The 62882-nt window shown below is 35.9% G+C and overlaps 1 protein-coding gene and 1 long non-coding RNA gene across 4 annotated transcripts; both read left to right on the top strand.

Annotated features, from left to right (window-relative positions):
* Nucleotides 1–10156: 10156 nt before the first annotated feature.
* On the top strand, nt 10157–54708 carry LOC138693122 (glucose dehydrogenase [FAD, quinone]-like). Of its 3 annotated transcripts, none has more exons than XM_069816763.1 (2): nt 10157–10262; nt 49763–54708. In XM_069816763.1, the coding sequence occupies exon 2, from the start codon at nt 49774–49776 to the stop codon at nt 51643–51645; it is 1872 nt and encodes a 623-aa protein (XP_069672864.1). In that variant the 5' UTR covers nt 10157–10262; nt 49763–49773; the 3' UTR covers nt 51646–54708. The 3 variants fall into 3 exon arrangements, with proteins under 3 accessions (XP_069672864.1, XP_069672863.1, XP_069672865.1); XM_069816762.1 differs by lacking the exon at nt 49763–54708 and adding an exon at nt 37512–39564 and having other exon boundaries at nt 10226–10262; XM_069816764.1 differs by lacking the exon at nt 10157–10262 and adding an exon at nt 44622–47448.
* Nucleotides 25618–54708, top strand: LOC138693123 (uncharacterized). The gene is made up of 2 exons (XR_011330229.1): nt 25618–25745; nt 52259–54708. It is a non-coding gene; the product is annotated as an uncharacterized lncRNA (long non-coding RNA).
* Nucleotides 54709–62882: the final 8174 nt, after the last annotated feature.

Below are 62882 nucleotides of genomic sequence, written 5' to 3'. Positions count from 1 at the left end.
GGAGGTATATCCTTCAGTAATTTCCTACGTTGTTGCGAAATATTCATGTCCGATTCTTGTTGGTGATTATTTTTTGTAGTTGCTTGATATATTGTTTTACTAAGCTAAATGACAAAGGTTTCCGTGGGTTTATTTTGAGATTGGCACCCTTCTTAGCTAATGTGTCAGCCTGTTCATTCCCATGTAGATTAAAATGTCCTGGGATCCATTGTAACACAACTGTTTTGCCATGTTCTTTTAAAGTTGCAATTATTTTTTGGCAGTTATTGATTTGTTCTGTGTAGGGGTGGTCAGTTTTATTTATGGACAAAATGGCTGCTTTTGAGTCCGAGAGGATTACGGCGTTTGTGAATTTATCCATATGGAATAAAAGTTGATTTAAGGCAACATGTATAGCTTCAAATTCTCCATCGTCTGTCTGTCTCAAAATAAAATGTACCATATCAAAGACTTCGTTGTAAATAAAAAAATGCGTTGTAAAGAGACTACCTGGATGGCATAAAATTTATTTTTCAATTCCAAAATTTCGCGACACACTCCATGGCACTGTACGACACACCGGTTGGGAACCACTGAGTTAAAGAGTAATTTTATTAGAATTCTTGCCAATATTTTCGTCGAGATCTAGCAGCATAGTTTCCGTATAATGTGTGGGATTAATGATCGGAAATATCGCTCACGGCGTGGTTTTTAATCTCACTCGAGTTCATTATCTAGTTGGGTTTATTTTCAAGGTTTAGCCTGACCCAAGTATATGTCAAATTTCAACTCATGTCACGGCTAATCCACGCTATCATTTTAACAAATTCTAGGCCCTATCTCGCTATTACCAAACATACCAAAGCTATTTAAAAGACATGTTGGTTCAGAAAAGTGTGAATACAATTAATAATTATATATAATAATAAATTTTCAGTCAAATACACTTTTCAATTTGTGAGGTCAGATAATCTGTTACATCACAATATTTAATACGAAGTCACTAATATTTTCGACTTTAAAAAGTCATCTTCAGGTGCATGAGATGCAAACAATATTTAAAAAATAGGTGGTAAGTTGATCTAGCAATTAATAACATAGTAGGTAATGCACGTACTGGCATTTACAATTATATAAATTTCGTGCCTCTTGAGGTGAACTGTACATGGTAAAGCTGAACACTGATGCTAGATTCTCGTATGTATATAAGACAAGGAGAAGGCACAGCATGATATTAACCTTATACAATTAAAGGCTAACCTTATACAATTAAAGGCTAAGTAATCTCATTAGATCGTATCATTAAAATTAAATTTGTACAGTTTGATATTAACTATGTTAAAATGTTAAATATAATGTATAAATTTAAAAGAGATAGAGAAGCTGTGATGCAAATGCTGTTGGTGGGAGATCACGCAGTCTAATTCGTCGTGGTGAATGCCATAGTTGTCTGAAAATATTTTAGTTAATAGGTTATTATTAATTTTGAAAAGGTTGTGAGAGCTGATATCAGCGTTTCGTAAAGGTTTATTATATTTGTACTTACATAGTTTTTCAGTTGTTTGCATCCAGACAAGGGGGCGTTTTTCACCCGACGTTACACGCCCCCTTGTCTGGATGAAAACAACTGAAAAACTATGTAAGTACAAATATAATAAACCTTTACGAAACGCTGATATCAGCTCTCACAACCTTTTCAAAATTAATAATAACCTATTAACTAAAATATTTTCAGACAACTATGGCATTCACCACGACGAATTAGACTGCGTGCTCTCCCACCAACAGCATTTGCATCACAGCTTCTCTATCTCTTTTAAATTTATACATTATATTTAACATTTTAATATAGTTAATATCAAACTGTACAAATTTAATTTTAATGATACGATCTAATGAGATTACTTAGCCTTTAATTGTATAAGGTTAGCCTTTAATTGTATAAGGTTAATATCATGCTGTGCCTTCTCCTTGTCTTATATACATACGAGAATCTAGCATCAGTGTTCAGCTTTACCATGTACAGTTTACCTCAAGAGGCACGAAATTTATATAATTGTAAATGCCAGTACGTGCATTACCTACTATGTTATTAATTGCTAGATCAACTTACCACCTATTTTTTAAATATTGTTTGCATCTCATGCACCTGAAGATGACTTTTTAAAGTCGAAAATATTAGTGACTTCGTATTAAATATTGTGATGTAACAGATTATCTGACCTCACAAATTGAAAAGTGTATTTGACTGAAAATGTATTATTATTATATATAATTATTAATACCAAAGCTAGATAAACTTGTAGTTCATACAAAGTAGTTATATGAGTATACATTTGATTAAAGAAGCCTTGTCATGGTGTAGTAATGACAGCAAAATTACTGTCTGGTTTTTTGGTACTTGTCCAAGGAACTGGTTTTCTGTACATTGCAATGAATTTCCAAAGCAAGGTCACTATTGCACCGTGTGAACTGCAGAGCAAGCTGCTATAGTGCAGCGGTTATGAGGAAAAAGCACACAAATGACTTCTGGCTTGCAATGCCATCCTTGCGCCGTGTATACAACGTTAAGAAAAGTCTAGCGCTACCTCCTCCAGGGGCCTGTTTCTCAAAAATACTAGTTTAGTAGTTCACCAGTTGCTAGTTACCAAAGTATATTTCACCAGCTCTAGTAGATTCTGTTTCTCAAACTATTTTATCAGTCTAGTAACTTGTGACAATTTTTCACTAGTCACGTGATCTCATTCACTAGTCAGCTAATTGAGTTCATTTATTTATAGTCATTGGTAGGTATTATTATTTGAGGTTAGAAGGCTAAGTTATTTGTGTTTTGGTTTTGATTTCTCTTTTCTGTTGAATTTCCATCAATTGAAAGCAAATTAACGATACTCAATATGATTAATGAATCAAAAGATATATTATATATATATATATATATATATATATATATATATATGTGTGTGTGTGTGTGTGTGTGTGTGTATGTGTGTCCGGCTTCACAGCGAGAAGGGTCGCCTTCCGGATCCTAGTTGCCATCTTCTTCTGTCCTCCCAATCACCGTCTTGTAACTCTCTCTTTGACATAGCATTATTAACTCCTTTAATCCATGTATCTCGCGGTCGCCCTCTTCTTCTTCTCCCATTTGGAACCCATTTCAAATTAGTTTTCGGCAGTCTTTCGTTTTCCATCCGCTGAACATATCCGTACCAAATTAACTCTCTTCTTTGTATTTCTTCGATGACTGTTTTAAAATATATATTATTCGGTGCTTTTTCAAGCATAGTAACAAAAAATGTTAAAGTAAACGAATGGATAAAAAAATTTGTAATGTGTGAGGCTATGGAACTGATACCTCAGAACAAAGATTATGCATACGTTAGGGACACTTACTGACCCAACATTAATAAAGCAGCTTTGGTAAGTACCAATTCAAGTTATGGACATAGTACGATGTAACTAGTGGGTCTACTGCCTAGTCACTCTCTAGTTATAATGTAGCATAATATACTCTCATAACAAGCATTGCCTACAAGCTCACAATATGTCGAAATATGACAATTAACAGTCTTCAAAGATAGTTTTTATCATAAGTCATACAACATTCGTTTTATCTATTTCGTAAAAGCATAAGGCTTTTGAACATAATTTTGCACAAGCACGTATTTTATTCACAAGTCATTTATATTTCCTTGCAATACGTACATAAGATGTATTTATATCTTTTTCAGGTAATTTATGATATTATGACTCATGTCACGCTGTATAATACCTATTGCTTTTAATATTCTTGTGTATAACCACAACATGACAGTCTCACGCACACAGATTATTCTCGTACTCACAAAATACGCATTTTTCTACATCTTTCTACACATTTGATTTTAGATATTTGTATATTATTTCATGCCTGATTATGCCCCTTTGGAGGGTGAAAACGTTTGCTAATGTAAATTAAAAAGCAAATATATAAAAAACAGTGATATGTAACTTGCTTTTTGTGCATTTTGTTAAGCCATAAGGATTGATTATTGGAAAATAAAGATATAAATAAGAGTATCTGGGAAAAGTTGTCACTTGTAACTGATAATGTAGAAATCACCAGTCTTTAGAGTCTTGTAGGAATATTCCTGTTGAATACTAGTATAATCAATTAGATTAGCATTTTGAGAAACATAATCACTTGCGAACTGGTGAAATCGACCAATATTACTAGTATGTGTACTGGTAACTACTACTTTAACCTTGTAGTTTCTAGAAACACAGACTTGTAAAATTAGCTAATATTACTATTGTACAGGGTAGTATTACTAGTTCATGAGTTTTGAGAAACAGGCAACTGCACAGTGTGTAATTTAGTGAGTGTAGCCGGCCAAAAATCATTTCTCGAAAACTAATCGCTCAATTTTCATAAAATTTAGTATGTACCTTCTATTATTGAAGTGGATAAGTTTTTAACAATGAAAATCAAGGTAACAATTATTTTTACTGAAAAAAATAGTAATATTGTAAAAAAATCGTTTTGAGTAAAAAAATAATGTTCATAATGTGGAATGCGCTTCAAATTGAAAGCGTAAGACGAAGGATTATTGCTACAGATCTTACTCGTTCAGACGTCAGATGCATCCCCATCAGAATCTGTATCCTCGCTGCTAGTCTCTCCTTTGGCAGCACCAAGTAATGGAGGCTCGGAGAGAACTGCAGCACTACTATTGAAATCGATCGCGATTTTCTCTTCTTAATTTCTTTAAGCTGGTGATGTAAGGGTCCAAAGAAATAAGTAGCCTGAGTAAAAGATCGGTATTTGTGTCTTTCTTGATGTTTTTCTTGCGAAGACTTCTCTGAAAAGTCTAATATAGTATTTGTTCCTCGTTTCCTTGGCTTCCTCAGATAGTTTGCCAGTAAGTATAATAGTGTCCTGTGAGCCAAGAGCCAAGAGTTTGCGAAGGGTTATAGGCATATAATACTATTTGTGCAAGCATAAATATAATTCTCGTTTCTCCCTTGCATACATGTCAAGTGCCCGTTCATCAGTATTGCTATACCGTAAGAAAAATGTGTGATATTTTGACGTGTGTAAACGACTTATTAGATTTCCATCTATTCCCGTAATATATGCGAAAGTGGAAACTTACCTAAACAATATTCTTGCGGTACTTGCATCGTTTTTATTGCGACTGCTTTGTTTTATCATGTTAACAAGTAGCCCCCTTTCCTGCCTGAACCTATCCTATCTTCAATGTTTCGCAATAAATAATACGGTGGATCTAAATTAACTGTTACAAGATCTTGCAGTTCCCTTAATTCTTTATATTGATTAGAGGTCAACTGTAAATCAGTAATCAAAGCAAGACCCTTATTAGGTGGCAATTGTTGGTCGTTCCTGCAAAATCAATTTTCACGTTTTTTTTTCCTCCATTTTGTCGCACATTGAAGTGATGCAAGTGAAAGCTCTCCTACAATATTGGCCGCATCTCTTTTCCTAGAAGTTCTGAAGCTCATTTGGGCAGCAGAAAGCTTTTCTTCTGGCGATCTTTCTTTAAAAAGTGGACTAGATTTTTTCCCTTTTTGATCTTTCGCTCAGTTCTCCGAAAAGTAAAAGGTGGACGTCCTCGAATGCTTGTACTGGCAGGCTCAAATTGAAATTGTTTTGTAGTAAATAGCAAAGTATTATATATTTTATTCTCAGACTTTGCATCTTGGTTCAAATATTGCGCATTATATTTTAAGAAATTTTTCCCATTTATGCTGTATTTTTCCCACCGTAATCGAATTTTCGAGCATTGAAATTTAATTCATTTTTTCATTGACAGTAAAATATCTTCAGAGTAATCTTTGATCCCGAAATGTTCAATTATATTTGAGAATTTCACTTTCCTCTCGCTCTTGTTCCACATCTGGAAAACAGCTCTCCGGATTACGGAGCGCATGGTGTCTGAAAATAATTAATAGCTACTCTGTCTGCACCTGTTTGCAGAAAAAAATCAAGACGTCGCATTCAGAAAAGTATAATGAATATCTCTACAAGATTTTATCGAGGTGATAAAAGTCAACTCGAAGTCATATAATAAGGTAAAACTCAAACTCTTTGCACATGTTTATCCAGACACTTATTCTAGACAATAAAATAATAATTTTTGTCACGAAAATCAGCTTATATGTAAGTACATACCTTCTTATAATGTATCCACACTCTGTATTAGAAAAAACACTGTACTAACTTCACCACTTTGCACCATCCTAATACAAACTGAGCGCCTGTCTCTACAGCGTAAATGATCTTATCGGAGACATGAAACTTTCGCTCTGTTGTGAGGGTCCCCTAACAGATGTAAGTATTTATCTACACTTGAATAGTATACTTTGGAGTGTTATAAATACTCCTCGATAAGAATTTAGCATTAAAGATAGGGTGTGAAAATTGATTTTTGGCCGGCTAGCTGCTTCAAATTACACACTGTGCCCTGGTATGATCAAGTTAGATAATATTACAGCTGGCGCAGCAATCTTCTGCACGGCGCTAGATATTCTGTTGTGTTTATTGAATAAAAACTGTAGAAGAAGTAGAAAATACTCTAAGTATTGAAAAAAATGATAATATATATTGTATTATTTATATAATGTATGACTTAAATCTTCATTATATATATATATATATATATATATATATATATATATATATATATATATATAATATAGGTATGTATACAGGGTGCTTAAGAAGTGTCACATATTTTTATAGGAGGTAGTATAAGTAGAAACTAGAAAAAAAGTTCCTATAAACATGTGTCCGGAAACAAATATCTGTTGAGACAAGGCCCAGGTTATATTTATGATTTACATCAACACACTCCCAGGTTCGGACGTTTAGCCTCTCTCTGAGCGCTATTGCGCGTTTAACCCTCAATGGGAGGGACAATATTTTTTATGATACGTGCAATTGCGGGAGTAGGATGAGACATGTTGTTCAAGCTAACACAAATCGTCCAGCCCTGCACTAACCTATTAATATTAAATATTATGAGGTTGATATATAATGTGTAGGAATGGTTCTGATATTGTGAATTGACATACAGTATAATCAAGAATATTTCTTATTTATTGAACATTTTGTCTTCCATTGTCCAACTGAGTGCCATGTTGCAAGAGGAATGGCGACGCATTCCAGTGGATATCCTACACAATCTAGTGGAGAGCATGCCTGACTGAGCGGTTGCTGTTATAGCAACAAGAGGTGGTACCACGAGGTTCTAAAGGGGCAAAAAACAGTGCCCAATTACTTTTTGGTAGATAGTGTACTTTCTTATATCATTGGAAGATATCTTGGTTACAGCGTCAAGAATACAACTCTTAGTGAAAAGTCCATCAGAGAAAGGATGACGCGTCTTTGCAGATTTGAAGGAGATATTATAGTTAACTGATAATGCCATACATTTTTCATCAGATATTGCAGTCTGCAAAATAAGGAAAGTGTATCATAAACTGTTAAGAAATGATAACTGATATTTAATAATTAGAAATGGAAACTATCACATTTCGTAATTAATGTCATATGCTCACATCTGAAGTCCATTCTTTGTTAAATTCCAGCAGTTTGTGGTCATTTACAATATTTGTTTACGTTTCTCCGTGGTTTTTGTTATTATTATTATTATTATTATTATTATTATTATTATTATTATTATTATTATTATTACTATTATTCACTGTGTGTCTTCGCCACTTTTTATACTCAAAAATAAGTCTTCATTCTGGGTTAAATATAGTATAATTATGTTCTCTTCCATGAAACCTACGTACGCGTTGCACACCCCTGGCCTATGGCTTCGAGTAACCCCGTTCGTTTAGTTTGGTTTTGTCTAATCTCTGGACGAGAGCTACTGACAGACTGGGCTTCAAAGCGCCGCTTGCGCCTATGAGCATCAATTGACATGACTGGGATAAGGTATCATCGGTCATTGCAAAAAGGTCATGAGTCAACTTTTTTACGAAAATGGTTATGGATTGAACATTGTGATATAGGGGTAGCCCGACCAGTCTGTGTAAGAATGTCATGAATACACTTTCAAACAGTGCTGTAATCGAAGCTTGAAATTTGCACTTCTAGGTCATGAGTCTTTGACTCGCGATCTTTTTGCAATGACTGACTTCAAATCTGCAATCTATATTCAAAATATTCATTGGGAGAAATTAATAGTGTTTCCTAGGAAAGACTGGCAAATGCTGGGTTTGCAGTGAAATGCCTGCCCTTGTGCAGAATACTGTGTATGAAAAATGAATAGTGTTTCCTTTCTATTTAAAAATTTAATACTCACTGTTGTCGCATTTGAAGGTAAGATTTTGTTTTGGAAAGAGATCAGAATCCGATTCTTCAAGTTTTATCAGCTAAAATACGCAGTCCCCATCTTACAGAGTCTGTCAAACGAGTTGCAGGAACATAATTTATAGTTCACTATGGAAGATTAAAAAAAATTATGTGCCAATGTTAATAAAATTTCTGAACATAGTCAAAAAGAGGATAACGTTTGTGGATTGACCTTTGATTTTAAGCAAAATTTTCCGCTGCCAAATATTCCTGTAGAGAACATTTTTTATTTGAGACAGTTATGTGTCAATGTGTTTGGCATACATAGTAAAAAGAAATTAATATCTCACATTTTCATGTAATCATGAAGGAGAAGCATACAACGCTGCAAATTACGTATACTCATTTCTATTTCATTACATCCAGAAGCATATTCCACAGAAAGTAACCGACCTGCATCTATTCCGTGACGGGTGCGTCGGTCAAAATAAAAACAACACAAAGATCCGCTTTTGTTTATCCTTGGTATCAACAAAGAGATTCCAAATTATAAAACATTACTTTCCAATAAAAGGTCTCAGCTTCCTGACAAACGACAGGAATTTTGGGATTGTAAAGAAACTGATAAAACGTTATGTTAGGGTCTACGTAACTGAGGAATATGTTGTTATAATTAAAAAGGCGTCAAGTTCTCAGCAGAAACCATTCATGCTGTGCCTGTACTGGACTTTAAGCGATGGTGACCTTTTCTCTCTGAGTCAAGTATGAGAAAAATTCCCAAGGAACATAAAATTTATTTTTGCCCTTCTAAGTGGATGGCGTTTGAATACAACTCAAGCTGCCCTAGTCAAGTGAAAACTGAGCACTTCATCGATAGTACCGGCACAGAGAAATTCAATCTCCTTCACAGTTACAACAAGAATCCTTCACCTCCTACAGAGTTGGTTTATCATTCAAAACATGTGCCTATTAATGAAAGAAAAAATATCGAAAACATCCTTAAGGTGAAGAAGTATATTCCAGATGAGTATACAGAGTTTTACGATCAACTACAGAAATGACAAACTGAAGAAGGAAAAAAAGTTGAAAATGATCAGAAGGACTAAAACAAACAAAAAGCTTTTCAATCTATCTTCTATACAAAGTATGAAGATTTTCATCAGAGTTCACTCTTGTTCTAAATAAAATACAGCTATATAATATGAAAATAGTACACGTATGTGTTCTCATTTTTTTTTTTTTTTTTTGTATATTGGTACATTAAACGATTTATGTAATTACAACATTATTTGCTAAAATATATATTTATTAATTGGTTAAATGTGAACGTTCATTGCAAGAAGGTCAGGAAGCATTTATTTTAAAAATGTATTTTATACCAAACACAAAGTTTTTAAATGAAAAATAGGCCTATATAATGCAATTTTTCCTTGCTAACACTTTAATCATTGACAGTCGTATGAAAATTAAAAATTAGACAGTTTATGTTGTAGGTAGGTTTTTCTTTCTCCTGTAAAATTTCAATTTTCTGACTCATGACCTTTTTGTAAAATGACCGATACAAATTGTTCCAGTCTTCTTTCCTTTCATGTCAAATGAACGGTAACTAAGTTTGATTATGTCCATAACGTGGCCGTGGATTTTTTCATTTATCCATTCAGATTGATTTATAAGATACATCATACATTTATATATTAAACATTGAACATTGCATAGTACAGATGTCTTATAGCCGGCGTTTCTTCCAAAACATGACGACGGACGCAAGCTGCAATTTGTCTCACGCTAAACTTCTGCGCAGCCTTGGCTGTAGGGATTGGTACTGAGAGGTATTCGACTTCAGGACAACAAGTGGAGTCTGACTGGAGAAACTGGCTTTTTTTCGTCCTTTTCTGCTAAGAGGCAAGTATAAAAATCGTTAGCACAATGCAATGCCATTATTTGGCCACGGGATTGCAACAGGATTAAAGTAAATGTACAGGTAAGATATGTGTAGATATATAAAGACTACAGGTCGGCCAGTTACTACAGTAAATTGCGACTGAGAAACTTTAAATCATGTGTCTTAATCAAGTCAATATTTCTGTGAAATGTGAAATGATTGTCTCATCAGTGTGCAAATACCGGTAGTCACAAATTTTTTCATAATTTTTACTATAGTCACCTTGAATTTGAGAGCTAATAGGAGTGTTGTGTATAAGGTTGCTATTAAAGTGATGTTATTAAAATGATAGGAGGGGCGGTAGTTGTGTGATTAATGGTTGTGGAAGAAGTACAGATCATGTTTTGAGTTGGTGGTAGTAATTACAATGTGTTTAGTGATTGCGTAACATTGGTACGTTCAGTTCATGAACGACACACGTGAATGACAGACTGGTTATAATTTCAAGGGGGTGAAATATTTACATCTCAAGTAGGACGCGAAATAAGGCTTTAGCAGAGGAATTCAGGCGTAAGCCGAGTCCAAAAGTACGGAATAAGTTCGCTAATGGTTTTGCGTACCTGGTGCATACAACAGCTTTTAGAAAAAGCTCTCTAAATTATATGAAATAAAATGAAGTAAAAGTAAATATGGCTAAATCTGAAAGAACAGATCGCCAGTAGGGGAAGTTGCCCCCACTCTCGCAGCACGCTCACCGCACGACAGCTGCAGTTTCTGTCTACTGTCTACCCGAGCCCAGTTCGCTCACTCCCAAGCCCACTATAATGAAAAGTGCATTCGACATTCACGTAGATATTTAGCGTAAATATAAATATAAGTATAAAAGCACAGTCAGTCAATTGTCATGTGCTCAACGCCCTTTGACAAAAATAATGAAACAATGTTGGCCTATTAAAACCCTGTTATAGTTGGTGTGCTGATTGTCACTTCTGTCTGAATCCGAATCTCGTATAGACTACGTATGAATACGGATATATACGACAGTACATGTTCTGAGCTCTCTTTTCTAACCAACAATACGTACCAACTAGTTTATTTGCGAAAGTCTTTGTCTAGTTTTGTGAAAATACTCGTATGAGTGATAATCCCTAGGCAAATTCAATCCGAGCCAGAAACAAGTTTACAACACAGGTAAAAGATAGGTTACTTGAAGGAAAAACTGAATGACGTAGAAACAAATAGTAAGAATAAAGACACTCGAGAGTTATATAAGGGTATAAAGCAGCGATGTCAAGGTCAAGAACACGTAGAAGGTTCTGCGTGCGATCAAGCGCTCACTAGTTGCCATGAATCTATTCTGTAGGCAGCAGCAGTGAATAAGAAGGGGTGAGCAAAGTGAACTCTATTGGCCTGTCACTGCAAAATGAATAATTAAACTTTTTTTAAATAATAGATAACGTGTTGCATTCATTCAGAACAAGTTTTGTAGAGTGTACCTCTCTAATAAATACAATGAATTATAAAAGAGTAGGCTACAATAAATAATAAACATAACTTCTCCTTAACTTATATAGTTTCAGATAATAGCTGAAATATAATTAATTTTTATATAATTATCTAATAATTAATCCAACTAGTATAAAACACTGTTTTACTGTTTTAAACTTACCAATACAGAAGTGAAAGAAATTACAGGACATTGTGCATACGGAAAAATGAAATAATAGGATTGCAACAAATAATAAACATAGTATATTTTTTATCTTAGAGGTTTTAGATAATGAGGCCTACCTAATTAATTGCTATGTAACTGTTACATACTTAATAATGTACTTACTTATTATATGAACATTGCATTTCTAGAAACAAATTTAAATTCTTGACTTCTCGTCTAATACAGGAGTGTTTTTTCTTGTTTTAGCCGACACCAACCTTCTTATGTCCGGCGAACCTATGTTTCCTGCACAATTACGTGGCATAGCAGCTTATTATCATCTGATAATCTTGATATTAGTCTTGGTTTTGTGAGGTTCATAAGTGAGGAAAATTTCTCACATAAGTGCTTATTGCAAAATATAGAAATAATTTGCGTCGCAAATATCCGTATCCTGTACATATTACCCGGCAAAGCGAACTTCCAATTTGACTCTGTTCACGCAATTCAGAAAATCTCGAGAGAACTTTTCCTCCGCTTAACCAAAGGACATGACAATGGTAAGGAACATTGTCAAACTGAAAACCTATGGACGACATATCTTCACAATTTTTTCAGACAGAATTCATAACGAGTCTACGCTATTAGCATCCATATTTTTGTACTTTATTCTGTAAACTTAAATGCAATGCAGTGAGGAAGAACCTCTACAGTGCATCTAAACATATATTTATTACTAGACATCGTTGAATTGCCACACGCAGCATGCAATCATATTTCTTTATTGGGTTATTTTACGACGCTGTGTCAACATCTAGGTTATTTAACGTCTGAATGAAATGAAGGTGATAATGCCGGTGAAATGATTCCGGGGTCCAGCACCGAAAGTTACCCAGCATTTGCTCGTATTGGGTTTAGGGAAAACCCTGGAAAAAACCTCAACCAGGTAACTTGCCCCGACCAGGATTCGAACCCGGGCCACCTGGTTTCGCGGCCAGACGCGCTGACCGTTACTCCACAGATGTGGACAGCACGCAATCAGGTTGCCGACGTACGATAGTATAGAAGAGGTGAGCGACCGCCCGGTCTCGTAGTATAAGCAGTTCATGTTAAGAGATGTGACCGGTCCAAATAGATAGAGCAGCTACAGCTAATTTATACCTATGTAAGCACTTGTTTTTGCATTACTGTGGTTGGGATAGTCAAAGCTTAACATTTGTTCAGTACAGACAAGAATTAAATCAAACATACTACAATGAGAGTTAAACTACAACTCTCATAAGCCCTTAATACCCTTAATATAGTGTATAAAGTATCACAAACCGTTATCCAAAATAACAATTCACTAATTTCAGAAAAAGTTAAATCTAAGTTGAGAAACATTATTGCTGAAAATTCTGCCTATTCACAACTTCGTATTATAAATGATGTACTATCATGTCACAACAAGATGTCTGAAGTTGGTGTACTAAAAAGTAGTGACTTTCCGTTCTTCAAATATGCACCTATTACATCGTGTGATGTTGAACGTACATTTTCCCAATATAAAAACTGTTTGAGTGACCATCGGAGGAGGTTTACTTTGCAGACGCTCAAAATGTACGTAACTCTTCATTGCAATGCACATATTCAAGGATGATGTGAGTAGGCCTATATTACAATAAATTTTAAAAGTTAATATATCTCACTACAAAATAATTGTGTATTTATATGTTTAGACATTTCCTACTTCAATGAACATTCATTATATTTCTTGACTGCAGGATACAGGTTTTATTGTAACCGCAGTATACTGCTCAGTGTTTACATGAGAGGCATACTCCATCCGTTGCACGTCCCTTTCTCATACAGTCTCTACCGCGTGCGTAGTAAACCTTACGATTCTCGTGGCAATTCCACGAAGTCTATTTATTACTATTTAATGTCAATAAAACAACAAAATTTCAATACATCATTATGTACATCAATTAATAATTTCAGGCGTTTCACATTGCTTCTCTTCGTAACTAAATGCTTTCCATATATCAGACAAAGAACATTTTCGCCTCTTTCACTCATAAGAAGTCAGGAATCCAGTCAGCCTAAAACTTACTGAAGACTTCTCCCTCAATGTGTAATGTACAGTTTCCTTGGAAAAGAATGAGACGATTGAATATTCCTAAGACTGAGATGTAAGACACTGCGCATGAGCGGAGACGAGAGCACTGATACACAAGATAACGAATATTGAGTTACTTAAATTGGAGCTATTTGGTTTCTTACGAACATCGTTCCGAAATTCACTTCAGAAACTGCAAAAAATATGGTAATATGACGTAAATAATAGATAAACATATACATAAATCGTGTAGTTAAATCGACATTGGACCTTCATGACTAGATCGACACTCCGCACAGAAACGAAAGCTTTCGTGTAGTTTCAATAGCTCAGACGGTAAGACTTCTGCGTGTTGTGTAGAAGAGTGCGAGTTCGATTCTTAGTCTACACAAAGATTTTTTTTGTCTAAATCACGTTGAAATAGCTAAATAACGTTAAAATAGAGTTTTACAAAGTCCTGAGATTGTGTCAATGATCGCAAATAATACAAAATTACAAATTATAATATTATAAACGTTAATCTAAGGAATGCATTTACACAATATATATATATATATATATATATATATATATATATATATATATATATAATTAACAATTAGAATGATATTAAAAATATTCCTAAGCCAAACAGACAAATTTTTCCAAGGGTTTAGAGTCCTTAGGCCTGTGTCATTTGTTGAGTAATTATTACAATATTTTATTAGTAGCTTCCCCATATGTGTAAGAAATGCACTAGCACAAAACAATTTTTGTTAAAAGTGTGACTTTGGACTATTTGATTCTCACCCCTTGAGTTGATTTTAACTATTTTATCTACGTGTTTGCAATAGTATTTAATTTAATGTGCATTCAATTTTATTCATGGTATGATTGAACGAAAAAGCACTGTTGCATTTATTGACTAATTAGATATATTAAGCCTAATACTAATTATTAAATGCGTCTGTTAAGTAACGAATTACAGTATCTTTTGCAAAATCTTGAATATTTAAGTAGTCAATAATATTTATGTATTATACACTATAAGGCGTTAAAATAACTGGAGACGTTTCTGTTATACAGTGGAACGACACGCTACTGTACTCGTATGAGCTACCGAGACAAGACAGTGATATTAGCAGCAGTCCAGAATTTAGATCCCACAGCAGGCATTTGCCATTCGGTACAGAGAAGCAATGATATTTTGTGACCCGAGCTATGTTGTGAAATCGTGGCTTTAAGTGGCTATCTTCTTCGTGATCCTTCTTCTGGTCCTTGTCCTTGTTGTGGTGCTTGTAACAATTCTTGTTGTATTTTTAGTAGGTTATTTTACGAAGCTTTATCAACAGCTTTGGTTATTTAGCGTCTGAATGAGATGAAGGTGATAATGCCGGTGAAATGAGTCCGGGGTCCAACACCGTAAGTTACCCAGCATTTGCTCATATTGGATTGAGGGAAAACCCCGGAAAAAACCTCAACCAGGTAACTTGTCCCAACCGGGAATCGAACCCGGGCCACCTGGTTTCGCGGCTAGACGTGCTAACCGTTACTCCACAGGCGTGGACTTCTTGTTGTATTTGTCATGGTACTTATCGTGGTTTTGGTCCTTATCGTGATTCTTTCGTATTCCTGGTCGTGAACCATATCGTAGTCGTTATTGCAATCCTTGTCATGGTGCTTTACATTGTCCATGTCGTCTTCATTATTGTAGTCCTTGTCGTTTTTCTCGTGATTCTTATCGTCATCTTGTTGCCTTTGTTGTATTCCTAATTAAGGTCTTTGTTGTCTTAGTCATGGTTCTAATCGTGGACTTGGTGCTTGTCGTAATGCTTGTCATGGTCCTTGTTGTGTCCATGTCGTAGTCCTGATTGTTATCCGTATCGCGAAGCATGTCCTAATACTTACTGCGGTTGTTGTTATTCTTTTCTTTGTGTTCGTCCGTTTCGTGGTCCTATAATGGTCGTTGTTTCTTTGTCGTAATACTTGTCGTGGTCATTATTATTGTCCAAGCCATGGTGTCTCATTGCGATCATTGTCGTGGTGCATATCATGATATTTATCGTGGACCTTGTCCTTATCGAGGTCCTTATAGTGGTCCTTGATGTCTTTGCCATGGTCATTGTTGTCTCTGTTATGGTTGTTCTCTGCTTTGTTGAGGTCTTTATCACAGTGCTTGTTTCCATTGTAACAGCCTTTTTCGATCTTGTCTTTGTCATGGTCCCTATCGTGGCCTTGGTCCTTATCGCGGTCCATGTCGTGATTCTTATAGCTATCTCTGTCTTTGTCCATTTCGCGTCCTTATATTGATCCTAGTTGTCTCTATCATGGTCCTTACCGTGAACATTATTGCCTTTGTCATATTTTTTAATCGTAAAAATTGTTGCCTTTGTCGTGGCCCTAATTGTGATTATAATGACCCTTATCGTTCTTTCTGTTATTGTCATGGTTCTTATCGTGGTCCATGTCGCGATTTATTATCGTGGTTGTCGTCTTCGTCCATGTGACGTTTCTTACATTGGTTCTTGTTGTTTCTGGCATAGTCCTTTTCGTGATCCTCATTCTTTTTGTAATGTTTTTTTATCGTGATCATTGTTGCCCTTGTCGTGATCTGTGTTGTTATTGTAATGGCCCTTATCTTACTCCTTGCCTTTTTCATGGTCTTGATCCTTATCGTATTCCTTGTCTTGATCCTTATCGTAGTCAGTGTCGCGGTCCTTAAAGTGGTTCATGTTATGGTTCTTATCATCGTGAATCTTGTGGTGCGTGTCGTGAACTATGTCGTGAGCCTTATCGTAGTCTTCGTCCTTATCCTTATCGTGATTCTTATAGTGGTCCGTATCCGCCTTCGCATAGTCCAAATCGCTATCTTGGTCTTTATGGACTTTATCGTAGTGTGTATCATGGTTTTTATTGCGATACTTATCATAGTGTTTGTCGTGATCCATGTCGTTATTCTTATCGTGGTCCTTGTCTTTGTTTTGTTGTTGTCATGGGTCTTAACATCGTCCTTGTCTTTGACGAAGTCCTTATGGTCATTATTCCGTGGTCCATGTCATGGTCCTTATCGTGATCGTTGCCGTAGATCTTGTAATGATCCTTGTTGTCTTCACCACGGTCCTTTCGTGGTCGCTGTTGTCTTTGTCATATTTCTTATCGTAATCCTCGTCTTTGTTGCGGTCCTTATAATTATCCTTATCGTGGTATTTGTTGTCTCTGTTACGATCCTTATCATAGTCTTGGTCCTTATCGTGGTTCATGTCGTGGCTCTTATCATGCACCTTGTCTTTATGATGGTCTAATTCGTAATTATTATCGTTGCCCTTGTCTTTATCCATATCCCGTTTCTTATATTGGTTCTTGTTTTCCTTGTCACGGTCCTTATCGTGATCCCTACTATTTTTGTCGTTTTCCTTGTTGTCTTTGACTTGTCCCTTATCGTGATCTATGTTGTCTTTATTGTGATCATTGTTGGCATTGTAATAGTTATTATCGTTCTCCTTGCTGCTTTTGTCATGGTCCTTAATAGGTACTTGTTATCTTTGTCATAGTTCTTATTTTGGTAAATTTCGAAGTCCTTATCGTAGTCCATGTCCTGGTATTTATCGTAATTCTTGTCTAGATGTTTGTCGTGTTTCTTGTTGTAGTATGTTATCATGGTCCTGACTTTGGTCCTTATCGCGGTCCTTGTTGTCTTTCTAATAGTCCTTCTCGTGGTTCTTTTAATCCTTATGGTAGTCTATGTCGTGGCATAATCCTTGTCGTGGTGTTTGTCGTGTTTCTTGTATGTAACCATGGTCCTGATGTTTGTCCTTGTCGTGGTCTTTGTTTTCTTTGTCGTGGTCCTTACTATGTTCCTTCCTGTCTGTGTCATATGTCTACATTTGTAATTTCAAAATTAATATTGTTTTTACACTTTGGCGTATGACTTTCGTGTTACACGGAATATTTCAATCTTTCATTAAAGGTAAATGATTAAGGAGTAAAACGAGACCTACACCAGAAATAGACAGACAATTGATAACATTTTGCACTTGTGTACACTTTGCAGTAGGATGAAAATAGGCCTACGCATGCACGAGCAGATGTCTTCCTGTCTACGTTGATATCGAGTGAACCGCGCTATAGAACTTTAACTTCCGACGACCAAGAGTCGTCTCATTCTTTTTAAGGGTAACTGTACAACCCTTGAGTCCATCAGAGACTTGTACCTGCGTACCGTACGTGCTCTGAATAGCGCATACGGGCGATGAGGCACGCTTGTGATCTCGTTGACATCACTGGTATAAAGGAACTTAAGAACGGATATCAGGCAAGGGTAAACGTGATCAGTGATGAGAATGGTGACTTGCTTGCAGACTCTCATTCAATCCTGAACAGATGGGAAAACTATTTTGGGAAACTACTAAATGTGCACAGGCCAAATACAAATAATCGGTAAGAAATTGAAATACAAACTGCTGAGCCATTTATACTAGAACTCACACTTTCAGAACTCGAAATTGCGATAGAAAATCTGAAAAAGTAAAAGTCTCCAGGTATCGATCAAATTCCAGCTGAATTAATACAAGAAGGTGGAAGCGCATTATCTAGCGAAATTAGAAACTTGTACTTGCTATTTTGGAAAAGGAAATTGTTCCAGAACAATGGAACTAGTCCATAATTGTACCTATTTTTAAGAAGCGGGACGAGACTAACTGTGGTAACTTTCGAGGAATATCACTTTTGCTGACGTCGTACAAAATGTTGTCCAATATTCTTTTGAGAAGATTAACTCCATACGTAGATGAAATTATTGGGGATCATCAGTGCGGTTTTAGGCGTAATAGATCGACTATTGATAAGATTTTTTGTATTCGACAGATATTGGAGAAAAAATGGGAGTATAAGGGTACAGTACATCAGTTATTCATAGACTTCAAAAAGGCATATGACTCTATTAAGAGAGATATTAATATATATATATATATATATATATATATATATATATATATATATATATAATTTCAAATTGCAATGGAAATTACGGGAAAACGGCTGAACGGATTTTAATAAATGACCCCTCATTTTGAAGCGTAGAACCAGACGATTTTCAGAAAAATAGTAACTTTCAGTGACGCGTTAGTTTTCCTACATAATTTTCATATTTTCCAAAATCCATCTTTCGTCAGTTTTGAGGACTAATTGAATCATTTCAGAATGAAACAAAACACACACTAGCCTACAATAAACAATACACTATTACACGAAGACCATGACCTGCAGGATTGCTGACATATTTAGTTATCAAATTCAGTTGTTTATTAAAAACTTCAAGGCTTACTAAAAATAATTTACAGGTCTCATTTTACAATGTGTAACTTTATGAATACAGCTATGTATTGAATATTAAAATCTACAAAATTTGAGATGGTTTGATGACATTACTACCATTAGAAATTAAATATTATTATAATTTTATTAACATATTAACATATTATTTTATGTAACATGATGCGACTATTTTTCATTAATTATACGTATTAATGCTATACTGATGATATGAAAGTGAAACTTTTGGGGTTATACAAGTAGATGTAGAGAAAATATGAAATTAGATCTTCATTTCTATAATTTACTGAATGGCGGCTATGTAGTATGTAACTACAAAACTTACATAAGATAATAATATTGTTATTAAAAATGAAATATTTTTATAGTTATTATAGTTATTAATCACGTGGGGTTGAGTTTTTTCATATACTTAATGGCGGTGTGGTGTAGATATTTATATGCGTCATTCTCTTCAGTACTGGCTCGAGAGAGCGCAAAAATTACAGTTGCTAACGAAAAACCAAAAGGTATTACTTAGTGATAAAATAAGAGACCTGGAAAATTTTGTAGTCTCCCGATCACTTCAGCAAGATCTCTTAACAGGATGAAATGATTTTACCCTATACATTTCAAGCTCTTCATGCAGCAGGTATACCAAGATGCTATGTTTATTATTCGAAAGCATAGCAAACCTGACACTTATTTAACTTTCGCGTACAATTCACAATGACCTGAATTAGCTATTGCTTTACTCCCATATGAAAAACCCACTGATCGTTCTGACATTGTTACTTACGTTTTCGCGTTGAAACTCAAAACCGGAAGGTGAATAGGTTCAAGAAAAAAGTATTTGGCACAAAAAAAAACATTCTGAGGGAGTATGTTTCATTATTATGGAAGAAAATAACTTTCAAAATTTCTGGTATCCTTTATTGAAAATAAATCTGAAAAGTTTTTATTTGAAAGTCTCATTTACTTAGTTTGCAGCATTTGCTGCACAAGCCACTAGTTCTTATTCAATTTGGTATTACCTAGAAACTAGTTCGCTTAATGAAAATGTGTCTCAGTGAAACTTACAGCAGAGTCCGTATAGGCCAGTTTCTATCTAATTCTTTTCCAATTCACTGTGGGCTAAAGCAAGGAGATGCACTATCACCTTTACCTCTTAACTTCGCTCTAGAATATGCCATTAGGAAAGTTCAGGATAACAGACAGGGTTTTAAATTGAACGGGTTACATCAGCTTCTTGTCTATGCGGATGACATGAATATGTTAGGAGAAAATTTACAAACGATTAGGGAAAACACCGGAATTTTACTTGAAGCAAGTAAAGCGATCGGTTTGGAAGTAAATCTCGAAAAGGCAAAGTATATGATTATGTCTCGAGACCAGAATATTGTACGAAATGGAAATATAATAATTGGAGATTTATCTTTCAAAGAGGTGGAAAAATTCAAATATCTTGGAGCGACAATAACAAATATAAATGCCACTCGACAGGAAATTAAACCCAGATTAAATATGGGAAATATCTGTTATTATTCGGTTGAGAAGCTTTTGTCTTCTAGTCTGCTGTCAAAAAATCTGAAAGTTAGAATTTATAAAACAGTTATATTACCGGTTGTTCTGTATGGTTGTGAAACTTGGACTCTCACTTTGAGAGAGGAACAGAGATTAAGCGTATTTGAGAATAAGATTCTTAGGAAAATATTTGGGGCTAAGAGGGCTGAACTTACAGAAACTGCACAACGCAGAACTGCACGCATTGTATTCTTCACCTGACATAATTAGGAACATTAAATCCAGACGTTTGAGATGGGCAGGACATGTAGCACGTATGGGCGAATCCAGAAATGCATATAGAGTGTTAGTTGGGAGACCTGAGGGAAAAAGAACTTTGGGGAGGCCGAGACGTAGATGGGAAGACAATATTAAAATGGATTTGAGGGAGGTGGGTTATGATGATAGAGACTGGATTAATCTTGCAGAGGATAGGGAACGATGGCGGGCTTATGTGAGGGCAGCAATGAACCTGCGGGTTCCTTAAAAGACATTTGTAAGTATGCGAATCCATACGATCGTCCGCCGTCTCACAGCAACAAAATTAAAGCAAACCGTATAATTATTTTCCAGTGGATTGTGTATGAGATACGTAAGTTTATATACTTACACGATTGTGATTATGGTTTTGCTAGTGCTAGTGATGTTTACTGTAAGGAAGGTAGTGCTACCTCAGTTTCAGGAGATATTAACTACCCTTTATCTGTATTGTTAAATTTCCCTGCTTAATGGTCCATTATCTCATAAACTACTGAAGATATAGTACTGACATTTCTTATAGGATAAAGATAAAAGGTTTGTACACAAACAGAAGATGATTTATCAGGAAATAGAATTTGTAAAAATATTTTGATTTTTTAAAGTAATGTTGATTTTATTTCCATGTATTGTGGGTTCCTATCACCACGGCATGACTCGTCCTCAAGTGGCGGATCGAGGAGATGGCCTCCAGATATGTAGGGTAGCTGTGAATATATTGAACAAGCAGTTGCGGACAGCCGAAGAGGGGTGGTTCTCTAGCTTGGGGGTTGGGCTAAGGGCTAACAACCCACCACCTTAGAAAAACATCTTGTTACGAAACTCTAAAATAAGCCTCGCAATGGGACTGATTCTCTGGCACGACCACAGCAAAGGAATGAGATTATGAGATTTGGTACTTGGAATGTAGAACAGGAGAGGTGACAGTAGTAGCAAAAGAACTAGCTAGATATAGAATATACTTTGTGGGTGAAGGGAAGGTTAGATTAGATGGGAACGGCATCACAAATAGGAGATTACTTATTGTACTTTGGGGGAGGAAACAATACTCACCAATTAGGAGCAGAATTCATTATCCATAAAAAATATAATGAGCAGAAAAAGGGTCGAATTTATCAGTGACAGATTATCGTATTTAGTACTTAAAGGTAGATGGTGCGATATCGTAGTTATAAACGCTCTCGCCCCAACAGAAGAGAAGGACGACCATTTAAAGGATAGTTTCTACGAGGAATTAGAACATACTTTTCATCAGTTATCTAAGTATCACATGAAAATTTCACTGGGGGTTTCAATGCTAAAGTAGGACGGGAGAATATTTTTAAACCGACTGTTGGAAAAGAGCCTACACATAACTAGTAATGATAATGGAGTTAGGTTAGTCAACTTTGCCACATCAAAAAATGTAATTGTCAAAAGTACAACATTCCCGCATAAGAATATACATAAATATACTTGCACTTCTCCAGATGGATTGACACAGAACCAAATAGATCATATAATCGTAGATAAACTAGTATAGTAGACATTCGAACTTTGGGAGGGGGGCAGACTGTAATTCTGACCATTATTTGGTACTTGCAGAACTAAGAGAAAGACTATCAGTACTCAAGAGAGTAGAGCAACAAGTTAATATTAGAAGATTCAATATTCCGAAATTAAAGGACGAGGAATCTAAGCAACATTATCAGGTCGAAATTTCAAATAGGTTTGCCGCTTTACTAACAAGGAAAGGACACGCTCTGTATATCATCGAATTAAGTAAGATTGTGTGAGGTGAAAGTAGAAGACGTACTGTTTAAAATCATACCTGGTATAGGTGGCCAATTACCCCTCGTTTTGGAAATATTGGCTATTGTTTGTGACATACTTCCGTTGGCTGCCTAATAGGGAAACATTATGCTATGTAACAGCGTAGCTCATATGGTTGGGTGCTGAGTTGTCATCCATGCAACCCCAGTTCGAATCCTAATGCCTTCTCATTTTTAAAACTTATTATTATTATTATTATTATTATTATTATTATTATTATTATTATTATTATTATTATTATTATTATTATTATTAGAACCAAAAGGACAATTTGGCCCAAGAGTGCAACGTCAAGTAGATGAACTCACTTCTAAATTCGGAAATATATGTGTAACACGTTCTTCATCAGGAAAGCTGACATTTCAACTCCATAAGCAATACCTGGAGAAAGTAATAAAGACATATGTGAAAGAGCAGCCATTTCTTCTAATTCTGGACTCATGGGCAGGGCAGGTAAATCCTTCCTTGTATGATGAAATATTTACACATGAAGAAAATGAAGTAACGTGCAACCTTAAAGTGATTTCACCCAAATGTGCTGGATTACGCCAGTCCTGTGATGTTTATCTCTTTAGACAGGTGAAGATTTTTATCAAGTATTTGCAAAATAGCTCTTTCCTTTTACAAACTGGACGACAAATTGCTTCAAGGGAGGATGCCCTCAAAATTCACTCCTTAATTCACTTTCAGTTGTCAGCTCCTATATTCAAAGCCATGTTGAAGTATGCGTGGTATGCATCAAAATTAATAAACTAACGAGAAGTGTTTGTGGATGTGAAAGGTGTCTGTTTCGCAGCAGAAGTGTGGAAAAATGTGTGTGACTGTGGACAACCTTCTTTCATTTGCTGTGCATGGTGCAGGAAATATGTATGTTTTGTGTGTTTTTATGATATTATTTATCATAATGAAACATGTAGAAAATGGAGTGGAACAGAAACAGAACAGACACCAGTGACTTGTCTACGTGAGCAATATTTCCTTGTTTATCCTTTAGAATAAAATGTTAGTTAATTAGTAATTTGTTTAAAACATGACGAAGCGTTCAATACATTGACAAATATGATATATGTAAATAGATTACTGTGATCACACTATTAATCATTATTAAAAGAAAAAAATAGGACCAGTTAAGACTCGAACTCAGGTTCCCTGAATAACAACTCAGCACCCAACCATATGAGCTACGCTTTTACACAGCTCAATGCTTCCCTATTAGGCACCTAACGGAAGTATGTCACAAACAATAGCCAATATTTCCAAAATGAGGGGTCATTGGCCACCCATACCAGGTATGACTTTAAACAGTACTTCTTGTACTTTCATCTCACACAATTTTATTTCATTCGGTGATATACAGAGCGTGTCCTCTCCTTGTAAGTTCCTTAAAGTTAGTTCAGTCATGAATATTCAGTCGGCAGCAACATCACTATGAACTGTGGACACATTATCTTTTGCAATTTTCATGAATATAACGGCACATGGCGTGTTTTTGTAGTATCTCAACTTACTTTATCTGAAAGTCGAATATTACCATTAGACTACAGTTAAACATTTTTTGTTCTTTTGAAATACTTCTATCTATACATTCATCAAAGAAGTAGGGCTACTTCTTATGTTCAGTCCTTACACTTCTGTGGAGTATAATTTGAGTGATGTTTTTATGAGAGCGGCAAATACATTGCGCCTCTGAAAAAAAAAAGAACATGTATACTGTATTATATCGTTTTAAATAAACAATCACTTTATAAAACTCCCAGTCAAACTATTGTAGCACTGTTATACAAAATTTCATGATTGTCGTGAAAATCGCATTTCCAACTTCTCTAATATGCAAACGTGGTTTTCAACATGACTTATTTCAGTCTTCCTTCTGTCTGTGAGTCCATACGTTTGTTTAAACTAATTTTATTGACCGAATGTTTGGATTTTATTCATATTCAGCACAAACGAGTTAATTTATTCGTATATGATGCACACAATAATTTACTAATAATTTTCTGGGACCCGTTAAACGATATTCATTCGAAATCAAAAGCACACAAACGAACATTATTCGAGGTTTTTTAATTACTTAAAGTAAATATAAATAAGGCAATTAGTAAGTATTGTTGTTTTTACATTAAATTTAATGTTATTCTCAATCAAATAAATGATAGCCTACATTTCTTTGTAAATTTTTCCTAAGCTTTATATCGACGGTCCCTAGGAAGAACATTGTAACTGACATTTTGATGAATTTGAGTTTTAATCGTAGACCTGAAAATTTCATAACAGACCATCTGTGGAATAAATATGATTAAGATCGGCGGGATATTTGGGCAGTAATCGCGCAATATTGAAATATTGTAACCAACATTCATACATTTTATACGTAGAAAAATAATGTATCTCACTTAAGAATTTGTCGACTGCCTCCTTTCGCAATAATGTCCTGTTAAAACTATTGTAAGTGACACAGTTACCATAGTCTTCTCCGAATGAATAATTGGATCAGTGTATGTAATTTAAAAGTATTGTATCTGCATTTTGCAACAACATGCAGACCTATAATAATCCGAGACACGACAGCCCATGAAGGACCATGACCAACTAGACCAGCCGGCTGCTGGCCTCACGTCCACATGCCGAAGGAGATTTGGATGATCATCCAACCAGAATGCAGGTATCGTGTGGTTAACACGATGATCCCCCGAGCCGTTATAGCTCGTTTTCATAACCAGATTTCGCTACCTATCGTAGCTCCCCAAGTGCATCACGATGCTGGGTGGGTACCGGTTCCAACACTGGCCGAAATTTCATGAGAAAATTTCTTCCCCCATGAGGACTTGAATCAGCGCGCATTCCGTAACGTGAGTCCTAGGCAGGATGTTTGCGAAGGAGGTGTATCTATAAAGATGCAGAAGAAGATGTTCCTGGTAAGTTTGATTTTGCTATGTTTTGTTGTTACTTACTATACAGTGTGTTTTTGAAAACTTTAGCTTAAGAATGAAATATCCAAATAACTATCGTGTGACCACATTCATAACTAAAAATAGAGAAGTTCTCCTTTCACCAACAATATAGGACATCCATAGATTCTATATAACCCAGCATATGGTCCGTGTGGCTCTGGTTTATTGCAATAATAAGGCACGGTTATTACAAACCTATCTACAGTTTACTTGTATTCTAGATTTGTTAGTAACTACAAGCTTGCACCTCAGTCTTGACATTTTATTTTGAAGCTCAGTTAGCTCTGTAATAGTTTTAAGTTATAATTAAATATATTCTTATAAATGAGTTCTATACTTTTAAATGAGAAAGATGAGTTTCTAACTTCTTTTCCACCATCTGAAATTTCGAGAGTAGCCTATTATAAAACTTTTCCATCCTTGGGTCTGAGGGCGAATATTTCGATTCAGATTATTCATTGAGATCCAACGTTTAGTCTCCCTACTGATAACCCAACATTAACTATAATATTGTATTGTATTACTGCAACTAATACAATCATGATTCGCTTTTTGAATGTTGCTAATTTCATAAGAAAAATTTGCGGTATAACAATGGAATTCTAATATTTCATTTTGTATCACAGATTAACCTGCAACAAATGGAAATGACACCAGAGCAAGATACTTCTGATGATAACATTGTATTTGACAGTAGTATCATAATATGTCTGTTCAGGATAAATTTCCGGAAAAAAGAACACACATGGAATAAAGCAGATTAAATCCATCCTTTAAATGAACGAAGAAAAAAAAGGACGAACAATATTCACTCTGAACAACGGATAATGCTAGTGAAAATGGCTAAAGCTAGTGGAAATCCTATGAGGTAACTTAAATAGCACAAATCGATTTTAAAAACTTGAAGTCTCTAATCGCCAACGAAAAGGACAACTGAAATTTGACAGAAGAAAATGAAAAAGTGTTTCGATGAAAGTGAAGCAAATTCAAATTGTTCCTGAATTAAGCAAGAAGATATTCATAAAATACAATCATATTGATGAACAAGAACATATAGTAGCATTGACATACAGCGCAAAGTCAAACTCAGGACTTGGAAGGATATAAATCTAAAATATGAATACATTGCTCCACTACCCATCTCCGAAAGTAAAGTATTCATCGATCTGCTATCAGTGTGACGAAATACACCCTATATTCCTGGTACTTATCACTGCAGTGATGAATAATATTAAATTCAGTGGCATTGTAAAACAAATTACTATACTTTTTGTAAATATTTATGTACATTCGTGTTTGTAGTTATGTAGTTACAATTCTGTTAAGTGTAAACTGTGACATTATCGCTCCTTTCACAAGCAATACTATTGTATGTCACATACAATGTTCTTACCGGGAATTTATGTTAACTTTCTAATATTGTAAGTAACAATACGCATATATGGAATGATTTCAGAGAATGTGTTATCACTACAATGGAGTAAGACATCAATTTCAATAATGGTAATGCAAGGAAAAAAGGCCTAATGAAAAATCCTGATTTTTCACAGCCATCCGAAGTTGTTTTCAATTCTACTGCAAAAGTTCATTTTGTCAGTTACAGAGTGTTCTTCCTTGGGACCGTCGATATGTTCTGCGACTGGGAACAGACTGCGGAGAGATGTTTAAAGGTGATATAATTGTCAGTGCCTTTTCTGAACACATTTCCACGATTGTTTTAAAAGTTACGCAAAGGTAAAATATGTAATAGTAATTTAACCTTGCTAAAACGTACCCTCTATAAAAAGGAAACCTGCATAAACGAAAAATAAATTTGGGAACGAAATGATTTGCTATGTAAAATAATGCTTTAAAACGCAAAACTGCCTAACGCGAAAATGGAATCTTTTTGGGCACATTGAGGTAAAAAACCTGACTAAACGGAAGATTTTAAGCGTAATTATTGCTAAATTCTTTCCAATCATTTTTAATTTTGCGATAATACTGTAAGAAGCATGACTTTTTTTTGTGTGACGGTACGTGCAATGATCTGGAAAACTTTCGCTATTCTTTGTCAGGCGTTGGGAGTGAAGCTTCTCTAACCATGTCACTATTCTGTGCTTATTGTCAAGAACCCGGACATGTTACTGACCTCATGTACGTTACTTCTTCCAACCCTCTTGCATTTTCTTTCATTTATTTTCAGTTTTGTGTTAACAAGTCAATACAGTGATAAAGGACAGGGAGAGTAGAATAAAACTGTGAATAATTGTAGTGCAGTGTCAATTTAGTTTCCACATTTCCGTTTATTTATCCTGAGTTTTGTGTTAATATGCCAATACAGAGTTAAATAACAGTGCGAATAAAGTAAAACTGTGCGATTTAATAAAAAGCCTAGATGACCAGTTCTATCATGGAAGAGTGGCTTTATAATTTTAATGGAGCAATGAAACGTCAAGGTCGTAAGGTCATACTGTTTTTAGACAATGCTACCTGTCATCCATCAAAAACAACTTCAGCTACGCAACCGATGGATCAGGGCGCAATTTACCCTCTGAATTGATGCAGGACGTGAATGAAATCCTACAACGTTCCCTTCAAAAGAAGTCACGGCAATGAACTTTAAAAGAAATGTGGGGGCCAAGAAAGTAGGGCGCAGAGAGAGGGAGAGAGAGAGGCTGCAATTACGTAAGTTAATAATTAGAAAAATAAAATTCACTTTGCATGTACTGTAGTAATTTTTATTTCAAATTAATTCTTCATTGTGTTTTTCCTACAGTGAGCATATTGCAGTGCCAAAACTCAACCCTTTGTAAAACGAAAACCTGTGAAAACGGAAAAAAATTCTGGAACGATCGCGTTTCGTTTTAGGGAGATTTTACTGTATAACATTTAACTGCTAATATTAACTTACACAAAATCTAATATTCCAATTGGTTGCATTATAGCAAGTGAGCAAAGTTAATGGAACACTGCTTGTAGTTTACCAAATTTACATGTATGATGGAAACCTTAGGGATTTTATATTTTAACAAATTAAAAATTATATATATATATATATATATATACACACAGAGCGTTCGCCTACGGGTGAGGCCAGGAAAGCGGCATGTACTGATACGCCGCTTTGTGCGCGCACTTGTTGAGACACGCTCGACAATCAAGGACATCAAGGTCGACAAGTTATCAGTTGTGAGCCAGATGTTGCAGTATTTAACACGTACAGTGCAGTTTCTTAACACAGTTGCTTAAATATTCAGCGTGTGTGTAAAATTTGTTAACAATGCAAAACGCAAAATTCACGCTTGAACAGAGAGTTTTTATGTATGATGCGTATGTGAAAACAGAGTCATGTAGAGAGGTGCGTAGGCAATTTGAAGTGAAATATTCGTGTGCTCCAATTCAGGGTAGAGAAACTGTTAGACGTCTTGTTAACAAATTAAGGACAACAGGGTCGATAAATGCTACAATTCCTAAGCGAAAACGAAGAGTATTGACGGGAGAAAAAATTGATGAAATCAGTGTATCATTTACACGCTCTCCTAATAAATCTCTAAGACGTGTTTCACAGTAAGTTAGTGTTTCAAAAACATGAGTCTTTACTGCTATTAAACTTTAAAAATTAAAACCGTACAGAGTATAGTAGGCCTATAGAAAGCGGAAGCTTACGGATAGACGATTCTCGCAAGCGACAAAGCAGAGAGGCCGCTTTCCTGGCCCCACCCGTAGGCGAACGCTCTGTACTGTCTTCGCGCTACGAGTTGGCGCGGGGAGTAGATAGGCGGGACGGGGGAACTTCACGCTACGCTCTGACCTGAAAACTTCGTCCACTTACTTGGCTACACGGGAACGGAGTCAGACATAAAAGATTCTGCATCTTCGGTGCTGTCGCTATGACTATCATTATCACATTTTTCAAAATTTCTGGAGTATGATCTGTCCATGATAATCGTCTGTTTATGTTCCAGCCGTGTATATTAATTCGAATCTCTCAACAAAGCCATTAGCCCCACCGCCCCCATCCTGATGAACAACAATGAGTGTTCTGGACACATTTACGGTAGTCAAAACTCCCGTAACATTTTTATCGTGCCAGAACTTGGGAAACGTTAAATTGGTAGGCCTATCTATCCGCATTTCGTCCAGATACAAAATCGGTTTTTCCACTTTCCTAAGCTTTCTTATTTGCTGTAGATATCTTCACGTATTCTAATTTACAGTGTTTTCCTCGATTTTTTTGCTGCACACTTCTTCCACCTGAAATCCCTTTCCTTCAGTATTCGTCTTAATGTTGTCTTTCATTTCAAATCAATTTTCTCTTATAAAAGAGTAGACGTTTGTTGCAGCTTGGTACTATTTTTTTTACTTGTTATTTAACGACACTGTAATAACTGCTAGCTTCTTCAGTGTCGATTGAATTGATGATGGCGAGATGGTATTTGGTGAAATGAAACCAAGGATTCGCCATAGATTACCTGACATTCGCCTTCCGCTTGGGAAAACCTCGGAAAAAACCCAACCAGGTAGTCAGCGCAAACGGCAATCGAACTCACTCCCGAGCACAACTGCAGATCAGCAAGCAAACGCGCTATCTCCTGAGCTACGCCGGTGGCCCTCTTTCTTTTTCAAATAAGAATTCTCAATTATATCTTTTTTGTCAATCTCCCATCGAAGTCATCTACATTTGCGTTTCGGTAGTCTGGACGTTTACATTTTTTTTCTACCTCAGGTGTTGACAACGCACTTTCTTCTGTGCAGTCTTTCATTTCATTCCTTATACGCTGTATTGTTCTTGTGGATAGATTAGAGTACTTTTCTACCTTTGCTGTAGGTTTCGTAAGAGGAATGCAAAGGCACTGTTGTTGTTTTTCTTCATCACAGAATTATTTTGCACTTCTAATAATATTCCTTTCTTCGCTATAGATTGTCAATCCTTGTTTCCTCTTTGTCGACATATTTACAATAAACAAAAAACTGCTATAAACCTAAATAACAGTATATAATAGCATAAATTCTATTAACTATATTATTATCAACACTATTAGCACAAAAAGCAAAGGATAACTAAAGCAATACAAGATTGGTGGTATACTGAAAAGAATTGTCTTGTTGAAACTAATAAAACACTACAGTAAAAACCCCACTATTACTTTCACAAAGTCGCAAAGATTCATAGACACGTGCAGTAGATGTTTGTGAAACAGGAATATTGCAGTGAACAGCGCGGTGCGCATGCGCGACTGTTTCCCCTCCGCCCCGTCTAAGTACTTCAGCCGCCTTCTCCTGGCGTGACAACAGTATATATTATAGCAATTATAATGTTGGAATTTAGCATTGTGTTTCTCTTTGAGACGGAATATTTTTATGGAAAAATAACTATTAGAAATTCAATGTCATCAATATTTTGCTAACATGTATATTTTCTAGATTTGTCAGTTAAATACCTTGAAAACAATAAATAAGTGAAGTGAAATTGTAAACATTAAGAAACATATCTAAAGATATGGTGATTCATCTTGTTACTCACTCACAATCTCCCATTATCACATGCAACTTACTTATAAGTGAACACTGGACCTAAAAATATTTTATAGGCAAAAAATATTCTACCATCAGCACCACACAGTTTACTGGACAAATCCAGATAACGATACAGATGAGAACAAAGAAGGTATCAGGACCGATTCCTGTACTATTCTTATTGCAAAAGTTAACACAGAGCGGTTACCAAACTATTTGAAAAAAAAAAAAATGTGAGAAAAGCAATCCAATTCTTTTTACAAAAAAACACAAACATTTCTCATAAAATGTAATTTCGCTCTTATTCCCCAGAAACACAGAATACTTGCCTACATTTCACATTTTATCGCTGATTAAAAACTACATTAAGAGACTTAATATGTTTTCAAACATACAATTATTTATAGTGGAAGCATTTAGGTACATTTTGCATTTATCGTGGATGCGAAAGTCTACCATAATCAAAGATGGAGTAAATTAGGCATTCTTTCAAATTATTTTTTCTATGATAGTGCGTAAAGTTGCATTTTATCCATTTTATCACTGCCTAAATTAAGCCTTTAAAACGCTAGTGCGTAAAAAAGTAAGTTAACATTTTAGGCACTGCCTGAGGAAATGTAACATTCAATGTACAAACTTCATTTGGTAGGAAATTAATGCATTACCTTGATCTTTCATTAAATATTACGCGTAACACATAGAAGTAACAAATTTAATACACATATATATCTACACTTTAGCCCGTATTATTCGGAACTTACGTATAGTATTCATTGTAACAAGATTTATTACTCAATTGTTCCTAACCGCTTTGTTGATTATATGACCAGTTTAGATGGCGATGAAATCGTCAACATGAATAAAACAGGCTGTCATTTCAGGGATACTTCCTTCTTAGTAGTTCTGACATTGTGATCTTATAACCTCTCCTACTTGAAATATTTATTTAATGAAACATTGTTCTACCTAGAAAAAAATTGTACGACACACATTCCTAAAGTTATCGTTTTGGCACGAATGTAAAGTTTGTGACACTTCTGCCAAAAAGAAAACCTTTACCAACGTGTCTCATAAATAATTATCTTGCAATCTATGTTCTTCATTTACAAAAAAAAAAAGTGCGAAGAAGACAAATATTTTAAAATTAATTTCTTCATTTTTCTATTCTTCGGATCTCAAAACGTACGAAATAATATTTCTTATTATCCGTAAACTGCGTTAAAAAGTACTATAAACTAAAGATTCCGATGTATGTATACTGTATGTAAAAAATAAAAATTCTTCAATATATCAATTTATCACTCTGATAAATAAGGAAACCATGAATTAAAAGTATTCATACACAAAAGAATGGCTTAAAAATCCTCGCAACTGGGGCCGGGAATTATCTTGATACCTAACACGTCGGTTCGACAATTTAAGAATAATTTAATCTTCAAAAAAAAAAAAATTGTGTACATTAGCGTAATAAGAGTAGACTATATAATCAATAACTTTACAATGTTATACTTTATCACATGAGTAACAAATGTAATAATTGCATAAAATTGCGAACGAGTTTACATTGTACGAGTTTAATACGCTATTTTTTGTAGGTACAACGAAATTATAAAATAATATTAATAAAATAAAATAAATATTAATGAATTAATGTCGATTTTATAATAGATGCAAACAATAAAAATGTTATCTGTGAAAACAAAAGAGCGAAGTGTTATTAAACTAATATTATATTGTAACGATTTTCAGCAACAATAAAGGCTACTTATTATTCTGGTATACAAAAAAAATAATTATTTGATTTAACTCATGATATGATGAAATTTGAGCTTCCTTATTCGCTGTCCGACAGTGGACGGGCAAGCTCGGTGTCGTCACTTTCTTCATCTGATTGTGAATCACTTGAGTCACTAGTATTGCTTTCGGGAACCCTCAATGCAATGATGAACCCATCTATAATGTATTCTAACAACCCATCCTTTTCCCAGTATTGAATCTCCAGCTTTCGCACACGACTGCAGTACCCTAACCAATCACTCCCGGTAACTGATGAAAATGCTTTCGTTATGTCCGTCAGTAATACCATTGACATTTCTCCAGCAACGTTTTCTTCCCGTATCAGGCGTTTTACTTTTGCCCATGCAAGCTCAGTCGCACTAAGGTCGCGCATATCTGGAAGCAATCTGGGAACATCATGGTCATGAAATTTCACAAAATTTGTTCGATACGAAATGTCTTTTCTGGGCAACTGTGTCTTTCTATTAACATAAAAAGTTTAGTTATCCTCATTTTTACAGATTTCTACAGCGAAATACATGTTATTCTCCAGCCACGAAATCATTTCTGCTCTTACAGGGTTCCTTGTTGGTGGTTTGTTTTCTTGAATAGAATGGTATGGAGAATTATCTATAACAGCACCTTTTTCTGGCAGATTAGGCAGGAGCTGAATGTTCACCCATCGTTCAAAAATTTGTTGAATTCATCTGGCCGTGGTAATCTCCTGTAGCCCTATCAGCCTAAAAAATTAGTAATGAATTTTCCACGAAACCACTTTCTGAACCAGTATGAACGACTATAAGGCGATTAGTTGAACTTAACTTAGTAGCCAATACTCCTGACTAACTGTCACTCTGCCAACATTTATGGACCGTCAAATTGTTATCTATCCAGGTTTCATCAATATAAATATATTATACAGCGATGTTGTTCCCTGAATCGCCGCATTGCCCTCAGATACATACAACGCCAATCAATAATATGTGGTCGTTCAATTAATATTTTTCTCACATTCTGATATTTTTTCCATTTATAATCCATATTTTGCAAAACGCTTCTCAAAGAATGTACCCCCCAGGGAAAGTTTATTTTTTCTTTCAATCCAGACAACAGTTTTGGACATGTGGGCATCTGTTTTCTCACTAGATAAAATTCATTAATGGTATCTCGAATTATCCTCTTATCAAAATCGTCCAAATGAACATTTCTTTCCTCTTGGCGTTTTCTGTGTTTCCCTGGAGTAGAAAGAGAAGTCGCAGCAGCATCAGCACCTTCTCTACGAGTTCTTGTCATCGAACTGACTGATATACCAGTGTAATGAGATATTCGTAAATTTTGTTGTTTCACACTATGGTTAAGTTTCCCTTCCTCATCACAAGTATAACCCTTCTAATAATATCCCGGGCCTCACTGTGTCTTGTTTTCCATTTTTCCCTCTGTGGTTCCATTATAAAATAATGTATAACTATACGAAATTAACTATATGCCTACTAATATTACCATTAACATAGTTATTTTGAAGAATGAATCACAATCTTTATAATCATTGTTATGAAAATGAAACAATATCAGTAACCGCAACGCATGGACGAATAAAACATAATATTTATAAACACTTTAATAAAAAATGAAACAATAATAGCATAGGTTTCGCCAGCAGAGAATACCGACGGAAGGAATGCGAATGGAACAATGCGTTAAGAAAGAGCGGGCAAGAGGAAAGTTCACGAGATAACTTTAATGATATTCAAGGGTACAGTCGGAAGAGAAATGACATCGATAGAATCAATCTTGCGTTGTGATAGTTACATTACGACTGTAGTTTGTTCCAATGCATGTGAATACGTGTCTTGTATCGCACGGTATTATTATTTCATTCGTAAACATATGTTGCGCGTTTAATTAGCTTCGAATTCTTCTCTTTCTACGTTCTTTATTTCTACAGCGATGTCCTCATTTGTTCATCTTGTTGGAAGAGACAGTACTTCCATTTTCCCGTACCTCTCGACCCCTCGGCGAGCCTACATACACACGTCAAAATAGACAGCAACGTCACCATTACTTTTCGGTAATCCTTCCTTGTCCAACACATACATTCATAACATGACTGTACAAGAGCAAGAGCAAGAGTACAAGGTTTGTGAATGATTAATACAGTTCAATGCGTAGTACCACGTGCAGTGGGGATTCGCAGCGGTAACAGCGTCCCTCACCTCATGCCCCGCTTTCCTTCACGTCAGCTCTTAGCAGTAGAATTTAAATTAATGGATTACGCATTCAGTGTTGCCAACTGAACGGAAATTCCGTCAAAATTGACGGAATTTCAAAGTAGCGGACGGGGGAAAAATGGCTTTGACGGGTGACGGATTTTGTAGCAGAAATTATGATTTACATCGTCTTTTGACATTTTTAGCTGCTGTTATTTTTTATTGTTTAATTTTCGGGATATTTTACTTTTTACTTGAAAGCCCTGCCTGTACCGTACTATGTTCAAGAATCCCCTCGTAATCAAGTCAGATGTTGACGAACAATTATTTTAATCTGAATTGATAAGTAAAGCCCGTTTCAGACGGAGCTTGTTTCCGTGATGGATTCCCAGGTGGCTGCGCTGATGGCTACCCTGCGTGCTCAGTTGCTAGAAGTAATGCGCTCTGGTGGCTGCTTTGGTGGCTAGCTTGCTGGATTTCGAGGGTAGGTTCCTTGCTATTTTTGGTGCTGGTTTGCAGGCTGGAACCAAAGATGATGATATAGTATTACCACTGAAACCATGTCGCCATGTTCGTTGATTTCCAACTAATCCTGTTTTTTTCTATATTCTCTAGTTTCTAAAAAAACACCAATTAAATATCGGACTTTAGCTGTTTTGCACTTATGGCTTAATTACCTTATTACGACATTTACTATTGTTAATGTAGGACTTTAGTTGTTTTTCACTCACGGTTTAGTTTCTTTTTTACCATAAGTGTTGGTAACAGATGAAACAGCAGATGATTTTCCAATTTGAACTGTGAAAAGAGCGAGCTCCGTGAGAATAACAACCATCACCGTAGCCAACACGGGAGCCAGCACCGTATCTACCACGGCACCCAGCTTGCTAGCCAGCTGGGAAACACGCAAGAAAACAAGCACCGTCTCAACCGGGCTTAAGTTGTGTTAAAATTTGCTTATTTAATATTGGGTCTTATTATTATTATTTTTTGTTTTTAATTTTGATGAATTCTGACGGATTTCCAGGTGTAATACTGACGGGAATACAATTTATGTGTTGGCAATACTATACCGGTAAGCGTTATTTTGTGTACCTGTGCTCTGAGTCTCCGATCATGCGCAGTGTCTTGTATCTGGAACTTGGAATATTCCAACTTCTCATTTGTTTTTTGGGGGGCACTGTACCTACATGTGATTTAGCATAAAAGATGCCGAGAAAGGTCGACCTGGTTGGCAAGTTGGTATAGCGCTGGCCTCCTATGCCCAAGGTTGCGGGTTCGATCTCGGGCCAGGTCGATGGCATTTAAGTGTGCTTAAATGCGACAGGCTCATGTCAGTAGATTTACTGGCATGTAAAAGAACTCCTGCGGGACAAAATTTCGGCACATCCGGCGACGCTGATATAACCTCTGCAGTTGCGAGCGTCGTTAAATAAAACATAACTTTAACTTTACTGAGAAAGACATAGCGCCGACATTCTTCCTGCCACATGAGTATAATGCGTACCATTAAAAATTAAAGTAATTGATTTTTAAATATTGAGTGTATTTCGCTATATATTCTACATCTTTTACGCAAGCTAGAACCATGAAACATGTCATGCCCTATATTCTAGAAACAGAGAGATGTGTATTGTCACACAATTTAAAGATATACGTGGTGCTTATATAGATTTGTTTATCCTTTATGCGAATAGGAATACTGTAGTATATAGAAGGAAAGACAAAAAGTCTATTCCGTACTGGGTCTATGTACTGTGCAAGCGCAAGCTACTATAAAAGGAGAACGTCGCTGAAAAACGGCTAAGAACTCGTGATGCAACAGCCGCGGCAAAAGGGCTGCGTAAATACACGATTTACGGATCTACCCGACAAAGCAAAATTCCGACGTGGAAAATACGTATGTCCAACAACGCTGTGACGTCTTCGTATTGTAACATAAGCGGAATGCAGCGCCCTAACCTACAAGACCAAAAAAAGAAGTCCGCCTTGCTGGGTAATAAAAGGGATACTAGTTTTCGTATTTTAAAACTTGTAGTTGTGTTTTATATTTATATCCCTTGATGTATATTCTCTTAAATGACTCTAATAAGATTTCTGATGTGTATATATTGGATGATTTCCTTGTTATTTGATTCATCTGAGAATTTTAGCTTAAAATGTACAGCCACAGTTAGCAGTGTTCCTTTGGTACAAGAGCTCTCATACAGCATTATACACTCAACATTCTTTCTATTTCAGGAAACAAAATTATGGAACGCTGGACGCTACTGCTGATAAGCATATGCATTCTAAAAATCTGTCAAAGCAGGAACATTGAAAACTACACATGGGAACTCACAGAAGGAGTATTAAAGTTTATCAGAGAAGGATCAAATCATTTCAATCAAGAGCCTCCAGACACAAAACAGCTACTCCCAGAATACGACTTTATCATCGTGGGAGCAGGATCTGCGGGTTGTGCTCTGGCTAACAGACTCTCTGCGATTTCAGACTGGAAAGTTCTTCTCATTGAAGCGGGACGACAAGAGAACTATGTAATGGACATACCCGCATTAGCGTCTTTCTTGCAATTCTCCGAAGCCAATTGGAAATACAAAACAGAACCTTCTGATAACGTTTGTCTCGGAATGACGAATAGGCAATGTTCGTATCCGAGAGGGAAAGTTGTTGGTGGCTCTAGTGTGATAAATTTCATGATCTATACCCGAGGAAACCGTAGAGATTATGATAATTGGGAGAAGCTAGGTAATCCGGGATGGGGATTTAAAGATGTTTTACCATATTTCCTGGAGATAGAAGATATGAACATACCGGAACTTGCAAGAGACAAACGTTACCATTCTACAGGAGGAGAAGTGACTATCAACTACAATTCATATCGAACTCCAGTAGGTGAAGCTTTCGTTGCCGGTGGAAGAGAGCTGGGACACCGAATTGTGGATTATAACGGCGAAACACAAACTGGGTTTAGCTTTCTACAAACTACGACGAGAAATGGAACAAGATGGACTGCATCCAGAGCCTTTCTACATCCCATACGCAATCGAAAAAACTTTCACTTAAAGAAGAATAGTTTAGTTACAAAGATTCTTATAGATCCTGTAACTAAGTCTGTTTATGGTGTGGAATTTATTAACGACAATAAGAAGTATGTAGTTCGTACAAAACGAGAAGTAATATCGTCTGCAGGTGCGGTGAATTCCCCTCAGCTCTTAATGTTGTCAGGTATAGGACCAAGAAAACATCTGCAAGAAAAGGGTATTTCAGTCATAGAGAATCTCAAAGTAGGTTATAATCTTATGGATCACCCTGGCACGATAGGTTTATCGTTTATTGTAAACCAGTCAGTTGCGTTGTTGTTTAATGAAGTAATAAAGGATGGTAGGCATTTAGTAGACTATTTGTATCGCCACGAAGGTCCTTTATCTGTACCAGCAGGATGTGAAGGAATAGCGTTTATTGATACAAAAAACCCGTCAATTATAGATGGTGATCCTGATTTAGAACTCTACTTTTTTGGAACTAGCATTTCCGGTGACAATACATTTCATAAAACGTTAGGAATTAGCAACAGTTTATATAACTCTGTTTATAAGCAATACGAAGGGGTCTATGCTTGGACAGGAATTCCGTTAACTCTGAAACCAAAAAGCAGAGGTAGAATATTACTAAAATCTATCAATCCATTTCACAAGCCACTTATATATCATGACTTCTTTGAGCATCCTGAAGATTTAGAAACCCAGGTTGTGGGCATTAAGATACTTTTGAGACTTAGCGATACGAAAGCATTTCAGAAATACGGTTCAAGAATTTTCGACGAGCCTTTACCGGGATGTAAATATCTGCCTTTCGGTTCGGACAGCTACTGGGCATGTTTTGCCAGAAATCTAGCTACAGGGTTATGGCACCTCAGTGGCACATGCAAGATGGGTCCTACATCCGACCCTGATGCCGTCGTGGACTCTAGGATGAGGGTGTACGGAGTGAAAGGTCTGAGGGTTATAGACGCTTCGATTATGCCAGTTGTCCCTGCAGCACATACTAATTATCCGGCAATGATGCTGGGAGTTAAAGGAGCAGACATAATCAAATCAGATTGGGGAGTGTTTAATACGTGAAGAATTATCTCAATTAACAGTGAAGTGGTGCAATATCATGAGAGATATGTGATCTCATTTCGATTACAGACACAATTTCCAGTTATTAGTAATAGAAATTAAACAATTTATTTTGTTTATTGTATACAATCTATATACACAGATGTGTTATTAAAGTGTGCTACATATAAGACTATTTTGAAGTTCACTTCAGATTTCTTCCTTATAGGGCTAAAATGGGGAATTTGAATCCTGAGGAACCAAAGACGTACTTAAGATGGATACATACAGTATATAATAGGCACTGAAATCAAAACCAGTTAATATTTATATATTGTAATAATTTTTCGAAAGAGAATTTTATATATTTCAAACAATTATTTCAGATATAAATCTAATTCTAAATGGATAATTAAAAATGTATGATATCCCAGGAATGACATACTGTTTTATTATGTTCGTCCATCTAAAACACAAGCATTTTCATGAAAACTTCCTAACAAATCTTGATTATTTATGATCACTGGTAAATCTCCTTTCCGTTCACAGAATATGAATGCAATTAATGACAAAAATAAAACTCCTTTGTGGCCCATTATTGTGTATCCGGAATTATTGTTTAATAGTTCGGAAAGCATTAAACAGCATTACAAAATTCGGTTCAAAGGTAACGCTATTCGAAATGGTCTTTCAACTTCACCAAAAGTGCCGATTGCTTTAATATCTAAATTAGAACTAAATCTTGCTGAAATCGTAAGAAAAAAAATACAACAGTTTTGAAGACATCTTAACAAATTGCGCGATTACTCGCGATAACTGATACATTCCCTATAGCTTTGTGGCTAAATAGGACTGGATATTCACTGTAACTTTATTCTTATTACAAAACCAATACCAGAGGAGCAGTAAAGTACATGAAACCCATTCTTGATTCCGAGAGACAATTGTGGACTCTTTTTCAACAACTTAACAGTAAATTCACTATTTGGAAAAATATGAGCATTCATCATTGCATTGGACCATATCAGTCATATAATAAATTCTATTACAACACAATTTCGTACCAAACTGCATACAAAACGTCGTGTACAAATCTCTTATGGTAAGCTTTAATCAACCTACATGACTCACGATCTCCACTAAGACCTCATAGGACAATCATAAGACAAAGAGAAACATCCACTTCCTTAGATGGAAGATACATTTTTTCCATTGTTCACACCTGGAATTGAATTTCAGACTGCTTGGTTCGGAAGCGCATATGCTATTCACATACTGAAAATCAACGATGGATTTCCATAATGATATATCATTTGAAAGCTATATGACTTTCTAGTATATCTTCACATGTATGCATAGTATATACCAGTAGTTTCACAGGACGGAAAATAATCCTATTCGTGATAGAGGGCTGCAAGTAAAATTTGTTAGCCATTTCTTGCTCACATTTAATTTCGGCGTTACCTTTCGAGATCGTTAAACAATTTTTCCAGATTTTCGTGGACAACTTGTCATGATGATACCTAATGCTATACTATTTTACCTTCTCCTGTTCTTCCGCATTACATACTAGCTATCGAGTTTCATGGGATATCTATGGTCAATGAACGAAGTACAGATTTTCCATTATCTTTCGTGACACTAGGTCAGAATTATTTTGGAGATTACGATGATACTAAGTCGTTTATTCACTTTTATTTTCAATCAGATTCATTTCTGTGGGATATATTTTACTCCAGATATTTAAAGGAAGATGTCTATACTATATATGCTTGTTGTATAGATTTAGCTAGTATCAGTTATCAACGAAACAGTCCTATTCATCCTTTTGAGAAGCTTGAAAACGAATTTTGTTGCTTCCAATTGATTGCTGGCCAAATGAAATTAGTCCATGCTGCCTCAAAGCGTTTGGAAAAGCTTTAGATATAAGGTAATAAAATGAAAATGAAATTATACCCTAGGTCTCGGATACACTTCTTTTCAAAGGATAATACGTGACTTAGATTTGTAACAATGTTTTGTACATATGAAATAATTTTCCATATAGGCTATATCAATTATTATATGCCCGATTCTGTGTGTGTGTGTGTTTTTTTTTTTTGTTGTATTTACAGTAGAGTTGAGTCGATTCGTTCACGAAACGTTCACTCGGACGACTAATAATAAAGAATCGTAAGAATCGATTCGTAATACCAATGAATCGTCGTTCAAAAGAATGGTAACGAATCGTCGTTATATAATCGGCATGGTATCGTAACCCATGATTCTATTTCCTTGTTTGAGGTAACCTGTCAGCGGTCATTTCCGAACCGTGCCGAATGCTCCCGAGCGAGCAGACAGGATTTACGTTATTTTAACAATTTTGGGTCAGACCATTCCAACACAGCGTTTGAGGGCGCCCTGACGCTGCCCTGTGCCTGCCCAGGGCGGATCCCCACTCCTCTCTGTCGCTGCGGTGTGGTGGTGTACGAAGGCATACATACAATCATCAAATCTTCTCGTCTGTTCGATGATATTCTGCAGGCATTGCTGGGTTATGCGTTCCATCAGTCGTACTTAACCGTTTTGAATAAGAATGAAGCAAAGTACGTCGACAGTCTGTTCAGGATTTAACTCCTCTTGGGAGGGCTTGTATATTGTCTAATCTGACGACAACAATGTTCATTGTTTAATATGCTATACCAATGTACGGGCAAAACCGTACAACATTAAGCGTCATTTTGAAGTTAAACATTCTGATACCCACGCTCATATTATCGGCGAAGAGAGTAGGAGATTACTAAAGAAACTAAAGGACTAAATGCAATCTTCTTACGACGAGGTAAATCTCATTTCAACTAATTAATTACTCTAAAGGCAATATAACTCAATTAATGGTTATAGTAAGTTGATTTTGAACAGTTGTCAACAATGTATGGGAATTATTATAAAAAAAACGTTCTATTAGGCCTACTGTTTAGAAGGGGAGAACATACTTACTTTTTATGTTATGTTCAAAATACCTATTAGACACTAATAAATTTAATTTACTACATTACTCCTTATGTGATAAAGAACATGCTAAATTAAAACATATGATAAATTAAAATGTTGTTTATACTCAGGCTACTACTAGGAAATTTATTAACATGAAATTTGTGCAGAATAATAAATATGATTATGTTTGTTCCTTGAATGCGCAAATATATTAAATGGCCTTAGGAAACGCAATAATAAATAATATTCAAGAGAACAAATATGTAAAAAAAAAAAACATGATCGGATAGTCTATTATTAGCTCTTGTTCAATTTCTTCTGAACTCGCCCGTAATCTGAAACAGTTCAATGACGGAGAAACAATAAAAAAGTTCCTGATTTAAAAGCTGCAAATTAATCTGTCAAGTGAAATAAAAAACTTCGAGAGTATTGCATTATCCAGGCGCGTTCCTAACAATCCGCCAATAATTGTCTTAGCTATTAAGATATGGTGACGCTGGTCACAGTTTATATTTCCCATAATTCCTATTGCTGTTATATATGTTCACAATAACTACCTCTTCTTCTCCCTGAACTCTTTTCAACGTGTCTCTTTTCTTGCCATTTATACCATCCTTGCTTTTTTTTAGTAGGTTATTTTACAACATTTATCAACATCTTAGGTTATTTAGCGTCTGAATGAGATGAAGGTGATAATGCTGGTGAAATGAGTACAGGGTCTATCACCGAAAATTACCTAGCATTTGTTCATATTGGGTTGAGGGAAAACTCCGGAATAAACCTCAACCCGGTAACTTGCCCAAACCGGGAATCGAACCCGAGCCACCTGGTGTCGCGGCCAGACATACTAACCGTTACTCCACAAGTGTGGACTTCCTTACTTCTTCAGACAAGTTTATATTCAAGTTGTCTTTCTTCCTCGGATTTCCCCATACATTGCTCCACTTAACACAGTTAATGTGTAAGTTTAGCAAGGTCTCCCAAGCAAGTGTGTACGTAGTGCGAAAGAACAGCATAACGGCGAGCGCGACATGTCAGTCAGTCACAGTGCTGCAGCGGAAAATGAAATAATTATTTTAGAAGATGTTTTTAATACTTTTTGGTTAGCGATATAATGATTACGTAGAACTTCGAAGGAAATTTTAACCTGTCAGTTACTGTGTTGTGTGGAAGAGTTTTTGTATGTTTATTGTGTCTGACTGACCGTAACTTGCAGTACAAATAAGTATAATGCTTTTAAGTTACTTAGAACCTTAGGATACTCGAACTATTGTCATATTTAGTTTAAGGAAAGACCAAAATATGACATATAAACAAGAGGGATTGAAATAAAACAAATTTACGTGTCCAAATTTTGATATTAAATATACATTTTCTTACGTAATTTTGCAATATGACAAGATCTGCAGCAAGTTATAGACTAAAACAAAGAGCATTTGAAACATTAGTTAATGGAATAAGTCAACTTAGACTATAAATAAACATATTTCTTCAACAAAAATATCCCCACGTTAATTAAAAAAATTCACTTCGATATGACATTTTCATGGAATTGCTCTGAAATTATTTTTCCTATGTCAATGCGTAAAGCTGCATTTTATCCATTGTTATCAGAGCCTAAAGTGACCCATTAAAACACTAGTACGTAAAAAAGTAAGTAACCATTTTAGGCACTGCCTAAGTAAATGTAAGATTCAATGTACAATCTTCATTTGGAAGGGAATTAATGAATTAACTCGAAATATCATTATATATTACAAGTAACACAAAGAAGAAAAAAATATTCTATACATCAATATCTACAGTACATTTTAGCTCGTATTATTCTGTACTTACATGTAGTACTCATTGTAACAAGATTTAATATTCAACTGTTCCTAACCGCTTTGTTGATTATATGACCAGTTTGTCAACATGAATAAAATAGGCAATCATTCCAGGGATACTTATTTCTTAAGTGGTTCTGAGTTTCGACGGCCATGGCATTGTGATCTTATAATCTCTCCAACTTGAAATGTTCATTGAATGAAAATTTGTTCCATCGTAGAAAAAAAAATTGTACGACACATATTTCGCATCGTTTTCGCACGAGTGTAAAGTTTGTGAAACTCGTGCCAGAAAGAAGATCCTTACCAACTTGTCTCATAAATAACTATTTTGTTATCTGTATTCTTCTTTTATAAAAAAAAGTGCGAAGAAAAATTAAAAAAAAAAAAATTTTTTTTCTATTCTTCAGATCTCAAAACATACGAAGTAATATTTTTTACCACTCGTAAACTGCGGGAAATATTACCTTTAACTAAAGATTCCAATGTATGTATAGGTAACAAGAAAAATTATTCAATATATCAATTTATCACGCTGATAAATAAGAGGCCCCGAATTAAAAATATTCATATACAATGAATAGCTTAAAAATCCTCGCAATTTGGGTTTTATTGAGAGTATTTTCACTCCTTTTACGTCCGTTACATTTTTATTCCATAGTATTCCCAGATCGCCCGCTCAGAAGCTGGATATGCAACGAACCCTATTCAATCTGCTGATTTGGGTTGGCAACGTACAGGCCCCCAGAAAAGAATGGGATGACTGTTGGTGATGCGAAAGTGTACGTTCTACAGCGCAGTTCACACGATATCGACGCAGCATGCAGGAAGTCATCTGGCAGTGCATGCGTATTTCCACTCTATTCTGAACCACACACTAGTTATGTTATCAATTATCTGTCCATTTTTGGTAAGGGTCCCTGATTACGTCCGTGATCTTTAATCATTTCTAAAAGTATGAAAGGAACTATACGGCAGAAAGTCACATACCAAAGGGGGAAAACAATGTTATTCTGAAACGACAAATGTAGGACAATGACAAATACAACAAGGACCACAAGAGAGATCAGAAGAATCACGAAAATGACTAAGACAAGGACCACGATAAAGATTACAACTAGAACCAGGACCATGAGAAAGACAACAACGACCACGAGAAAGACAACTATTATAAGGTCCAAGACAAAGGCCAGGACGTCCACAAAGACCACGATAAGAATCAAGACACTGGCTACAAAAAGCACCATAATAAGGCTCACTATAATGATCACAATATGGACAACAAGGACCATGACAAGAACCACGACATGAATAATTTGAATCACGATAAGGACCAAGACGTCGACCACGATATGGATCACGCAATGGACTACAAATTGCCCCGATAAGGACCAAGATCACGACAAGGACCAAGATAACGATAAGGAGCAAGACCACGATAAGGACAATAATGAAGACAATTAATACCACAATAAGAATCATGACAAAGATAGAAAGTACCATAAGGACCATGACGAAAACAAGAAAGACGATAAGTACTATTACAATAAACAGGATCATGATAAGGACCACGTCAAAAAGAACAAGGAGCACAGTACGTAACACACCAAAGATATCACTATTAGGACCACGAAGAAGACAAAGACAAGGACTACGAAGAGGATCACGACATGGAAAACAAGCATCATGACAAGGATCACCACATGGACTACGGTTGGGCTTAGAAGAGCCATGAAACAACATGATAATGACCGGAACAAAGAAAACAAGAGCAATGATGAGGAGAGCGACAAGGACAGAACAAAGATAAAGCAACGAGAAGGTCTACGATAAGGATCACGATAAGGATCATGATGTAGACCACGACAACCACTATGATAATGGTCATAAGGACCATGACAATGACCACGATAAGGATCAAGACAAGAACCAAGACTGACTACGACAATGACCACGATAAGGATCACAAGGACTAATATTAAGATAATTATTGTGGCAGAAACAACAAGGACCACGATAATGACCATAGCGATGACATAGACAATTATAAGCACCACTATAAGAACAAAGACACAGATAAAGTAAACGACAAGTATCACCGTAAGGAACACGACATGGACCACAAGTAACTCGAGAAGAATCACGAGAAGCACCAACGCCCCGATAAGGGCGATAACAAAGACAACAATGATCATAAGGATGAGGACAACAAAAATCACGATAAGGAACGTGATAAAGAGGACAAGGACCACGTAAGCATCATAACAAACACAACAAGGGCCATGATAAGGGTCATGACAAAACAAGAAAGACAACTATATGGACCATGATAAGGACAAAGACAAGAACACAATTACGATCATGACATGGACTACGAACAGCACTGCGACAAGAATCACGAAAAGGACCACGACAAGGAAGATGAAAGAATCACGATAAAAAACGACGATAAGGATTACAAGGACTATGATAAGGAAAACAATAAGGACTAAGTCCACGATAAGGACCGTGACAAAAACAACAAATGCTATGATAAAGCCCATGACAAAGACAAAAAGGAGAACGGTAAGGATCATTACAATGACCTTTACAAGGATCATGACAACGAAAAACCAAGGACTATTGTATGACAAACGCATCAAAGAACATAACATGAACAACAAAAACAACAAAAATTGAGTTAAAGATCAGGACAAAGTCAACAAGGATAAAGATAAGGACCATGACAAAGACAAGGAGAACCACTATCAGCACCACGACAAGTTCAACGACAAGAATCACGATACTGACCAAGATAAGATAAGCAATAATAATCAGAATAATTTGACTCTACGTGTACGGAAAATGAAGTAGAAGCATGATACTCGTATTACGCAAATTCCAGAGTGGCAGTTTGCTTCCTTCCGTCCTACAACAGGCCACGATTGTCTAGCAAAACATTTGCACCGAAAAGGATTCCGGACCAATTCATTCAGTATGCTATTCGATTCACACGAGGAAATGAACAGGAAACATATTGTGCGCTGCATGGATATAAGATTATCTAGAGAATGCGACCTATACTGAGAATCAAGTATGGATTAGTAGCGACTATGCGAAATTCCTGCCATTCTCAGGACCCGACATGGAACACTTTATCGTGGACTTTATCGTGGTCTTTGTTGTACTTGTCGTGATACAGCTTTATCAGCACTTTGGAACAGCACCTGCCTGTGGAAAGTTCAATGGGCTGGATAAATGCTCGTGTCTTCACTCGCCCCGGTGGCTCATACGGTTAGTATCTAAATGTAATTAACTATTATTGTTTTTAATTAGTTTCTTAATGCTTATCACAAACACTCTAAATTTCAATGTTATTACTAAAAAAATTACCGTACCTCACTTAAAATGATATCTGAATTATAATCATTTACTCTTTGTTAATATGTTCCAGATTCACGTATTTTATTATAAATACACATATATACACATACATATATAAGTACACACACATATATATATATATATATTCCCATAAATATTGAATTAAAATAATACAGTTTTAAATTTTCTATTGTCTATGAGCATTAATACTTACCGGAAACCAGTTTCATTTTGTACTGCTCGTACGTTTAATCCCAAGACTCTGTACAGCTCCGTTCTGACGTTATAAAGGAAATAAAAGAAGATTCGCGGATATAGTGCTCGAACCTACTGCATTGCACATGAGACGTGGAAAACTTATCTTCTTCTAGTTATGAAGCTTTCGACATCAAGGCCCAAATTTCAATGTTACTGCACGATACTTATATAGATTTGTATATTTTTAAAACAACTTTTTTTCAATTTTTCAGGGGTTTCGGAACTAGTTACAACAACAATCCATATAGATTGAATTGAAATAAATGGATTACGCGTTATTTTGTATATCTGGGGTCGGAGTCTCCGATCATGCTTAGTGTCTTGTATCTGGAACATGGAATATTCCAACTTCTCATTCTTTTTTTGGAGAGGGGGGGAAATGTACCTACATGTGATTTAGCATAAAAGGTACTGAGAAGGATATAACACCGGCTTTCTTCTTGCCACATGAGTATAAGACATACCGTAACATAAAAAGTAAACTCTACTGATGTTTTAAATACTGAGTATATTTCGCTAAATATATTATATTCTACATCTTTTACACAAACTAATACGATGAAACATGTATCGTACTATATTCTAGAAATAGACACATGTGTATTGTCACACAATTTAGAGAGATGCGGGGTGCCTTTAGTTTTGCTTATCCTTTGTGACACTAAGAATACAGTAGTATAAAAAGGAGAAATATAAAATGTTTATACTATACTGGGTCTATATGCGCAATCAACCAGAAAAAGAAAACGTGAAAACGTCACTCAAAAACGGCAAAGAATTTGTTACGAAATATCTGCAGAAAAGAGGTGCATAATTACGCGATTTACACTACTACCCGACAGAACGAACTTCCGCCTTGGAAAATATGTACAACAATTAATGTTAAAAAAAACATGAAGCTAATATAATAATTATTGTAATTAGATTTATTGGTTGATTATATAGTCTTATTAACAAATTTATTTCATTCTGTTTATTATAAATATTTTCGTGGATTAAGACTTCTTACAAATAATTTACAATAAATTAATAGAGTATCTAATTTTAGTATAAAACAAGAGATGTTATAGCCTCAAATTTAATAAAGTCATAATAAACAATACGATTTCACTCAAAAGCAATAAAATTAACCTCAAAAAGTTTTCACTCCTGTGACATCTTCGCATCGTAACATAAGCGCGGTGCAAGGCCATACAGCAAGACTTGCTGAGCAAGTCCCCCTTCCCGGGTATTGTATTGTATTGTATTGTATTTATTAACATTCCGTGGTATTCATACATGCTTACAGCTAGAATATGGAACAAGTCAAAAAACTTAATACTATTATAAAATCTTAATTTATAGTCACAGTCTAGATGAAATATATACAGACGAGATTTACAATATAGTCTACTAGTACAACACATAGTTTTAGTATCAATTTCATGAAGTGTTATTGAATGTCATGAATTCACCTACAAAATAGAAGGCGTGAGAAATTAGGTACTTCTTCAATTTGGACCTAAATAATTTTATGTTTTGAGTTTCATTTTTTATATCGATAGGGAGGCTATTAAAAATGTTTACTGCCATATAACGCACTCCTTTTTGATAGCACGATAGACTTGCCGATGGAGTACCAAAATCATTTTTTTGACGTGTATTTATGTTATGAACAGTTTAACTAGTTACAAAGTTCTCACGATTACATACGAGGAAGACTATTAATGAAAAGATATACTGACAAGCCATGGGTAGGAAAAGGGACAGTAGGTTTCGTACTTTAGAACTTGTAGTTGTATCCCTTGATGTATATTCTCTTAAATTACTTTCTAATAAGACTTGTGATGTGTATATACAAGATTTCCTTGTAATTTATTTCATATAGGAATTTTAATCTAAAAATGGACAGCCACAGTTAGCAGTGTTCCTTTTGTTCCAAGGGATCTTATTCAGAATTATACACATAACATTCTTTTTGTTTCAGGAAACTAAATCATGGAACGCTGGACGCTACTGCTGATAAAAATATGCATTCTGAACATCTGTAAAAGCAGGGGCATGAATAACAGCACCTGGGGACTCACAGAAGGAGTATTGAAACTTATCAGAGAGGGATCAAATCATTTCGGTCAAGAACCTACAGACACAAAACAGCTACTCCCAGAATACGACTTCATCATCGTGGGGGCAGGATCTGCGGGTTGTGCTCTGGCTAACAGACTCTCTAAGATTTCAGACTGGAAAGTTCTTCTCATTGAAGCGGGACGACAAGAAAACTATATAATGGACATACCTATATTAACGACTTTCTTTCAATTCTCCGAAGCAAATTGGAAATACAAAACAGAACCATCTGATCATGTTTGTCTCGGAATGACGAATAGGCAATGTTCGTATCCGAGAGGGAAAGTTGTTGGCGGCACTAGTGTGATAAATTTCATGATCTATACCCGAGGAAACCGTAGAGATTATGATAATTGGGAGAAGCTTGGTAATCCGGGATGGGGATTTAAAGATGTTTTACCATATTTCCTGCAGATCGAAGATATGAACATACCGGAACTTGCAAAAGACAAGCGTTACCATTCCACAGGAGGAGAAGTGACTATCAACTACAATTCATATCGAACTCCAGTAGGTGAAGCTTTCGTTGCCGGTGGAAGAGAGCTGGGACACCGAATTGTGGATTATAACGGCGAAACACAAACGGGGTTCAGCTTTCTACAAACTACGACGAGAAACGGAACAAGATGGAGTGCATCCAGAGCGTTTCTACATCCTATACGAAATCGAAAAAACTTTCACTTAAAGAAGAATAGTTTAGTTACAAAGATTCTTATAGACCCTGTATCTAAGTCTGCTTATGGTGTGGAATTCATTAACAACAATAAGAAGTATATCGTTCGCGCAAAAAGAGAAGTAATACTGTCTGCAGGTGCGGTGAATTCCCCTCAACTCCTAATGTTGTCAGGTATAGGACCGAAAAAACATCTGCAAGAAAAGGGTATCTCAGTCATACAGGATCTGAAAGTAGGTTATAATCTTATGGATCATCCAGGCTCTTTAGGTTTAACGTTTATTTTAAACCAGACAGCTACACTGTTGGTTGATGATTTACTAAACGATGGTAAGCATACAGTAGACTATTTGTACCGTCACGAAGGTCCTTATTCTGTACCAGCTGGATGTGAAGGAATAGCGTTAATCGATACAAAAAACCCGTCAAGTATAGACGGTGATCCTGATTTAGAACTACTCTTTTTCGGAGCTAGCATTTCTACTGACAAGACATTCCATAAGGCGTTAGGAATTAGCCACATTTTATATGATTCTGTTTATAAGCAATACGAGGAGGTCCATAGTTGGACGGCAGTTCCGTTAACTCTGAAACCAAAAAGCAGAGGTAGAATATTACTAAAAGATACAAATCCATTTGACAAGCCACTTATATATCATGACTTCTTTGAGCATCCTGAAGATTTAGAAACCCAGGTTGTCGGCATTAAGACACTTTTGAGACTTAGCGATACGAAAGCATTTCAGAAATACGGCTCAAGAATTTTCGATGAACCTTTACCGGGATGTAAACATCTGCCTTTCGGTTCGGATAGCTACTGGGCATGTTTTGCCAGAAATCTAGCTACAGGGATATGGCACCTCTGTGGTACATGCAAGATGGGTCCTACATCCGACCCTGATGCCGTCGTGGACTCTAGGTTGAGGGTGTACGGAGTGAAAGGTCTGAGGGTTATAGACGCTTCGATTATGCCAGTTGTCCCTTTAGCACACACTAATTTTCCGTCCATGATGCTGGGAGTTAAAGGGGCAGACATAATCAAATCAGATTGGGGAGTGTTGAATGTGTGAAGAAATATCACAATTAACAATTAAGTGCTGCAGTGTCATGGGAGTTATGTGGTTTTATTTCGATTACAGACACAATTTTCATTTATTAGTCCATAGAAATTAAACAATTTATTTTGTTTATTGTATACAATCTATATACACAGATGTGTTATTAAAGTGTGCTACATATAAGACTATTTTGAAGTTCACTTCAGATTTCTTCCTTATATAGCTGTAATGGGGAATTTGAATCCTAAGGACCCAAAGACGTATTTAAGCATGATACATACATAATAGGCACTAAAATCAAAACCAGTCAATATTTATAGTTCTCAATGAAATAATTTTTCGAAAGAGAATTTTATTGACTAGTCGACTGCTGGCCTCACGCCCACATGCCGAAGCAGAGGTGGACGATCATCCAACCAGAATAGAGGTATCGTGTGGTTAGCACGATGATCCCCCCAACCGTTATAGCTGGTATTCGCAACCGGATTTCGCTACCTATATTAGCTCCTCAAGTGCATCAGATGCTGGGTGGTCACCGGTCCCATACACTGGCCGAAATTTCATGAGAAAATATCTTCCCACATGAAGACTCGAACCAGCGCGCATTCCGTAACGCGAGTCCTAGGCGGGATGCCTTAGACCGGGACGCCACGGCGCGGGAAGAATTTTATATATTTCAAACAATTATTTCTGATATAATTCTAATTCTAAATGGATAACTAAAAATTTATGATGTCCCAGTGTTATCAAGGAATGACATATTTGTAATGTTCGTCCATCTAAAACACAAGCGTTTTCATGAAAACTTCTTGAGGAACAACAACTCTTGATTATATATGATCACTGATACGTCTCCTTTCCTTTCACATAATAAGAATGCAATTAATGCCAAAAAGAAAACTCCTTTGTGGCCCATTATTTGTATCCGGAATTATTGTTAAATAGTTCAGAAAGCATTAAAAAGCATTACAAAATTCAGTTCAAAGGTAATGCAGTTCGAAATGCTCTTTCAATTCCACGAAAAGTAACGACTGCTTTAATTTATGAATTATAACTAAATCTTGCTGAAATGGTAAAAGAAGCACAACAGTTTTGAAGACAACATCTTAACAAATTATGCCTACGTGATTGCTGATGATCACGGACACATTCCCTATATCTTTGTGGCTAAATAAGACTTCATATTTACCGGTACTGTAAATTTATTCTTATAAAAAAACAATACCAGAGGAGTAGTAAAATACATCAAACCCATTCTTGAATCCCAGAGGGAATTGAGGAATCTTTTTCAACAACTTAACAATAAATTCACTATTTGGAAAAATAAGAGCATTCATCATTACATTGGACGATGTCCTTCATATAATAAATTGTATTATAACACAATTTCGAACCAAACTGCATACAAAACGCCGTGTATATACAAAATAATAATCTCTTATGCTAAGCTTTAATCAATGTACATGACTCACGATCTCCAATGAGATCTTATAGGACTATCATAAGACAAAGAGAAACATTCACTTGCTTGGACGGAAGATAAATTTCTTCCGTTGCCCACACCTGATATTGAACCTCAGATCGCTTGGTTCGGAAGCCCATAAGCTATAGATATACTGAAAATCAACAATGGCTTTCCATTATATCCCATTTAAATAGCTATGCGACTTCCTAGTATATATTCAGATGTATTCCTATATACCAGTAAAATCACAGGATGAAATTATTCCTATTCGTGTTAAAGGGTTACAAGCGACATTTGTTTGCCATTTCTTGCTCACGTTTAATTTCGACGCTGAGTAACCTCGACATTACCTATCGAGATCGTTAAATAAGATACCTAGGATTTTCGTGGACTGCTTGTCGTGATGATACTTAATCCTACACTATTTTGCCTTCTCCTACTCTTCCGCTTTACATACTAGCTATCGAGTTTGATAAGATAACTCTCGTCAATGAATGAAGTACAGATTTTCTATTATCTTTCGTGATAGTAGGTCAGAATTATTTTGGAAGTTACAATGAAACCAACTCGTTTATTCACTTTTCATTTTCAAACAGATTAATTTCTCTGGGATATATTTTACCCCAAATATTTAAAGGAATTTGCTTGTTCTATATAAATTTGTTGCATAGATTTAGATGGGATAATTTATCAATGAAACATTCCTATTTATCCTTTTGAAAAACTTGAAAGCGAATTTTGTTGCTTCCAGTTGTTTGCTGGCCAAATGAAAGTAGTCCAATGGTAGAGGTACTACCTCAAAGCGTTTGAGAAAGCTTTAGAAATAAGATAATAAAGTGAAAATGAAATGATACACTTGGACTCGAATACACTAATACCACAGTCTAGTATATACAGTCACGAAGCTCAATACGTAGTAAATATGCATCCATGGATAGTTGCTGACTACTTACTTACTTACTTATTGGCTTTTAAGGAACCCGGAGTTTCATTGCCGCCCTCACATAAGCCCGCCATTGGTCCCTATCCTGAGCAAGATTAATCCAGTCCCTACCATCATATCCCACCTCCCTCAAATCAATTTTAATATTATCTTCCCATCTACGTCTCGGCCTGCCCAAAGGTCTTTTCCCCTCTGGCCTCTCAACTAACACTCTATATGCATTTCTGGATTCGCCCATACGTGCTACATGCCCTGCCCATCTCAAACGTCTGGATCTGTGGTCGTGCCGGAGAATCAGTCCCATTCCGAGGCTTATTGTTAGGTTTCGTAACAATCTGTTTTTTACGGTGATGGGTTGTTAGCCCTTCGCCCAACCCCCAAGCTGGAGGACCACTCCTTATCGGCTGTCCACGACTGCTTATTCAATATATTCGCAGCTACCCAGGATCGCTAATATCGCCTCATTACAGACAATGCGAAATAGCACCGGCACAGTCTATTGTTACTAGCACCCTCACAACTCAAGCTTCGTGACTGTATATACTAGACTGTACTAATACCATCTTAGTTAATTTAACCTGTATAGTACATAAATACAGTATTATATTTGTAACAATTTTTTGTGCACATTGAATAATTTTCCATATAAATAAATTATTTTGTGCGAGCTCGTGTTCTATTTTGTTGTATTTACAGCTATAGTTGTTAGGCCTTGAAAATTAGAATTCCCATTCAGAAACTTGTTTGCTAGGGAAACCATCCTTCATAACATTAAACTATACTGAAATATACCCATTATAGTGCACTTATTGTTACTTACAGATACCAGTTCTGCGAAGACTTCGGAAAAATATTGCTCTAAATTTTCATTGTAAAATATATTGACTTTCCAATTTTAAAAATACGATCGTACAAATAATATTATAAATACATGTTTGTAGTGCATGACAAAATCTCAGAAATAGATTAGCTCGCTCCGCTCGTTTTTTTCTTTTTCAAACTTTTCCTCTACTTCGTGTAAAGCACTTCCCAACAAGCTGCCTCCCAACGTAGGTATACTCTTAGGCCTCATTATACTGACATATGATTTACAAGTATATACAAAGTAGAATAAGAAGAAGAAAAAAAAAAGAAATTGATAAATATATTAAAATTTAATTAAAATATATTTTAGGAGCGTAAATGATTATTTACAATCTGAGTGATGTTGAAATGGACTGAGAAATGATGAACGCCTACAGAATCAAAAGCTTGTGACACATAGAACATTACAACCGAGACATGTTTCTGCTCATTTTGACTCTCTTTAAACGCCCATCAACCAGTGAGGTATTGATAAACGTACCTGGTTGGGAAACAGATCCTCTTTCATTGTCTCCGAGAATGATGAACTGTCTGAGTATTCTATTAAGTGGTCTTTCTATTAACCGTCGGATTACCGATCACAAGGAAATAGGCCGTCAATTAGCAGCGTCATATCGCCACCATTTCTCTTGTTTCTCATTTCTGTCAAAGGTTCATGCTAATGAACACATGTTACAGTACACCTGGTCAATGAGTCTTCCATACTTTTCGAGTTCATCTAAAAATGTTAAATGTTATGTTTCATTTAACGACGCTCGCAACTGCAGAGGTTATATCAGCGTCGCCGGATGTGCCGGAATTTTGTCCCGCAGGAATTCTTTTACATGCCAGTAAATCTACTGACATGAGCCTGTCGCATTTAAGCACACTTAAATGCCATCGACCTGGCCCGGGATCGAACCCGCAACCTTGGGCATAGAAGGCCAGCGCTATACCAACTTGCCAACCAGGTCGACTTCATCTAAAAGATACAACGATTTACTGCCCATTATTTGAATATATGTGCCTACATAATTCTGAAAAAATGGTGCATTCAGTGGCTATTAGCAACATTAATTTTAAAACCTTACTATTTTGTGATAATCAACTTATTATAGGGAGAACTAAGAATCAAGTTCAAAGGGCTTTATACGTTAAGCCATGTTACTGATTAAAAATTTCAACATGTATAACCCTAGATCATATATACCCAGATTGCTCGGCGTTATAGGCTTGGACGGTAACAACTTTTGTCAGGTTTACTATGCTGCCATCTAGTTGTTACATAAGGAGCCAAGTCATAACTCCCATTCGAACTGCATTAGCGACTGTACTGCCATCGTGTTCGTTGACGGCGGACGGATGGCTATCCTGGCGGTTGTTCTCTTCAATGTGCATCCGATTTTAACATAGGAATGAGCAATCTATATATGATCTGGGGTACAACCTAAGTAATGGCGTTCCAAGCACTAAAACACACGAGGTAAAACTGTAGTAGACAGAAATATAATGAAATAGATGAGTGACTTTAGATATCTATGACATCATTTTAGTTATCAGTTTATGTTGAAATAAACTAAATATATTGAAAGGAATCTGTTGGACAACACAATGACCATAAAAGCATAAAGTCGAAAAGGAAAAATCACTGAAACTGTACAAAGTCACCGCATTGCCATTACTACTGCATGAATGCAAAGGTTGAACATTAATTTCACACCATCTAAGGAGAAATGAATAATCAGATATGAGATTTTTTAGTTTTGTAGAAGAATAGAATAATCATTAGCTCATTAGTTATGTTACAAGAATTGCATCTGGAATTAACTGCATTTACAATTGAAGATCTCTCTCTATAAAAGGGATGTTGTTGTTGTTTAGTCAATTGTAAAAAGATAGGTCTGAGCCTCACAAGTGATATCAACATGGTATCACTTATGAGGCAACTAGGCCAGGAGATAATGGAGTAGAGTGACTATTTCCTTTCCCCTACATTGTATACATTACTTATTAGCTACATATTACACAAATCTGATTTCAGATGTATACAAACAATTATTGTTCTTCCTCTGACACATCGTCAAGTGAGATAAAGATGTACATTTCAGCCAGAATCTTAATCAGAAGTAAGAAGGGTTATAGTATCAAATTATTTAAATATGTGACTTTTGTGGAAAACGTAATTTTGAAGCATCATTTATAACAATAATTTATTGCATGAAATAATTATAGAAACTTGTATCCTTGATTAGTTAAATGGTTCTGCTAATAGATAATGACCTAATGAAATATACCTCATAGATATTTTTCCTTACTCCTGACACATGAATTGTAATTTGGCGGTTACATCCTTATTGCGGGGAGGTATTCAATAAAATTATTGAAAGATATAGAACATATTGGAGAAATGATATCCAGCGTACGCCAGGCGCAAGAGTAGCTAAGGCTGCCTTTCGTTATGGTACAGCGGAAAAGTGGAATTTGAGTCGTTCCTCGATAAGATGACGTGAAGAATTTCGAGACAGAACGGGCCAAGAGATTTAATTCTTAATTTAGATTATAAATCTACGACTTGAGTTTATTATCTTGACTTCCCTTCCCAAGAATAAATGATAATAAATCTACTGCCATAAAAAATACATCATCCTTGCCGAAAATGAAGCCGCGAACCCGGGATCCAGTGACAACCACAATGATCACTAGACCAAGTTGGGTGACTGCCCTCATTTTTATATCAGTGTACATGAAAAGCTTTGAAGATTGGATTACAATAAAAATTATTTTTATGGGATACAGTACTGAATTTCAGAGTATAAAATAGAGCGCATTAGGATGCGCGTCCATAAAGTAACTTTCCCACTCGTTCCACAGCTAGGAAACTATACGTTGCGCGAAGCGACTGCGTGTACGTGATAGAGTAATGTCCTGGCATGGCGCATGCGCTAGTGGAACTTCCCGAGTACTCTCAGTAGCTTCGTTGCATTGGTTGAAAATGCCTGGTTTCTTAATTATCTTCAGATGATTTTTTGCAAATTTCGCGATAGTTGCTAGCCGCTTGGAGCACTGTGAGTACTAGGAACAATAGACTGTGCCACAGCCATCGTGATCTAATACAGGCCGTAAGGCAGACCATGTAATTCGCTTAACCCGATCACGAGGGGCGGCGTTTCAACCATATAAATTAGTTGGAATGCATAAACAGTAACATATGTTTCTCTAAAATGTAGTGTAATTCCATTAATAAAATTTAAAACTATGATTAGGAGACACTTCAGACATAATTCACTTGTGAGTAATATTATTTTTGCTGTGAAAATTATGTTGTTCGTATGTGTAATACCTGCCTTTATTTCGATTAAATATTGCGAAATTCTTGTACATTCATTTATGCACGATACAATAATTTTCAATTGCACCGCACGGATATTTAGATATGTTGAAATTATAGGTTATGTTTACTGTAGCCTACCAGTTGCTGCCTTGCCATTCATAAGAAAATTATAGATTATGTTTACTATATTTTACTTACATTCCTAAATTCGCATTCATACATTATAATTAAGCATAATGTCATGTATGATACCCCGGACATTCACTTTGTCTATATTTTAATACTACAATTGAGTACTGAATTATTGTATTTATCTACTACTTAAGAGACGAAGTAACACAATTGTACGTACACTAATTTCATAGGAGTGGTATGGTAAATGTTTTCTCTAAAATTAAGAAACGTAGGCTAGATGTGCTAAATTGAAATCACAATATAAATTCTTTTTTATTATACCTCAAAATAGCTTCCATGCTAAACTTGAAATGTTGACGCGAACAGATTATGTTAACATGTAAAATTCTCTTCACATTAAAATAACACAGTTTTGTAATTACTTCTGCAACATATTATGCAACAAGAAGTAAACGGAACTTATGGACACATTACACTAAATAAAGCTTAGCAATGATAAGCAATAAAGTTATAATATAATATTTCACTGAGCTCCATACACTGAAATAGAAAACCCGAACAAACTTTACGGCCTGGTCTAGATCGAAAAAGCATTGACTGTGCCGTATTTCGAAATTTTGTGAAAAGCTATGTAAATTGTGAAATGTTCGTTATCGGTTGTAATAAATGTAAATGGCTAAAATGCAATAGTTTGAATAATAATATGAAACAAGGAGACGTTTGTAGTACTATAAATTATAAGAAAAATAGGTTAAAGTTATCCTTCTTCCGAAAGGTCCGGGAAGGTGATGAAAATAATATATAAACCTTATGTATTTCATATTTCAATAGTGGAAGGACGGTGTTAATTTTTTCAAAAGAACACGATATCTAAAGTACAATACATTTTATGGTCTGCTAGGGAAAGATTTTGTGATGAGGCGATAGTAGCGATCCTGGTGGTGAGCAACTATGTATGGATGCGTATTTCAACTGTCTACGTTTGCATATTTAGTAAGTATTAAGCTTCGTGACTGTATATACTAGACTGTGTTAATAATATGCATGTAATCTTTATAAACCCTCAATTCACAATAAATTCTAAAAATGTCAAATCAGTTTCATAGTATGTAGACACACTCAAAATCACAACAGAATTTCGCGTCTGTACTCCATAACAATTGACATTGAAATTAAAGACTGTGCCTGAGATGATGGGAACATAGTGCATGTCTAGAAAACATTACGAAAGTAATATCCACACCCACACTTGGTTCCGCCAACGAAACTAGTAAAAAGTATAAAGTAGCAGAAGCAGAATGATTAAATTTACAAGCATATACAGTTCATCAATTGCGTAAAAGTTACGAATATGCATTACGTTTACGATGTGTGTGGAATCTTGCAAAGTTAAATCAAATGTAAAACAGAATTTAGGTCTTAAGTGAATAGCGTGACATATCTTCATTATCAGCTGTTGCAACTCTGCAAGACAATCAAGTCAGTGAAGACCCGGAACAATTATGTCCCTTTCGTATTTTTTTCTTCGAAGTTTCTACTAATCAGATTGCTTACACACAGTTTCCATTCGAAACTGTCACAACATTATTTACTTAATGAAATTTATATAACTACCATTATATAGACGTTAGATGTCACATGAAAAGAGCTATGTCTCGTAGGTATTTTCCATTATGTAGCACGTATGGGCGAATCCAGAAATGCATATAGAGTGTTAGTTGGGAGGCCGGAGGGAAAAAGATCTTTGGAAAGGCCGAGACGTAGATGGGAAGATAATATTGAAATGGATTTGAGGGAGGTGGGATATGATGATGTAGACTGGATTGATCTCGCTCAGGATAGGGACCTATGGCGGGCTTATGTGAGGGCGGCAATGAACCTTCGGGTTCCTTAAAAGCCAGTAAGTAAGTAAGTAAGTAACTTAAGTAAGTAAGGTATTTTCTATTATTCGGAGTCAAAAAGCAGCTAGTCGATCCTATCCAAATTTGGTTTCACTTGCTTTACTTTTCTAAAACATTGCACTATGTGTTAGGTTAGGACTAGTAAAAGTTCATGCTGGTATTTCGCTTGTGCTTGTAAATATTTCTGCTTCAAACGAGAATAAAAGTGTCAATCTACAGATAAAATGTAGAGCAGAAAACATAGTAGTTTATTGTCGCAATTCTTTCACATAAATCAGTTCAGGTAAACTACAAAAGAATCTTCTGGTTCCTCAAAAAGTGAACTTACGTGCTAGCAACTTAATTTAAAATGCAGAATTTTTTTATGGAGAAGCAGCCCGAAGGCTTCCACCGCAGCCCGAGATTTATTGTGCTTACCAGTCTTGTTCTGTGATAGTAATATGCGTTACAAGAGCGGTATGTTGAAGTTTTCATGTTCGACGAAAAGTTTGAAAAAGCGAAACGTAGTTGAGCTCTTTTAATTTCCGAGAATTCAAAGAAAACATACCGCTCGTGTATCGTACATTATTTTGTGCGAAGATCGTTTATTACATATCTGAAAGAGGAATTTCTAATTAGTTGCAATGAAATCTCCATCTTGGTTTCTGTTCGATGACGGCAAATTTGCAAAACAAAAATATCTATCTTCAACATTGTTGCTTTAAAATGTTTTCTGTGTTTACTATACTCCAGCAGGCCGATATACGTCTGTCTTGTTTTTCCCCCAGTCTATAAATGCGAACTTAAAACAAACGGCTTCCTTAATGTTACAAGCATCACGAATACAATAACTTTAGTGGAGTTGTAGAGTTTACTTAATATTTGCAAATATTTAAAAACAATAATTAACAGTGCAATTTAGGTGAAATTGCAGTGGTAAGTTTCCAATTTATAATTATTACTATATTGAACGTCTCTAAAAAATAATATGTTAAAGCCTAAAGCAGTAAAATCAATATGTCACTCAAGCGGTAAGAAGAGGGAAATTGTTATGTGTGTTCGGTTGGGAATACTGAATGTGGAATTTTGGACTTACCGCGGATTGGTTTTGTGCGGAAACCAAGCAAATACCCACGATCTCGCACAAATGATATTTGTCGCCGAACGGTCGCGATCTTGTAAGAATGCAGCATGCTAAGGCATGGGGAGCGACTCGATTGCCCAACACTTACTCAAGCGATGCGATGGTTGGATAGACCGACAACGACTAGCTGACACCACGAACGCCGTACGGCGGTTTTGACCGACACTCATTCACTCTACTACATTGCATACAGTTTTATGTAATGTGCTCCTGTGTGTTTGAATTTGGAATGCTGGGTGTTTATAGTTGAATCTATTGCACTCCAAATAGTCAAGATCCCATCCACTGATGTTGTTTACGATTTAGTTCCATCAACCTAGGACATCCCAAGCTTGTTGTAAATTGCAACTTGTTGAAAAAAGAAATAGACTACGGCAGCCGCGGCGAAAATCTGACTCACGAGCACATCTTGGCTCGCACTGGTAGCTGTGCATCTCTTGCTTTCTACCTTCCACAACCCCCATCCTCTCACTCACTGGAGTCAAACTCCGTTCCATTTGTACTTGTCTCTGATCTGCGATTGGCATATCATCGCAATGTCTCTCTCGAATACATGTACATCTACAAAAACGAAAGTTTCAAGTAGGATGAAAGGACGCATTTTTTTGCTGCCAATATGATGAGATTATTAAATGTATGATTTGTTCACACGTTTTGCAAGGAAAACGGTTGTATAACATAAAACGGCATTATACTACATGTTACTGATGAAACATTAAAAGGTTGTGTTATTATTATTATTATTATTATTATTATTATTATTATTATTATTATTATTATTATCTCTTTACGTCGATTCTTTTTCAGCAGATGTACGAATAATGCTGTTAGATCTTCAATTAAAACCCACAGATTTACAATGTGATGTTAAATGAAAGCTAGACGTAAGGACTTAACAAATGTTGAACTTTTCAAATCTTTGCCAAAAATAAATATCCGAAGTTTCGTTCTTTCGCTTTCTCTTTTGAAGCCATGTTCGCTACAACTTACGTCTGTGAAAAATTATTTTCAACAATGAAAATAGTAAAAACCAAATTTAGATCACGACTGACAGACAAATACCTTCGTGATCAACTACGACTGGCAGTGAGTGACATAATTCGTGATTTTGAAACTCTGTCGCAGAGACATTCTGAAGACAGTTAATTCTAGGTTGTGATAATGTGTCCTATGTTTCATTGTCCATTTCTTTCTTCGTTACACGTACTAAACATTAGTTTGTAGCCTTGTACTGTATGAAAATGTATTTAAGTGCTTCACGTAAGGAAAATGAAAATCCGTTACTAAGTCAGACAGTTGATTCACTTCCCCTTCGGGTGTCCGCCTCCCTCCATAGGTGCTATGCACGTTGCAGGTTACACAGTGGCTCGGCGCACGATGCCATTTTTGCCACGCTTGGACTACGGTAACGAAGTTGATTTCGGTGTAAAAATTAGAATTATTATTATAGCTTTGGCTTTTCTTCCCTCTTCAGATATTCCAGACGCATTCGACAAACTCTTTGAAAC

The sequence above is a fragment of the Periplaneta americana genome, chromosome 17 (genome assembly GCF_040183065.1).
Source record: "Periplaneta americana isolate PAMFEO1 chromosome 17, P.americana_PAMFEO1_priV1, whole genome shotgun sequence".
Lineage (NCBI taxonomy): Eukaryota > Metazoa > Arthropoda > Insecta > Blattodea > Blattidae > Periplaneta > Periplaneta americana.
This window is presented reverse-complemented; position numbering and strand designations above follow the sequence as displayed.

Excerpts from the sequence above, each read along its gene's own strand:
- LOC138693122 (XM_069816763.1), top strand. The coding sequence starts at position 49,774 with ATGGAACGCTGGACGCTACTGCTGATAAAAATATGCATTCTGAACATC.